At 40.3% G+C, this 72,089-nt stretch overlaps 4 protein-coding genes across 4 annotated transcripts in view; all 4 read left to right on the top strand.

Moving 5' to 3' along the window:
• The first annotated feature begins 52,246 nt into the window (after positions 1–52,246).
• Positions 52,247–53,964, top strand: LOC122044083 (subtilisin-like protease 4). Its single transcript, XM_042604626.1, has 2 exons — positions 52,247–52,696; positions 52,774–53,964. The coding sequence occupies exons 1-2, from the start codon at positions 52,247–52,249 to the stop codon at positions 53,962–53,964; spliced, it is 1,641 nt and encodes a 546-aa protein (XP_042460560.1).
• A 3,885-nt stretch (positions 53,965–57,849) lies between these two features.
• LOC122044082 (subtilisin-like protease 4) lies at positions 57,850–60,069 on the top strand. The gene has a single exon (XM_042604625.1). The coding sequence runs from the start codon at positions 57,850–57,852 to the stop codon at positions 60,067–60,069; it is 2,220 nt and encodes a 739-aa protein (XP_042460559.1).
• Positions 60,070–63,934: 3,865 nt separating this feature from the next.
• Positions 63,935–66,130, top strand: LOC122044081 (subtilisin-like protease 4). Its single transcript, XM_042604624.1, has one exon. It carries the CDS (start codon positions 63,935–63,937, stop codon positions 66,128–66,130), a length of 2,196 nt encoding a protein of 731 aa, XP_042460558.1.
• Positions 66,131–70,012: 3,882 nt separating this feature from the next.
• Positions 70,013–72,089, top strand: part of LOC122044080 (subtilisin-like protease 4) — a 2,220-nt gene continuing 143 nt past the window's right edge. Inside the window, exon 1 of the mRNA XM_042604623.1 lies at positions 70,013–72,089. This exon is cut by the window's right edge and continues 143 nt beyond it. Coding sequence (XP_042460557.1) covers positions 70,013–72,089 — 2,077 coding nt within the window.

Here is a 72,089-nt window from a genome sequence, read left to right as displayed (position 1 = left end):
AGCCAGAATTCACATTTCGTGAATTTGGCGTACAACTGGTTCTGCTGAAGGATCTGCAAAACTGTTTTCAGATGCTCTGCATGGTCCTCCTGAGTGCCTGAATAGATAAGAATGTCATCGATGAACACGATGACAAACTTGTCTAAGTATTCTCTGAATACCCTGTTCATGAGGTCCATGAAAGTAGCTGGAGCATTTGTCACGCCAAAAGGCATGACTACGAACTCATAGTGTCCGTATCTGGTCCTGAAAGCTGTTTTAGGTATATCACCTTCCTTGACTCTAACCTGGTGATATCCTGATCTGAGGTCAATTTTAGAGAACACTGTGGCTCCCTTTAGCTGGTCAAACAGGTCATCTATCCTGGGAAGAGGGTATCTGTTTTTAATTGTGACCTGGTTCAAGGTAGTCTATGCATAAGCGCATGCTTCCATCCTTCTTCTTCACAAACAACATGTGCTCCCATGGTGAGTGACTAGGGCGATGAAACCCTTGTCAAGAAGCTCTTGTAATTGCTCCAAGTTCCTGCTGGAGCCATGCGATATGGTGCCTTGGAAATTGGATTTGTGCCGGAATGAGCTCTATCTCGAATTCAATCTCCTGGTGCTAAGCCCGGTAGCTCTTCAGGGAAGCTGGTAGTCACAAACGACTCGAACCTCGATAGCTGTTGCTTGTCCTGGCTGGTGTTGACTACATTTGCTAAAAATCCCACGATCCTCGAATCCAATAGGCTGTGCTTTCAATCCGAGAGAAACTTCCGCTTTCCTCTTTGCTTCCCCGTACTCAAACTCTGCTTGTGTTGAATATGACCTTACGGCACTCTATAAAAGCGCCGTATCTGATCGTAAAATCCATTCCAAAGATGACATCGTAGTCATCATTTCTAGCACTATCGATCACCAAAAGCTCCCCGTGCGCTATAATGACCGCACCGCCTCGAGCCAAAGATGCCATAATGTCTCCGAGGGTAGCGTTGTCGACTATTGAGTACTTCGAGGTGTTGCTAGTTTCTCGCAAATGCCCGGATACATAAGAGTGGGTTGCCCAGATGTCGAATAAGACAGTTGCATTATCGAAAAATACCGATCGACTGTGACAACCGCCGAGGCATTTGCTACGCCTCTCCGGTCGGTGAGAAAATCACGCATTTGTGGTAGCCGGGGGCTTCTAATGCCTCGATCGATGGACCATCTAAGACAAAGATACATCCGTGTAGGGGCCGAGCTCCATACTTGTATCGGTGAGGCGGAGGAAGATCGTTTGTTCGGCACCGCTTAGCCATGTGCCCTTCCCACATTCAAAACAACCTCGCATACCCTTGCGCAAACTCGGATGATGTTTCCCACAAGTAGCACACTTGGGATGTCTGGAATGTTTTCCATGGTCCTCCTTTGGGTCACTACTTGCCTTACGTTTCCCCTTCCAGTTGGAGCTATGTCCCTGTTGTTTCTGCTGAGTACCGAGCTAGTTTGTCCCTTGGGCTCTGTGGAAACACCTTCTGCTGGGTGATATTGTGCTGATAGTGCTCGGTGATCGAGCACTACTCACTAGCTCCTCCGTGGTTTGTGGCCTATGAACGCCACCACCACATTCATTGCGATCTGTGCCGAGCATCTTCATCAAGCGACTCGTTCTTTCTCCGGTGACTAGTTCGGACACAGACGGTTAACTGCTGAATTTCTTCACGGCCTCGAATCGATAGGTTGCCGACGAAATTCTCAAACTCGCGTAGTGTTTTGCAGGATTTGCATATGAAAGAATTCCTCAAGAATTCTTTCTCGAAGTTGGCCCATGTCATCCGGTTTCTGGCCACTTCGATTTAATCCGCTCCCACCACATGCGTGCGTCTCCTGTTAAACGAAGGAGGCACACTTCACCTTTTCGTGCTCGGCCGTCTAGAAGTTCCATCGTGCTTTCCAGTGTTGTTTTAAACCATGCTGAGCATCCCATGGTTCACTGGTGCCCGAGAAGGGCTTAATTCTCGCCACCGGATAAGGTAAGCTTCTCTCTTAGCCCCGACTGGGACTGCAGGCTGAGCTGGTACTACCTCCGTGATTACCGGAGTCGTGAGGTTCGGTACTGGAGTGACTGGGGGAGTAGTCTGCTGGTTAGCCTTTAAGGAGGCTATCTCTGTCAGCTAATCTGTGAGCCACTAATCGTAAGGTGGGGAGGCACCGAACCGCCTCGGGCTCGCCGCTTTCTTAGCCGGACGCCTCGTACCATTTTCTAAATAGCAGAGAACACATATATATAACTAAGCTATCATGTTATAGTTAACTACTGGTAACATGTTAAATACTATCACTGTAAACATAAATTAATTAACTACCAACATGAGAGCAAACATGGAAGCACACATAACTGATATGAAAGCTGAAAACAAACTGAGTGAGAGATGTTCTTACTTGGAAGCTGTAGGCACAATGCTGATGTGTGTGTAGGAAGTAAGGAACCCTGCTCTGATACCACTCTGTAACGACCCGACTACTGGGTACTAGGCTGTGAGCCAGATCGCTACATTAACTACTGAAAATGCTGTGCGGAAAACTGAGCAAATTTGAAATTTGCTAAACTAATTACTGTAAAGTCTCAACTTGACATTCTAAGAGTACCTAAGTGTTGTACACATACTAGGAGAGACAATCTATGCCTCTTGAAGGTCCTGCTAGCTGTAATCAGACATTTCAACCGATCCGTAAGTCGATTGAGCCTTGAACGATTCACGATCGTTCCGATGATCGCACGGAGGCACCCTCGATCGGCCGGAGACCGATCGGTGAGCCTCCGTGCGCCGCGCTCGTTCATTAATCGGATCGGTCTCATCGATCGATCCAGCACTGATCGGTCGGTAGACCGATCGACTTTATGTTTCGTCGCCTGCGGGTCGGTCCGTCGATCGATCTGCCACCGATCGGCCGTCGACCGATCGCAGATTTCGTCCCGAACTCTCTGTTGGCCGGATCGATCGGACGATCGATCGATAGCATGATGGTATATCAGAGGCCTGCGATCGATCGGTGACCGATCTGGATCTGATATCAGAACGGATCGGTCGGCATCGATCCACTCTGATATGAAATCGAGTTTCGATTTCAGACTTTCCGACACTAAACGTGCCACAACTCATGATATGAATTTTAAATACATGAAAACATTCTAACATGAACCTACATGCATTCTAAACTTGACAAACTGAATAGTGCATAGTTTTATTGGATTAAAACATTTAACGAGCTCAAAAGTGAACATTAAGCAAACTGAAACCTAAATGCTGAAATTTAAGCTGTTTAGATCCCTAGGATCTTTATTCCAGACCCCTTGCACACACACATCATTGTAGCATCGCCCTCCAGCCTCCGCTAGTCCACTTTTCTTTTACCTGTATCTGCAGTATAAGAAAAGTAGTACCTGTAAGCTTATAGCTTAGTAAGAAACCATCTACCTCACTAAATCATGCATACGATGCAAATATGATTTTAAATCATGTTGTTTGAAAAACATACTGAACATGCAAGCATGGCATGGCATATCAAACAAAGCATAAACTGGAACTGCAACATGGCATAACATATAACTGAGCATGAAACTGAACTAGTCATGCATATGTCTAAATCTGTACATGAACTCAAATCATGTAAACTGAACCTAAACTGAACTGGAAGCTAAATTAGTGTTTTCATCACTGGTTTCAAATTTGAAAACTATACATATAATAGATGAAAATACTAAACATGCTGTTTGGGCCCGACAACTGTGCGCGCATCCCTACGAGACCCGGATTGCAAGTTCGAATCCAGCAGGGTTACTAGGTTATCTGAACCTAGGGACGACTGTGGGAGTCCAAACCATGGATATCTGATCCAAGCACGATGCCAACTGAATAAAAGTAAAATACTGAATCTTGTTTAATTTACTTTTGCTTTTCTAGGTTATCGAACCTAGAGCTAGGTTATCTGAACCTAGAGGCTACTGTGGGAGCCCACCCAATGGATATCTGATCCATATAGCTGTAATAACTAATAATAAACTGAATAAAATGTTTCTATTACATTTTATATGCCGTTAGGACGCCTATTGGTACATCCTTCTGAACTGGGCATTCTACCGAATGCTTGGCGTGCACTAAAAGCATGCCCTAAAACTGAAAACTATAAAATTACTGAACTAACGCCAAAACTAACAAGCGAGAGCAATTATACTGCAGGTGAGGGGTTTCTTACCTCAATCGTAAGGTTTTCTTACGATTCTATTCGCTAGGTGTTTCCGGAAAACTGTCCGCTCGACGAACCGCTTCGCGTTCCTCTCGCGGAGAAGAACCCCCTTCGTGTTGGAGTCGTCGCCGGAAGATGATCCTATGGACCCTTGCCTTGGTGTGCCGTGCGTGAGGAAGAGGAGAAGAAGGGAGAGGCGGCGGTGAGGTTTTGGAAGAGAAAGTGTCGTGAGGTGAAGAGGTGCCGAACCAAAATAAACCAAACCCCACTTAAGTTTATTATTTATATTAAGTGGTTTAATGAACCCAACTCTAATATAAATATATTTGGTTCTCCTTCCTTTCAGCACGGCCCTGCTGGGTTCAACTGGTTACTAACATTATCCCTTACACCATAGGTCTCGGGTTCGATTCCCGCCTAAGCTATTTTGCGACCTATTTGTTTTTGCTACTCCCGCTACTCGGAAAATTCCGGAAAAATATCTAATAATTCCAGAAAAATCATAGAATAATTCTAAAATAAATTTGGGAATTTTTCGGGCTTTACATCTTTGCTATTACAGAAGCATGAGTTTCTGTCTTTAAGAACTATAAGCAAGAAAGACTGAGGTCTAGACTTGATTTCAATTCCAGAAGATTGAATATCAAAAGCGCACACAAGGTGTTTGCTTAAATGCCAAGCAAGGGTAAGTATAAAGAAGTTATAGTTAAAAAAAGAAAGTATTTTACTTTTAAAGGGCATGTACCAGACACAAGGTCCAAGGGATGGGCTCCAAGATGCCCCTAGGCACAAGGCCTAGAAGTTCCTTAGTAGTTTCGGGATTAGCTACCTCGACTCTTATTAAGGATGCGCACAAAAAGTTGGTACAATGCCGGGCCCAAAAGAAGTTTATTATTATTTTGAAGTATTAAAGTATAAGTTTTGAAACAAATGAAACGAGCTTCAAATATGTTTAGAATTAGAAAGTTTAGTTTCTTGTTATTTGAAGCATGCAGTAGTAGTTTTATTTGTTTCTTGCTATTAGATTATTCAGCATGTTTAGTTTTATTTGCTTTCAGCATGCTGTTATAGTTTTATTCTTATGAGCATGTTTAGCTTTACATGTTTAGCTTTACATGTTTAGTAGTTTTACATGTTCAGTAGTTTTACATGTTTAGTAGTTTTACATGTTTAGTAGTTTTACATGTTCAGTAGTTTTACATGTTTAGTATCTTTACATGTTTAGTAGTTTTGCATGTTTAGTATGCTTCTTTTATTAGTTTATGAGCATGATAAACTATACATGTTTAGTATTTCAGTTAGCATGATTTCCTTTGCTATATATGAGCATGAGTAGTTTTATATGTTAGCATTCAGTTTTAGCATGTTTTTATTTATATACATGCATATCGGGTTTTTGTGAGTAGATAGCGCTCACTAAGCTTTATGCTTATAGACTGCATTTCCTCCTACTGCAGATAAAGGGAAAGAAAAGATACAGTGAAGGAAGACGCCAAGGAGATGCAAGAGGAGTGTGTGATGTGTGGACTATGGAGGTCCTTGGGACTTAGCTAAAGAACTCATTTAGTTTAAGAAATTGTTTAGTTTAATTTTTTATTAAGTTGATAAGAAAATTATGTAGTAAGAAGTATGTTTTCGATTTTTCATTATCTGCATGATTTGAATTATTAAACTGCGTGGTTGTGGTTAGTTTTCATTTCTTATTAAACTGCGTGGTTGATTGAGATATATTTCCAGCCGCCTGTGGCTGAGTATATTATGCTTGTATTATGGAAAATGGTCACCGGTACAGGGGAGACTCTGCCGAAATTTTTCGGTAGGGTTTTCCTAGAGATTTTTAATAAACCGGTTAAGTAGAGTTAGTAGATAAGTAACGGTCACCCTTAGAGAGTAGTAAGAAGGGTGGTCGTGACAGTTGGTATCAGAGCAGTTCCCATTCTCCAGTATCACACACACATCAGCATCATCCTTGTCGTCTTCAAGTAAGAAAGTATTTAAGTTTTTTTTCCTTTTATGCTTTTTTATTATTTGCAGTATGGAGAAATTGCTTATATGTGCTTTAGTAAGATAGAAGTTTGTTTCTCTTTTATTCATATACCTAAGTTTGGTTAGAAAGGATAAAGAATATATCAAGTCTTTCTTTCTTGCATAATTAGATGTCAAGAAGAGGACGTCCCCGTACCGCTCGTACTGAGGACCAGGCTCAGGAGAACGAAGGGCCAGGAGCAACTGAACCAAATCTCTCTGAAGTTGTTGCTCAACTCCAGAGACAAGTAGCAGAGCAACAACAACCAGTTCCTCCCACACCTCAAACAGTAACTGTAGAGACTCCAGTGGTAACTGAGATTCCACCAGCTGCCCAGGGAGTCGTCACAGCACCCCAGAGACAAGAAGCCTACCTCATACAGTGGCTGAAACTTAAACCAGAGAGCTTCTCGGGCACGACTGAGCCCTGGGATGCCCAGGCTTGGTTCAAAACACTGGAGAGCACCATGGAGCTTCTTGACTGGCCAGAAGTCGAGAAGGTCAAGTGTGCCTCCTTTTGCCTGACTGGAGACGCACGTATATGGTGGGAGAGAGTCAAAAGCAAGAGGGCAGTCAATCAGATGAGATGGATTGATTTTGAGACAGAGTTCTACGATGAGTTCTTCCGCCAAAGGATCACCAATAAGCACTACGAGGAGTTTATGGAGTTCAGACAGGGTGATCTGACAGTGGAGGAAGCAGTTAAAAGATTCAATAGGCTAGCTCGTATCTGCCCAGAGCTAGTAAGCACGGAGAAGGAACGAGTCAGACTGATGCTCAGGATGCTGAAGCTAGTGATAGCACTTAATGTGAGTAGTGGAGCTCATCAGCCTCAGACTGGCGAAGAGTTAGTCAGCAGAGCATTAGTCGCTGAGCACTATCTGGACAGCATCAGGGCACAACGAGCGCAGCATAAGCCAGTCAAGATCGAAGACAAGATAGCTGGCAATCAGAAACCTCAAGCAAATAAGCAGCACTGGAAGGGTAAAGGTAACAAGAGAAATCAGTGGAACTCAGGAGGAAACCAGAAGGGGGGACCAGCAAACAAGCAGACTAAGTTCCCTCCCTGTTCTAAATGTGGGAAAATACATCCAGGAGTCTGTCTTTTGGGTAAGACTGGATGTTATTCGTGTGGGCAGGAAGGATATATGGCTAGGGAGTGTCCTAACAAGCTCAAAGCACCTCAGCCACAGCCAATACAATATGGAGGCAAGCCTCAGTTACATTACATGCCTACAACTCTGGAAGGACCTCAGCTCAGTCAAGGAAGGTTGGAACGGCCCAATAATGCCAGAGTATTCTCCCTTACTAAAGAGGAAGCTGCTAGTGCCTCCACGGTCGTAACAGGTCAAGTAGTTATTTTTCAGCATATAGCTACTGCACTATTTGATATTGGGGCAACCCATTCTTTTGTATCCATACCTTTTTGCCAAAGAATTACAGGTACCTATAGAAAGCATGAATTCCAGGTTCCTGACAACCCTACCTTCTGGGGAGGTCATGGAATCCAGTCAGTGGTTTCGGTCTATACCAAACCGAGAGCTATGTGTTAATCTGGTAGTCCTCGCTATGCAGGATTTCGATATCATTTTGGGTATGGCTTTCCTCAGCAAGTACAGTGCTTCAGTGGACTGCCGCAGAAGAAAAGTGATCTTTAGTCCAGAAGGTGAACTATCCTTTGAATTTACAGGAGTGCCAAAGAGGAAGACTCAGAAATTTCTCTCTTCCCTCACAGCTCACCAGATGCTAGCTAAAGGGTGTGCTGGTTTTCTTGCATTCATTGTGAGTACAGAAGAAGAAGAAAGACCTAAGCAGGAGGAAGTTCGGGTAGTCTGTGAGTATCCAGAGGTATTTCCAGAAGAGCTACCTGGACTACCTCCCAACAGAGAAGTGGAGTTTGAGATTGAACTGGTTTCTGGTATCGGTCCAATTTCAAAAGCTCTATATCGCATGTCTCCAGCAGAGCTAAAAGAGTTACAAGAGCAACTTCAGGAGCTGCTTGACAAGGGCTTCATTCGCCCTAGTCACTCACCATGGGGAGCTCCTGTGTTGTTTGTCAAGAAGAAGGATGGATCTATGCGGATGTGCATAGATTATAGAGCTTTGAATCAAGTGACCATCAAGAACAAGTATCCACTGCCCAGGATCTATGATTTATTTGATCAATTGAAAGGTGCAACAGTGTTCTCCAAGATAGATCTGCGCTCTGGGTACCATCAGTTGAAAGTGAAGGAGAGTGATATACCCAGAACAGCTTTCAGGACCAGATACGGACACTACGAATTCGTAGTCATGCCTTTTGGTGTGACTAATGCACCTGCAGTCTTCATGGACTTGATGAATAGAGTGTTCAGAGAATACCTTGACAAGTTTGTCATTGTGTTCATCGACGACATTCTAGTCTATTCCAGAACTTCAGAGGAGCATGACACGCACTTGAGAATAGTCCCGCAAACAAAAGAGCTCTATGCTAAATTCTCAAAGTGCGAGTTCCGGTTGGAGCAGGTGCCGAGGTCACATCGTTTCTAAAGAAGGCATTCAAGTGGATCCACCCAAAGTAGAAGCGGTCATCAATTGGAAGAGACCCAAGAATGCTGAGGAGATCAAGCTTCCTTGGTTTAGCTGGTATTACAGGAAATTCGTGGAAGACTTTTCCAATAGCCTCTCCACTTACAGACCTCACCGGAAGAACAAGAAGTTTGAATGGTCGACAAATGTGAGCAGAGTTTTCAAGAACTCAAGAAGAGACTGACCAGCTCCCATTCTGACTGCTCCAGAGTGACAAGAGTTTTGACATCTACAGTGATGCTTCCAAGATGGGCTTAGGAGTCTTATGCAGGAAGGAAAAGTTATAGCTTATGCTTCCGGACAACTCAAAGACTACGAAGAACTATCCCACTCATGATCTTGAGTCGGCAATGTGGTCTTTGCACCAAACTCCGGCGACATTACATGGAGTCCAAGGTAATCTTCACAGACCACTGAGTCTTAAGTACTTCTTCACCCGAAGGACTTAAACAGCGCAAGTGGCTAGAGTTGGTCAAAGATTATGACCGTGAAATCCTCTACCACCTGTAAAGCTAATAAAGTGGCAGACTAAGTCGAAAATCCAATGCATCCCCGATGTCCCTGTCATCATTAGCCCCGCCACTACAAAAGGAGTTGTCGATTACGGACTTGAAATTATTTATGGGCAATTCTCGCATTGACCTTAGTGTCAACCCTACTCGAGGATATACAGAGAAAGCAAAGTGAAGATCCCGATATCCAAAAGATCAAGCAAGGGATACAGAAGAAGGAAATGAGTAGATATGTATTCTTATCGTGGAGTCGCCTTCCCAATGATGAAGAGTGAGAAAGAAAATTTTGGAAGAAGCTCATAGTACACCTTATTCCATGCATCCTGGTTCTACCAAGATGTACCAAGACGTGAAACAGAGGTTCTGGACTCAAAAGAGATGTAGCTAAATATGTCAGTACCTGCCTGACATGTCAGAGGGTCAAAGCAGAACACCAGAGACCAGGAGGAGTTCTACAACCTCTTCCAATACCAGAGTGGAAGTGGGAAGACATATCCATGGACTTTATAGTAGGTCTCCCAAGAACTACGAATGGATATGATGCAATATGGGTAATAGTGGATAGATTGACCAAGTCTGCCCATTTTCTAGCCATCAAGGTGTCCCACTCTATAGAGCAGTTGGCACAGTTATATGTTAAGGAAGTGATCAGACTTCATGGAGTTCCCAAATCTATTGTGTCTGATAGAGATGGGCGCTTCACCTCTCACTTCTGGGAATGTGTTCAGACTGAACTAGGCACCAAACTCAAGTTCAGCACAGCTTTCCATCCTCAGATTGATGGACAAACAGAGCGAGTAAATCAGATTCTAGAAGATATGCTCAGGGCTTGTGCACTAGATTTTAAAGGCAGTTGGTGCAAGTATCTGTGCTTAGCTGAGTTTGCCTACAACAACAGCTACCAAGCCACCATCAGGATGGCACTATATGAGGCGTTGTATGGCAGAAAATGCAGATCACCCATTTGCTGGCAAGAAGTAGGTGAAAGGAAAGAAATGGAAGTAGAGCTGGGCATTCAGACAGAGCTGATAGAAGAAACCACTCAGGCTATTCAGAAAATCAGACAGAGGATTGAGACTGCCCAGAGTAGACAGAAAAGCAATGCTGACACACGCCGTAGGCCACTGGAATTTCAAGTAGGAGATTCAGTTTTTCTCAAAGTTGCTCCTATGAAGGGAGTGATGAGATTTGGCAAGAAGGGCAAATTAAGTCCTCGCTATGTAGGACCTTACCTGATTACAGACAGGATTGGGAAGGTAGCTTACAAGCTGGAATTGCCACAAGACATGTCAGCAATACACAATGTGTTTCATGTCTCCATGTTAAAGAAGTGCCTCCATGACCCTAGCCAAGTGATTGAGCCTCAGTCAGTGCAGATCCAAGAGGATCTTAGTTATGAGAGTAGACCTACACAGATAGTGGACAGTGCAGTCAAGAGACTAAGAAACAAAGAAGTACCACTAGTGAAGGTCGTCTGGCAGAACCAGAAGCACGAGGAAGTCACTTGGGAGCGGGAGGACAGTATGAGACAGAAGTATCCAGAGCTATTCTAAGTTCGAGGACGAACTTTTTATAAGGTATGGGGAATTGTAACGACCCAATTTTCCCTATTTCAAGTTCTAAAAGTCCATAAAAATATTTGGAAATACTTTTAAAATATTCTAGAGATTTTTAGAAATTTTTAGAGTATTTTTACGTAATTTTTGGAGGTCGTTTAGTAGGGTTACAAAAAGAAAGAAGTTTTAAAAAAAAAAACGTTGAAGGTGAGATTCGAACCCACGACCTCGGGTCGGACTGACCCAAGCAAAACCGGCTCAACCAGCTGAGCTACGCGGGTTTTGTTAACCAAGTATGGAGAGAAATAGATTTAAGCTATAGTTGGAACGTTTAAAATAAATTGGGATAAAAGTGCGCGGTGGAGGAATCGAAGCCCAAACCTTTGATTTGGTTAAAAGCTGGCTGACCAACTGGGCTGTGCGTGATTTGTTAACCAAGTATGTAGCGAGATGTATTTAAGTTATTGTAAAGGGAAAAAATAAAATCTAGGTTATAAAGGGTTAAGTGTTTTTCCCGAACCTAAAAAACCTATTCCCTCTCCCTGTTCTCTTCTCGCGACGGCGCGCGGCGGTGCTCTCGGGCGAAAGAGGCGACGAAACTAGGGATCGTCTCCGGCGCCGGCCAGGGTTTCCGAGGGGTTTTCTTCACCTCCTTGAGGTCGGTTCGTCGAGGGGAGTACGCGGGCACAAAAGGATCGTCGGATTTGAAGCTTCACCCGAACCCTAGATTTCTTCCTTTTCGGTTGTAAGTCCAAGAACAGCGAGGTGAGTTGCTTCTCACCTGCAGTAGGAGTAGTTCCGCGAGCTTTGATTCTTCTTTGTTTGTTTTTTTTGGCACGCTGTACAGAATTGGAATTTCTAGAGGTTTGAGAATAGTTTCGAGTTTTGTTTTGGTGTTTCCTTCGAGTTTTGAAACATGCTGTATTGTGGATGTTAGGAGCTTAGTTTTTCTTTCTTTATCTCGGCACATGCTGAGATGGGGTTGCTAGGGTTTAGTTTTACCTTTCTTGCATTTGGTATATGCTGTTTTGGAGCTTGCTAGGGATTTAGTTCCTTCTTTGTTTTCGGAGCATGCTATACAGGATTGTTGTTGCTAGTGGGCTAAGTGGTAGTACCGAAATTTACTTGCTGCTTTGTATTGCTGTTGTAGCCTGCTTAAAGAATTCGGTCCTATGCATGTACAGATTTGTTTATCTCGGTTGCTGTTAAATAATTTAGTGAGAATGCATTAGGAAATAATGTTTTTGAGAATTGCTCATTTGTTGCTCGTTATGTATCAGAACGCATGAAGAAAGGTTGTTGAGTATTGCTCTTAATTGCTAACTATGTATCAGAATGCTTTTAGAAATAATTTTGAATTTTTCTAACATGAGAAATTTATTGCTCTTATTCCAGTAAGCATGAGAAATTTTCCATTTGCTAATAATTAAGCATGATCAGTTCCCTTTGCCATTAGATGTGCACAGAGATACTTTCTAGTCTCTTTTGCTATTAGAATATCTTGAGCATGCAATTATTAGTTTCTTTGCTATTACATAAGCATGAGTTTCTGTCTTTAAGAACTATAAGCAAGAAAGACTGAGGTCTAGACTTGATTTCAATTCCAGAAGATTGAATATCAAAAGCGCACACAAGGTGTTTGCTTAAATGCCAAGCAAGGGTAAGTATAAAGAAGTTATAGTTAAAAAAAGAAAGTATTTTACTTTTAAAGGGCATGTACCGGACACAAGGTCCAAGGGATGGGCTCCAAGATGCCCCTAGGCACAAGGCCTAGAAGTTCCTTAGTAGTTTCGGGATTAGCTACCTCGACTCTTATTAAGGATGCGCGCAAAAAGTTGGTACAATGCCGGGCCCAAAAGAAGTTTATTATTATTTTGAAGTATTAAAGTATAAGTTTTGAAACAAATGAAACGAGCTTCAAATATGTTTAGAATTAGAAAGTTTAGTTTCTTGTTATTTGAAGCATGCAGTAGTAGTTTTATTTGTTTCTTGCTATTAGATTATTCAGCATGTTTAGTTTTATTTGCTTTCAGCATGCTGTTATAGTTTTATTCTTATGAGCATGTTTAGCTTTACATGTTTAGCTTTACATGTTTAGTAGTTTTACATGTTCAGTAGTTTTACATGTTTAGTATTTTTACATGTTTAGTAGTTTTACATGTTTAGTAGTTTTACATGTTCAGTAGTTTTACATGTTTAGTATCTTTACATGTTTAGTAGTTTTGCATGTTTAGTATGCTTCTTTTATTAGTTTATGTGCATGATAAACTATACATGTTTAGTATTTCAGTTAGCATGATTTCCTTTGCTATATATGAGCATGAGTAGTTTTATATGTTAGCATTCAGTTTTAGCATGTTTTTATTTATATACATGCATATCGGGTTTTTGTGAGTAGATAGCGCTCACTAAGCTTTATGCTTATAGACTGCATTTCCTCCTACTGCAGATAAAGGGAAAGAAAAGATACAGTGAAGGAAGACGCCAAGGAGATGCAAGAGGAGTGTGTGATGTGTGGACTATGGAGGTCCTTGGGACTTAGCTAAAGAACTCATTTAGTTTAAGAAATTGTTTAGTTTAATTTTTTATTAAGTTGATAAGAAAATTATGTAGTAAGAAGTATGTTTTCGGTTTTTCATTATCTGCATGATTTGAATTATTAAACTACGTGGTTGTGGTTAGTTTTCATTTCTTATTAAACTGCGTGGTTGATTGAGATATATTTCCAGCCGCCTGTAGCTGAGTATATTATGCTTGTATTATGGAAAATGGTCACCGGTACAGGGGAGACTCTGCCGAAATTTTTCGGTAGGGTTTTCCTAGAGATTTTTAATAAACCGGTTAAGTAGAGTTAGTAGATAAGTAACGGTCACCCTTAGAGAGTAGTAAGAAGGGTGGTCGTTACAGTTTCAAAGGTTTCATCTTTAGTTTTTAAAAATTTTACCCAAGTATATCTTGAGTAGTCATTGATTATTACTAAGCAATATTAGTTTTTGCTTAGTGACTTGGCTCCATGCGAATCAAACAAGTCTAGGTGAAGGAGCTCAAGTATTGACGTTGTTCTATTTAAGTTGGTTAATTTATGGGTTGATTTGGTTTGTTTACCCTGTTGACAAGCATTGCAAATTGAATTTTCAACAAATTTTAATTTGGCCAGACCTCTAACTAGATCATTTTGACTTATTTTTGAAATAAGTCTGGTGTGAGTGTGACACAGTCTCCTGTGCCACAACTCTTGACTTATTTTTGAAATAAGTCTGGTGTGAGTGTGACACAGTCTCCTGTGCCACAACTCAGTTTCCTCTTGTTGTGTCAGGAGACACTTTGTTGAGAATGTTGGTAGGTTAATTGTGTATACATTATTTCTTCTAATGCCCTTAAGTATAATTTTAGGGTTATAAGCATTTTTAATTGTACACCCAGATTTGGTAAAGTTAACTAAGTACCCACTATCACATAATTAGCTAATGCTGAGTAAATTAAAGTTAAAGTTTTCAACTAATAAGACTTTTTGAATAATAAAGTCGGAGTTGAGTTCGATGTTACCTCTTCCGATTACCTTAAGTTTACCGTCGTTGCTGAATGCAACTGAGCCTAAATTCTTTAACTTGAGCTTTGTGAACATCAATCTGTCTCCAATCATGTGTCTGGAGCATCCACTATCCAACGTCCACTGATCCAATTCCTACACATAAAGTATCTGAATTGGAATCATTTTTATGAAAAGATAGTTCGATTGAAGTTAGCTCCATTAAAGTGAGATGATTGGTTTAATCTAATTGGATTTAAGTAGGTGTTGGTTAAGTTAATCAAATTGGTTAAAGTAAATAAGTTTTTAAAATAATTTTCTAAACAAGTTTTTATTAAATTTTTTTTAAAATAAGTTTTTAAAAGAATTTTTTTAAATAAGTTTTTAAAAGAATTTTTAAATAAGTTTTATTTAATTAATTAAATTAAATTAAATTTAATTTGATTTAATTTAATTTAATTTGATTTTAATTTAATTTAGTTTGATTTGATTTGATTTAATTTAATTTAATTTTAATTTAATTTAATTTTAATTTAATTTAATTTAATTTAATTTGATTTAATTTAGTTTGATTTTAATTTAATTTAATTTTAATTTAATTTAATTTGTTTTTAAATTTAATTTGATTTAATTTAATTTAATTTGATTTTTTTTAATTTAATTTAATTTAATTTAATTTAATTTAATTTAATTTAATTTAATTTAATTTAATTTAATTTAATTTAATTTAATTTGATTTGATTTTAATTTAATTAATTTAATTTAATTTGATTTTAATTTAATTTAATTTAATTTAATTTGATTTGATTTGATTTGATTTAATTTAATTCGATTTTTATTTAATTTAATTTGATTTTAATTTAATTTAATTTAATTTGATTTAATTTAATTTAATTTAATTTGATGTTAATTTAATTTAATTTAGTTTGATTTGATTTAATTTAATTTAATTTGATTTAATTTAATTTAATTTGATTTTAATTTAATTTAATTTTAATTTTAATTTTATTTTATTTTATTTTATTTTATTTTAATTTGATTTTAATTTAATTTAATTTAATTTAATTTGATTTGATTTGATTTAATTTAATTTAATTTAATTTAATTTAATTTGATTTAAGTTTTGTCTTTTGTCATCTCACCCGATCTAGATTTTTCAATCAGGGGATCTTACAATTTTGTGAGATGAATTAAGTTCAATTATAGGGTTTGATTTAACTTTGTGTTAGATTCAGGTTTAGCTTTGTGCTTAGCAAAGAGACATTCTTTGGATAAACCTCTGGGCTATGGTGAGTCACTCGGACATCATTAAAGTAACCATGCCTTCAAAGTTTTCCAAATAGTCTTATCCATTGAACTTAATACAAAACCTTGGTCTAACTGGTTAGGATCCATAAAGGATAACTTCGGTCAGTTCCACTTAGCCAAATGCACCAGGTCAAAGCCATATCTTCCTAGACATGCATAGACTAAGCTTCCCTAACGTACTATCATCCAATACTTCACCAGTACCGTGGGTCAAATTAAACTTAGCCCTTTTTATTCTAGTCCTAATTACCCTGCTGGGTAGGTTGTGTTAGGTTACCCTGTCGGGTAAGTTCCTTTTGGAGGTGCCAGCTATTCTGGAGTCTCCATTATTGATTTTCCTTTAATTATGTTCCTTTAAGATACTTTTTATAACTTTAATTTAACTAATTATTTAAAATAATTTAATTTGATTGTTTGTTTATTAAGATAATTTTAAAATAATTTAAGTAATTATTTATTTAATTTATTTGTTTGTTAAGATAATTTTTCTTTTTGCTCCCCCTGGATCATAGCCTCGATAAGGTCTATCAAGGTAATTGACTTGATCCTTGGGGACCAAATATTGACCAAGTCCAACTTAATTGACCAAGTTGGACTTAGGTACCCATGCTTGGACTACATTTTTATTTGATCTATTGACTAAGGTTAGATAAGATCGATATTTCTTTATGGTCTTAAAACCTAATCCAGATTTGTTGTAAATGGCTCTTTGTGTTCCAAGAATTAGGTCAAGATTCTTGGAGCTTAAAGAAAACCGTTCCAACATTTTCTTCAAATCCTTAACCTGAGTTTTCAGACTGGAGTTTTCTTCCTCAAGCTTTTGGACTTGAGTTGAGTTTCCAGTCTGAACTTGGTTAGGTAAGGATTCGAAGTTGGTCACTTCTTTGAGGGTTGTTACCTCCTTTAGAAGTGACTTGATCCTAATATTCGATTTTGCTAATTTTCGCATTAAGTAATTTACTAAATTGTGTAAACGCGGGATACTTACAGCGGGGTCAGGCCCTTCGGAAACGGATACGGATCCGTGCCTTCTCTCGAACTCAGCTTCCGATTCGTCCTCGCTTCCGGATTCTTGAATGTACTCTGTCATCGCGAGAAAACTCGTCTGTTTGAGTTCTTCGTCGTCGAACTCTTCCGAGGATGACTCGTCCCAGGTCGCCTTCAGAGCCTTCTTTTTCCGTTGCTGCTTCTTTGTGTCCTTTTGATTTGGGCAGTTGGTTTTGATGTGCCCCTTCTGATTGCAGTCGTAGCATGTCACTTCGAATTTTACTTTTGACTTTGGTTGAGCCTCCTTGGATTGAATTGCCTTCTTGAGATCCTTCTTGGTGAAGCCTTTCTTTTTCTTATAGAGTTTCCTTACTAGGTTGACGAGCTCAGTCGTAAGTTCATCTTCTTCATCGTCAGAGTCAGGTTCTTCTTCTGACTCTTGTTCGATTCTGCGCCTCGATCTCAGTTCACGCGTTCTGTTAGTACCTGCAATGAGAGTTATACCCTTCTCGACTGGGCGTGCATTAGTCTGCTCATGCAATTCAAATTCAGAAAAAAGTTCATCTAATTTAATGGAAGATAAATCTTTAGAAACCTTGTAGGCATCTACTATGGATGCCCACAAGGCATTTCTCGGGAAGGCGTTTAAAGCATACCTCAATATATCGCGGTTCTCCACTTTCTGTCTGATCGCGTGAAGCCCGTTGAGTAGATCTTGAATCCGGGCGTGGAGTTGACTAGCCGTCTCATTTTCCTGCATTTTAATGTTATATAATTTATTGAAAAGCAAAACTCGCTTACTCACCTTGGTTTCTGATATACCCTCATGTAGCTCGATTAGCTTTTCCCATAGCTCCTTTGCACTTGAGAATGGTCCTACTCTGTTGAGTTCCTCCTTTGTCAGACCACACTGGAGTATGCAGGTAGCCTTTTGCTGGTTGCTACTCGGAAAACCTAATGGTTCCACTGTACAAAAATTTTGTACAAAGATCTGAACCTTTTCCTAGCTACCATGTGTTCTTTTAAATTAAACTTGGATCACCTGCGGAACTTAACACGTTTGATCCAAAGTTTAATCTATTTGTTCTTTTAGGTTTAGACTTGGATCTCCTGCAGAACTTAACACGTTCGATCCAAATCACCTAGGTTATTAATTCCATTAAATATTAATTTCCTAAATTGGCTTCCAGGACTGCATGGCGAGGCACATGACCTTCTTGGATATGAGAACAACCACCACCGCCTAGACAAAGCCTTTTAAGGAAAGCTAATATTTAATTTCCTTAAATAACTTTAGGTCTACCGAAAAGAACAATCAAATCACAAGGAAAATAAAAACAAAAGAATACAACATCGAAAACAAATTCGAAATACTAGAATCGCATGCCTCTTGTATTTGGTATTTTTACATGAAGATAAAACTAGTATGATGCGGAAATAAAATACTAGTATACCTTTTCTTTTGCAAGCAAAAACTTCTAGGTCTTTTACCGTATTCCTCTTCTAACCTCGGACATTGTGTGGGTAACGATCTTCCGAGATGAGAAACCACCAAAGCACCTTCTTCTCCTCCTTGCAAGGTTCGGCCACAACAAGAGCTTCTCCAAGGATGAAGAGAAAACACCACCAATGCTCCAAGGGATACAAGCTTTCTCTCCTTCTTCTCCAAGCTAGAATCCGGCCACCACTTCATCTCCAAGAAGATGTGAGGTTCGGCCACAAGGATGAAGAGAAGAGAAAAGAGAAGGGCCGGCCACAAGAAGGAAGAAAAAGAGGGGGAAGATAATAGAGGTTGTTCACCTTGAAGGCTCCCAAAACCCCCTCTTTTATAATCTTTAGCTTTGGCAAATAAGGAAATTTAATTATAATAAAATTTCCTTAACTTTTCTTGACATGAATTAATTAAGAAAAATTAAACAAAATTTCCTAAACCTTCATGTCATGGTCGGCCACATCATTAAGAGCAAACAAGGCAATTTCAATCAACAATTAAAATTCCTTATTTGTCTTCGGAAATTTTAAAAAATAAAATTTCCTTTTAAAATCCCTTCATGGTTGATAAAAAGAAATTTCTATAATTTTAATTTTTCAACATGTGAAAAATTTACAAAGAAGAAAAATAAAATATCTTTCCAATCTACAAATAAGGAAAGAGATCTAATCTCTTTCTTTAATCTTTTGTAGATCCTTTTAAAAGAGATATTTTAATTTTTAATCTCTCCAATAAATTATATCTTTCACATAAGAAAAATTTTAAATTAAAATTTTTTTAAATTTAATGGGGGCCGGCCACCTAACCTTGGGTTTAAGTTAGGGCCGGCCACCCATGAACCAAGGCTTGGCCGGCCCTAGCTTGAACCACAAGCTAGCTTGGCCGACCCCTACATCATGGGTACGAAGGTGGGTATAGGCGGGTATAGTACTCTATAAATAAGAGGCTACGATAGGGACCGAGAGAAGGAATTGGTTTTGGTCTCCTGATAAAATTAAGCATCCCGTGTTCGCCCCGAACACACAACTTAATTTTATCAATAATAATTCATTCCACTAGAGAACTATTATTGAACTACCGCACCAATCCCAAATTACATTTTTGGGCTCCTTCTTATTATGAGTGTGTTAGTCTCCCTGTGTTTAAGATGTCGAATGCCCACTAATTAAGTGAGTTATTGACAACTCATTTAATTAATATCTTAATCCAAGAATAGTACCACTCAACCTTATCGTCATGTCGGACTGAGTCCACCTGCAGGGTTTAACATGACAATCCTTATGAGCTCTTCTTGGGGACATTATCAACCTAGATTACTAGGACACAATTTTTTTCTATAATCAACAACACACACGATAAGTGATATCATTTCCCAACTTATCGGGCTTATTGATTTATCGAACTAAATCTCACCCATTGATAAATTAAAGAAATAAATATCAAATATATGTGCTTGTTATTATATTAGGATTAAGAGTACACACTTCCATAATAACTGAGGTCTTTGTTCCTTTATAAAGTTACTATAAAAGAAACGACCTCTAATGGTCTTACTCAATACACTCTAAGTGTACTAGTGTAATTATATAGTTAAAGATAAACTAATACCCAATTACACTACGACCTTCCAATGGTTTGTTCCTTTCCATCTTGGTCGTGAGCTACTGTTTATAATTTATAAGGTATTGATAACATGATCCTCTGTGTGTGACACCACACACCATGTTATCTACAATATAAATTAATTGAACAACTATATTTATCATAAATGTAGACATTTAACCAATGTAATTCTTATTTCTAGATAAATGTTTATATCAAAAGCTAAGCTTTTAGTATACATCCTAACACCTTTGCGTTTGCTTCTACTTTCTTTATCAGTGTTGCGTCCCAGTCCTCATATGGTAGTTGTTTGCCGGTGCTGTCAATTGGTAGTTGGAGTCCGGTTTTGACAATCATCCAGACTTCAAAATGAGTCTGGAGATATGCCTCCATCCAGCCCTTCCAGTACCCGAAGTCATCTCCGGTGAAGAGCGGTGGTCGAGTGGTGCTATAACCTTCTTGAAGTGCCATTTTAAAACCTGCGCACAAAGACAAGGAGTTTGTTCCAAGACTGGGTCTTGGATTAGAAGTGCGGGATGTATAAAGAAAAGACGAACTTGAGTGGTGTTGCACCAACTTCGAGAAAAAAAAATCGATTCGAACTAGAAATAGATCAGAATATAGTAATTATACTAATTCTAGTCAACTCCGAAAAACTAAAAATACCACGAAAAATTGCTTGATTGGTGGTTGCACCAAATCAAAGCTACCCCGCTCTGATACCAATTGTTGGATCGAAAGCGCTAGAGGGGGGGGGAGGTGAATAGCGCTCGAGGCTATTTCACACGTTTCGGAATCGTAAGAAAAGCGTATAGAGTTTAAAGCAGCGGAAAGATAAATGGAATAAGCACAAACACACAGAAGATAGAGGACACCAAGAATTTACTTGGTTTGGAGCCTAGGGCGACTCCTACTCCAAGGCACGCAATCGTTGATCGCTTCCGGTGGGCAACAACTATAGTATCGAAAAGATGATTACAATCTGAATTACAGTTAAGTGCAAATAAAAGAAAAACTATACCAACGAAATGAGAACAAAGAAATTTGGAGCTTTAATTCGTTGGAGTAGTAGAGCGTCGTTGGAGCGTTTGTAGCAGCGCACGGACGAGCACAGGTTGTTCTGTTCGAGATGTTGTGTCCGGCTGCTTCTGAGGCTCCTTTTTATAGCTTCTGTGAAGCTGATCCAGATCCCCAAGCTTTGGGATCAGGCTTGACTCGAGGCGGATCGGTCGACCGATCCCTGCATTCGGTCGACCGATCTGACAGTCTTCTCCCATCCGATCCGCTCGCTTCGCTTCGATCTGGTCAAGTCTCATCCTCGGTTCAGTCGACCGATCCCATCGTTTGGTCTACCGATCAGCTCCTTTGACCCAATCAACCTGGCCTGATCCAGTCGACGCTGATTCTTAGTTCGGTCGACCGACCCCAAGGTTCGGTCGACCGATCATCCGGTCGAGCCTGGTCCAATCTCTGGAAGTTTGATTTGCTGGCTTCGGGGTTCGATCGACCGATCCTGGTTAAACCTAACCCTGCATAAAAATATTAGTTTCCTACAAAACAGAGTTAGAACACACAAACGATAATATATAGAAATAAATTTGATAGTCTCCATACTGTCCGGGTCTGACTTCGGATTTCTGATCGGAAACTCTAGGTCAACCCGACACCTATTGTTCCCTCTGCGGGCAACGCGTCCTCACCTACTCCTCTCAGGAGAGTTACCTGATGCCAGCTTGATCCTCCAGATCGACTGGACTTTTGCTCGACACTCGATGCTTCCGGATTTTCTGTTGGACTCCCGCTTCCCTGCTCGTCCAGTCTTCCACCTGGTTCGCGACACCAGGACTTTCAACCTAGGGTTATCTCCCCCTAGGACTTTTGCCTGAAGCTCTTGACCCGCCAAAACTTTCCGCATAGGGTTACCGCCCCCTATGACTTAGGGTTACCACCCCAAAGGGTTTTCCCCTTGCCTAACCGCAGCTAGGACTTTCCTGAAACACTCAAGCATACACATTAGATAACAATTAAACTTAACTTTGAATCCCTTTGCCATTATCAAAACTTGAGTTCGATCGTCGGATGCTTCCCGCACCAACACAAGGCGCTGCGGAAGAGTACACCGGCGGACGAGAAGGAAGCGTGCGGTGGTTCCGAAGGACGAGAAACCAGAGCGGAAGACTGCTCGAGGAGAAAGAGACGTAGTTAGCGAGAAGGACGGCACGAGGTGCGACTGAGGGACGAAGACTGCGGATGAGTACACTGGCGAATAAGAAGGAAGCATGCGACGATTCTGAGGGGTGAGAAGCCGGAGCGGAAGCCTGCTCGAGATGACCGGAAGTTGGGTTCGGGTGAGCCCTATTCTGGATGGCCGAGATCACCCAAGTGAGCGGAAGACCTGGATCGAGGCGAACGGAGTCGGAGCAGAAGACCCGGGTTGAAAAAGTCAACGAGGTTGGCTTTCCCCACCCGGGGCGCCCGGAACGGTCCGGGGCGCCCGGAACCATTTCGGGTGGCCGGAGTTGGATTTTGACTAGGATCACATCAAACGCGATCCGTTGCGAAGAGGATAAAGTTTTATCCCCCCCAGGGCGCCCGGAACCCTTCCAGGCGCCCCAACTAAGGCTATAAATACAGCCTTGGTCCAGAAGTTTTAAATCATCTCAAGCAATTCATTTCCAACATTTGTACGCCTCATTTCTAGATTAGCTTCTTTGTTTTTGCGCTTCATCGTTGTAAGAGGCTTCTTCGCCTGAAGGAGATACTAGTGCAACATCTTCCTTGGATTAACAACCTCCCCGGTTGTAACCAAGTAAAAAATCCTCTTGCCTCTTATTTCTATTCTGTTTAGTTAATTTATTTTTTATGCAAATGTTATTCTGTTGAAAGTTCGAGAAGGGTTGCTTTTATTTTTTCAGGCTATTCAACCCCCTTTCTAGCTGGCCCCAGCGGTCCAACAAGTGGTATCAAAGCCGAGTGCGCTTCAGGAGGACTAACCGCCGATCGAAGGGGAATTCGCTACCTGGAAAAAACGAATGCAGATATTCTTTAAAGCAGACTTTGATTTACTTCTTATAATGGAATTCGATTTTGTAGCACCGGAGGGCAAAGAGAAATATCAATGGATGAAAAAGGAGCAGGCCGACTATGTGGCAAACAACAAAGCAGAGTATCATCTGCTGTGCGTACTTTCGCCACAAGAAGTCAACCGAATCTGTAACTATGACTCCGCGAAGGAACTTTGGGAGAAGTTTCTTGAGCTACACGAAGGGACGTCCGAAGCCAAGCTTGCAAGACAGGATCTACTTCACAACCAGCTCACCAACCTGTGACTTGGAGAAGACGAGACAACTGCGCATCTGCACTCGAGAATTAAAGAGCTTATCACCGAACTTTCGAATCTCGGAGAAAAGGTAAGTAACCGAAATTCGCTAAGGTACGCATTAAATTCTTTTCCTAGAAATATGAAATGGGCATCACTAGTAGATGCCTTTTATATTTCGAAAGATTTAGAAAAAAATTATATTAGAAGAATTATTTTCCACATTTGAAGTGCATGAATCAAGATGTGAAGGTACGAAGGAGCCCAAACACAACATCGTCTTCAAAGCATCGAGAGACGAACCTGAGTCAAAGTCTTCTCTCGACGACGAGGAAATCGTAATGATGGTAAGGTACTTTAAGAAGTTATGTAATTCTAGAAAAACTAACCATCCGCAGGGTAGAAAGAAAAGGACGATCCGTTGTTACCATTGCAACGAAGAAGGGCACATCCAAGACAACTGCCCCAAGCTGAGGAACAAGGACAAGGATAAAGGTAAGAAGTCTATCAAAAAACGCAAAGTCTTAAAGGCGACGTGGGACGATATACCCTTCAAATCAGAAGTCGAGGCCTTCTCTGGACTTGCACTAATGGAAAGTCATCAAGACGACGACTGCGAGTCAAGCTCTTCCGAAATGAGCATCGAGAGCATCGATGAAGGGGGAGCCACGTCGGAAGATAGCAGCAGTTCAAGGGGAGAAACAGACAACAAGATCGATAAGGTAAGTCAGGTACGCTCTGTTCCTTCCGATAAACTATTTAAGTTTATTAAATTGTTAACTAAGGATTACTGTAAATAAGAAAAGGAAATTAAGAATCTAAAAATAATATTAACTAAATCTTGCCCAATAGAAGAATTTGACATAATTAAATTAGAAAATAAAAAATTAAAATTAGAAAATGATAATTTAAAAGTACAAGTAAATAATTTGAAAAACCATGTATGATCATCTAATTTTAGAAAATTTAATTTGAATTGGTATTTTAGATACCACAAGAGACAAATTATGAATATTTCAAAAAGGTATGCCCCTAAGAAATTTTTAGTTAATCTAGTAGGTTGGAACCTATATTGGGTTCCAAAGTCCTGTTTAACTTGAACTATAGAGCTTTAAGTGAGAAAATTAGACATTAAATTTCTTTATGAGACTTTGTCTAAGAAAGTGGTTGTTACTCCAAAACCAAGAAGGCATAGTACCTCATCACTGCCTGGAAGCCAAAATATTGAAATAAAATATTTAATTAACTTTCTGATAAAGCATTAAGATTGAAATCTAATAATGCTTTAAAAAAAAAAATTTAACATGTTTTGGAAATTTTTCAAAAAATATTTTTTTAGAAAATTTTTCTTGTGTAACATTTTACACAGAAAATTTTCAAAGTTTTTTTATATATAATAAAAAAAGGGGGACTTAGAAATTTTTAATAATAAAAAAATCAAATTATCTAACTTAGAAATTTCTTTTAAATAATTTTTGCAAAAAATTATCTAACTTAGAATTTTGTTTAAAAATAATTCGTGCATATTCTCGAACTTCAAATTTTTACTTAGAAACTTTGTTGAAGATTATTGTAAATTTTTACTTAGAAAAATTTTCAAAAATATTTTTGTAAAGTTCCTAAGTCAGATTTTTTTAAGCTTTACTTAGAAAATTTTCTTACTTAAGAGTTTTTACTTAGAAGATTTTCTTACTTGAAGTTTTACTTAGAAAATTCTCAAAGATTTAAGTTAGAAAATTCTTTTTCAAAAATATTTTTTTGCAAAACTTAGAATTTTTTAAGAAACCTACAAACATTGTTCAAAATGATTTTTTCAAAGTTTCAAAATTTTTACCCTTAGAGTTTTTTTATAACCCCAATTTTTTATGTGATCAAAGGGGGAGAAGAAAAGGTATAAGTCTAGGGGGAGATAGACCAATTTTTCATTCTTTTTGTACTTTATTGCAAATTAGTTAGTTCATTTTTTATGTCTATTTACCCAATCTTAACTTGGGTTGCTCACATCAAAAAGGTGAAGATTGTTGGAACCCCAAGGTTATTTTGGTGTGATCAACAAGTTAAGTTAGGTTCTGTGTGTTTTAACCTGTGTATATGTGTGCAGGAGCTTAGGAGCACAGGGAGTCGAGCAGAAGACGCAACTCACGAGAATGACGGCACGTGGTGCGTCTAAGGGATGAGGCGCTGCAGAAGAGTACACCGACGGATGAGAAAGAAGCGTGCGGTGGTTCCAAGGGATGAGAAGCCGAAGCAGAAGACTGCTAGAGGAGCAAGAGACATAGCTAGCGAGAAGGTTGGCACGAGGTGCGACCGAGGGATGAAGACTGCAGATGAGTACGCTGGCGGACGAGAAGGAAGCATGCAACGATTCCGAGGGACGAGAAGCAGGAGCGGAAGCCTGCTCAAGAATACCGGAAGTTGGGTTCGGGTGAGCCTTATTCCAGATGGTCGAGATCACCCAAGTGAGCGGAAGACCTGGGCCGAGGCAAATGGAGCCGGAGCAGAAGACCAGGGCTGAAAAAGTCAACGAGGTTGACTTTCCCCACCCGGAGCACCCGGAATGGTCCAGGGCACCCGAAACCATTCCGGGCGCCCGGAGTTGGATTTTGACCTGGATCACGTCAAACGCGATCCGTTGGGAAGGGGATAAAGTTTTATCCCCCCAGGACACCCGGAACCCTTCCGACACCCCGACCAAGGTTATAAATATAGCCTTGGTCCAGAAGTTTTAAATCATCTCAAGTAATTCATTTCCAACACTTGTACACCTCATTTCTAGATTAGCTTCTTTGTTTTTGCGCTTCATCATTGTAAGAGGCTTCTCCGCCTGAAGGAGATACTAGTGCGACATCTTCCTTGGATTAACAACCTCCCCGGTTGCAACCAAGTAAAAATCCTCTTGCCTCTTCTTTCTGTTCTGTTTAGTTAATTTATTTTTTATGCAAGTGTTATTTTGTTGAAAGTTTGAGAACAATTGCTTTTATTTTTTTCAGGCTATTCAACCCCCGCTTCTAGCTGGCCACAGCGGTCCAACAGTTATAGCTAATTATAATATTTCCTGTACTTTTGTTTACATAAGTAGCTCAGTTAATATCATTTTCAAACAACTGTTTGAGCAGTTGTAAATAGACTCGAATGAGATTCAACCCATGATGACTCCTTTGTATGAATTCATGGGTAATGAGATCCAGCCGCTCGGTCAAATAAAGTTGGTCATATCTTTAGTGGAGGGGCCCTTAGTGAGGATGCACCAATCAACATTCATAGTAGTAGACGTGCTCTCAACCTACAATGTCATTTTGGGTTGACCGACCCTGAATGAGTTCCGGACCATAGTTTTCACTTTCTACCAGAAAATAAAGTTCTTCGTGGATGATCAAGTTAGGGAAGTCATAGGAGATCGATTAATGACACGCAAGTGTTATGTTGATATAATAACAATCGAGGCCAACTTTGCACGGAAGATGCAACCCTCTTTTTCTTTTACAAGATGAGACTTAGGTTTAGGAGGAAGAGAATTAGCTTGGAAGCTTGAGGGAATTACTTGAAATATTCTAGCAAGAATCAGTAACCTCCTCCATCCCTCAAAGCTTCCTCAAATAGAGTGGAAAGAGTTGATCACAAGACAACTCATTTCCTGCACACCAGTCGACTTCCATCAGGCGACTGGTGCTACCGTTGGTAGCCAACGGCTACTTTCACAAAAATCAAGGATTCTGCCAACGATCACCAATGACCACTTACCAGTCGACTGGTGAAAGTACCAGCTGATTGGTCGCTGTTGGCTGAGCAAACAGAATACTTTTGTTCGCTCCCAATCGACTGAGCAGTCGACTAGACCAGTTAACTACAACTTCCATCAATCGATTGGTCTTGGTTACACACTTACACTCATTCTCTCCGGAGTCGCCCTTGAATCCCTCTTTCTCAACCTTCGTCCCTCAGATGCCCTCAAGCCCGCGGTTCCTCTCCATTCATCCTTCACATTGCCTTGAAGTCCGCATCCCTTAGCTCCACTCCTTTGTGTTGGGATGTATACTAAAAGCCTATCTTTTGGTATAAAACATTTATTTTGAAATGAGAATCACATTGGTCATGTCTACATTGAGTTAAATGCAGTTGTCCATTTAATTTATATTGTAGATAACATGGTGTTTGGTGTGACACAGAATATCATGTTATCAGTTCCTTATAAATTATAAATAGTAGCTCACAACCAAGATGGAATGGGACAAACCATTGGAGTGGTTGTAGTGTAATTTGGTATTAGTTTATCTTAACTATAAAATTACACTGGTACACTATGTGTGTATTGAGCAGGACCATTTGAGGTTGTTTCTTTTTATACTGACTACATAAAAGAACAAAACCTCTGTTATTATGGATGTGCGTAATCTTATTCCCAATATAATAACAAGCACGTATACTTAGTATTTATTTTTTTAATTTATCAATGGGTGAGATTTAGTTCATTAAATCAATAGGTCCGATAAGTTAGGAAATAATATTATTTATATGATGTGTTGTTGATTATAGAAGGAAACTGTGTCCTAATAATCTAGGTTGATTATGTCTTCTTGAGGAGACCATAAGAATTGTCATGTAAACCCTGCAGGTATACTTAGTCCGACATGACAATGAAGTTGAGTGGCACTACTCTTGGAGCTAGATATTAATTAAGTGAGTTGTCAGTAACTCATTTAATTAATGGACATTCGATATCCTAAACACAGGGAGATTAATGCACTCACGATAAGAAGGAGCCCATAATGTAATTTGGGATTGGTGCGGTAGTTCAATAATAACTCTTTAGTGGTATAAGTTATTATTGATGAATTTGAGTTGGGTGTTCGAGGCGAACACAGGAAGCTCAAGCTCATCGGGAGACCAAAACCAATTTCTCCTCTCGGTCCCTATTGTAGCCTCTATAAATCCTTGTATCCATAAAGTCCACTTCTTACCCAAGTAATGGGTCGGCCACATCCTTGCTTGGAGCAAAGGGGGCCGGCCAAGCATAATCTTGGAGCCCAAGAGGTGGCCGGCCAAACCATGCTTGGTGTCCAAGCATGGGGCCGATCACACCACTAGGATTAAAGGGAGATTTTCTTTTGTTAAAATCTTTCCTTTTATATCCATTCATGAAGGGATTTAAAAGAGAAATTTTAATGTTAAAATTTCCTTTTATAGCCATCCTCATGGCTTTAAAAGAGAGTTTTAAAATCTTTCCTTATTTGTAGTTAAAAAAGAGAGATTTTAATTTTTGATAAAACTTTCCTTTTTTGTAACCATGATTTAAAATAGAATTTTTAATTTTAATCTTTCCTTTTTTGTAGATGTCTACATGATTTAAAAGAGAGAGATTAATTTTAAAACTTTCCTTTTGTTGTCATGTACAATAGGAAATTTAAAAGAGAGAGATTTTAATTGTTGTTAAAATTTTCTTTTTAAAAGGGGAGGACACAAATAAGGAAGTTTTTAATTTTGTTTAAAATGCTTTCCTTTTTTGCATTCACCAAGGATTATAAAAGAGAGGTAGAGGGTGCCTCATGAGAGTACACACCTTAGCTCTTCCTCTCTTTTCCTTGGTGGCCGGCCCTTGCTTCTCTTCTTTCTCCTTGTTTTCTTTATCTCAAGGCCGGCGGCACATCAAAGAAGTTCCATCTCCTTGGTGGCCGACTACTTGGAGGAGAAGAAGAAGAGAATGTAGTTTCCTATTTTGGCATACCTTGGTGGCACGAGAGTCTTGGAGGAGAAGAAGTGGTTCAGGTGGATTCTATCTTGGTAGATCCTTGCCCACACAACGTCTAAGAGGAGGAGAGGAATACAATAGAAGATCAAGAGGTCTTTAGCTACAAAGAAAGGTATAACTAATTAATGGTTTCCGCTTTGAATTAATTAGTTAGTTTTCTTTGCATGGATTCTGAAACACCAACACAAGAGGCTAGCGATTTTATGTTTTGATTTCGTGCTATCGATTTTGTATTTCGATTTTGCGTTTCGATCTTGTGTTTCTATTGTGCTCTCTGTAGTTAAACCTAAGGTTACTGTAAGAAGTTAAATATCCAATTTCTTTGAAAGACTTTGTCTAGGAAGTGGTGGATGATCCTATAACCATGAAGGCCTAGTGCCTCGCCATGTTTAACCTGGAAGCCAGTCTTTGAAATAGATATTTAATTAACTTCTGTAATATGCTTTAACTTAGGAAGATCATATTGGTTAGAATTGGAGTAACAGTGTTAAGTATCGTTTCCAATTCAAGTTTAATTTCTGAAGAGTAACTTGGATTAATAATGTTAAGTATTGTTTGCAATCCAAGTTTAACTTCAGTAAAGCACATGGGTAGCTAGGTTAAGTTCTGTGGTTGTACAAATTTTTATACAGGGGAAACAGAACGGAATCCAGGTGTAGCAACCAACACTTTGCTCCTCATTCGTCGGTCCCTCGGATGCACCATCCTTCACTGATCTAAAGGACCCGAGTCATAGGATGAGCTTTTCAAGCTTGATCGCACCAAGCTCCTCATGTGTGTTTCACCAAGTCCTACATGACTCAAAATACATATATCAAACTAATATGAAAGTCTAATTTAAACTCTTTGATACACACATCAAAACCATGATCATACCTAATCAATCCTAGGTCAATTACACTTATAATCTCTCCTTTTTTGATGTGTAACAATATATTTAATTTAGGCATAAAGAATACTTGAAAAATTGAAAGCAAAGTGTAAACATTGAAGCATAAATCTGAGCTCGCACTTAACATATGCTTTAACACTTAATTTTCAAGTTTTGCATAAAATGGGAGAAATAAGTTTCTAACTTAAACTTTCCATTTCTCGCTCTTTGACACCATCAAAAATATTGTACCAAATAATTATACATACCATGGTATCAAATTTGGACTAAGTTAACTAATACCAATTTCTGAAAGTGTTAAAAAATAGCTACCAGTCGACTGCTAACTGTTGCAGTCGATTAGCATGAGTCATACCGAATTTCAACTTTCTGAAGTCAATTTTAGAAATACATAAAAAATTATAAAAAATTTGAAAAATCATGAAATTTTGAACGTATATTTCTTATAATGTCCTTTAACTAGGAAAAATATATTTTTATGAAAATTCATTATATTTTTGAGGTTTTGACAAAAGCTTAAAAACCTTGAAAACATTCAATTGTGTATCAATTTGAAATCTTATTCTAATTCATATGTTTCAAAATAACTATGCCACTATAAATAAAATATAGAATTATTTTCAAAACATTTAAAATGTCCAATTATGATCTATAGGCAAGATGTCTATTAATAAAACATTTACTTTCCCCATAGTTGGTCTATGACCACTATTTTGACACATTTCATGATTCAACAATATGCCATAAGCATAAGTGAATTATGAGTATCATCCTATCATCTCACATTTATATTTAGAAATGTAATGCAAGTCATTGTGAGATGAAATAAAGGTAACCTCTACTTAGCCCTTCTTATCATAAATTTTTATCAATACTAAGTGTTCCCCCTTAAGGTCTAAAGTCAACTATTTTTCAAAAAAATTTAAAATATGGCCTTAATGGTTGACTAACCCAAAAATTCTCTACCCTTAAGGATTGACTTTGTTATCCAATAGGAGTTCTTCCTAATCAGGTTAACCAAATACCCCTTAGGGATCTATTTCCTATCTATGGTCTTTGTTTTTGATTGCCCCTAGCAAGTAAGCAATGATAAGCTTTCTCATTTTTAGGTTCATTGTATTCTAATCCCTTTTTGTTGAAACTTGCCGTTTGGCTCCCAATGATCATGCTTAAGGTATTGGAACTAATTGTGAATTTTTCAAGGGCTTTACTAAGGTATTTTACCTTTTCCCTTAATTCTTTATTTTCTTCGTCTAAACATGGATCATTTAAACTAGAAGAAGCATGCATACTAGAGGAATTATTTAACTTAGAAGACATGGATTCTAATTTCTCCTCTAAAATACTAATCTTATTTTTCAAGGATTGGTTTTTATTTTTAGCCTTAAACAAATCTTCATTTATACTTGAAATAATTTTAACCAAAGTATGAGTGGGTAGATTATATACACGACTTACCAAAAAGTCTGAATCTAAAGTTTGACCTCCCCCTTCACTTGAGCTCCCTTCTTCTTCACTTGAGCTCTTTCCTTCTTCATTTTCAGATGAGGTGGAGGCAAAGCCATCAACTCCCATTAGAGAAAAATGGGATACATGGTTCTTTTCTTCCTACGATGATGATGGATCATCCCATATTGCCTTTAGATTTTTGACCTTCTTCCCTTTTTCTTTTGTCTTCTTCTTCTCTTCCTTCTTCTTCAAGAGAGGGCATTGATCCCTCATGTGTCCTTCTTCTTGGCAATTGTAGCAAATGACCCTCCTTGTTCTACTCTTGCCTCTTGAATTCTCCTAGCATGGGATTTATTGGTGGAAAAATTCTTAAATGTTCTTCTCATTTTTCTTACCATATACGCCTCTTGATCGCTATCCATTGAGGCTCTTGATTCTTCAGAGTCGGAGGATGGTGGGGATGAAAATTTCTTCTTCTTGCCCTTTCCCTTGTTTGCCACAAGGGCTACTCCTCTTGATCTATGAACTTCTCCATATAATTCTTCAACTCTAGTTTCATGGAACTCCATTGTTGAGAAGAATTAATTTAGAGAATATTTCTCTAGGTCTTTTGAAATGTAGAATGAATCTACAATTGAGCTCCAAGTTGTGATTCTTGGGAAAACATTGAAGGCTTTCATCATAATATCTCGGTTGGAGAACTTCTCACCTACCTTTGTTAATCCACTCAATATTTCTTTAATTTTAGCATAAAACCTAAATTAAGATGTGCATTTATAATTTGCTTACATATACTCAATGAAGATATGTATGTGATGTTAGACAAGATAGTAAGTATCATATACAACTAAGGACTGAAATTATTTCTAAACCTAGATAAACATGTAAGAAAGGGAGAACAAGTAGTTGAGATGAGATGATCTAGTTTAACAGAGAGAAAATTGGAATGGAGTATAAAATGTCTTAGGCGAAATCATTCTAAACTTGTTTAAGACCAAAGGAATTCTTAAATGTTTAGCTTTATAGAGAATCAATTTTCTAATGAGATCAACAAAGTAATCAATCTTCATGAACAATACCTTTCTTCATTGTGAGGTTGTAATGACATGAAGTCCAGCCAAATATACACGGGAGAGACAACAATCAATAGTTCAGGGCCATATTTCCTCTTCACAACAGGGACAAATGGCACGAAAAGTAATGCAAGAATAAAATAGATATTGAAGTTGTTAAATCAATTCCTAAAGTAAAATGAGAATCCTTTAGTTCCATATAAGTTACTCTGACCACCTCCAAAAATATTATATTTCAGCAGATTAAATACTAAGGATGCCCATCTTCCATAGCAATACAAATCATCAAACAATGAAACAACTTGGCAAAAATTTTTCCAAAAAAAATTCATGGTCAATGTTAGAGATTGTTGAACTACTGATAATTTGAAAGAGATGGGTCAATAGTCAGTGTCCTTATCCTTATGTCCTTACAAGAATAAGTAAAGAGGTCAATAGCCCTGATAAAAAATACTCTTCTGAAGCCTCCCTTTGTTAATGAAAAGAAAGTAACTAGAAGAAAAACTAAAATAGATAATGGCTAGCCTATGCTCACTCCAACAACAGCTAAAGAAACAACCATTGCATGCTTTTGAAGAAGAAAAAGAGTTGATGAAAGAGTAACCACATACATGAAGAAGCTACTAGGAAGAAAACCTAAAAGAAGTAATTAAAATAATGAGAAAAGCTAATTACATAGAGATAAGGAACAATGAAATTAAACAAATTTAGTTGTCACCAAGTAAGAATATAAAGAACAACAATTATGGTTAAGACAAGGTGAGCACTCAAGAATGAACAAAATATAGAAAAGAATCAAATAGTTACCAACAGACAACAAATAATAACAAAGGAGAAGAACCTTACTTGTACTGGCAAAGAAATAACCACTGGTTAGTCATAGCATGACAAGTGTATACCAAGCAACCCTTTTGGCATATTTTCTTGAAAGGGATGCGGATGGTGATTGTTGTGTACAAAAATTAAATAGATGCAAGGTTCAGGTTTTTTTTTTTTTTTTGGTGTGTGTTCCCGATGCATGAGTTTTAAGGAGGGGGAAAAAATACAACGTTAATAATTTCATAGATAAAGATTTTTACCGTTGTCTTATTATCACAACGACAATGGTTTATACACCGTTGTGCCAAGCGTTGTGAAAATATTTTCTTTTACAACGGTTCATTTAACTGTTGTCCTAACTATTGTTACAACGGTTCTTTTGGAGTAACCGTTGCATCAAGTTTTAGAAGTGTTTTATTTGTTATTTAGTATGATTCCTTGAAATTTAATTTTCTAATAGTTTTTGTTGCAATTTATATCCTCAAAAAGGAAAGATGCTAAGAACTTTAGATTTTGTATAATGTAGTCATTATTTGACATGCCATTGTATAAAAAGACAACATTATTTGTGTTATCTGCCCTTTGTTGGATCGAGATGCGCTAGAGGGGGGAGGGGTGAATAGCGCTCGTGGTTTTCACTTTTCGTATTTGAAAAATGTATGAGTAAAGAGCAGCAGAATAAGAAAACACAACATAGAGGAACCCAAGTATTTACTTGGTTCGGAGCCTAGGGCAACTCCTACTCCAAGGCCCGCGATCGTTGATCGCTTTCGGTGGGCAACAACTATACATCGCAAAAGAGTACACTTGAATATTACAATTAAATGCACTAGAAATTATACCAACAATTAGAAATTGTAAAACTAAAGCTCCGAGTTGTCGGTGGCTTGTTACAGCACTTTTGGAACGTCTCTTGAGCAACACGCGGAAGAAGGATCGCTTGGGAATTGTTGTATAGAGTTGTTGGTCGAGATCTGCATATAATGGCTGTTGAAGGCGCCTCAAAGCCCCTTGACGGTGCCTCCATTGTTGTCGAGTCAGCCGCGCGGATGAGCGTTGAAGAAGTCCTCGCTGATCCTCTTGAAGGCGCCTCCATACCCCTTGAAGGCACCTTCAAGCCTATCCGAGGCACCTCAAGCTTCCATGAGGGTGCCTCCAGCCTTGTAGCACACACATCTTCTCCTTTGCACCCGAGGTGCCTCCAAGCTCCATGAGGGTGCCTCGGGTACTGTTCATCCGAGGCATACTTTGCTTTTTTGTCCCTACAAAATATGTTAGTTCACACAATACTAGCATATCATGCAAAACAAAGTTAGCACATAATAAGCATAATAACATAAATATTTTAACAGTCTCCGGGCTGTCCGGTTCTGACTTCAGATTTCCAATCGGAAACTCTAGGTCGAACCGATGGCTACTGTTCGCGTCCTCACCTACTCCACTCAGGAGAGCTTACCTGATGCCAATCCAGTCCTCCAGACCAACTGGACTTTTCGCCTAGGGTTACAACCTCCTAGGACCTAGGGTTATGACCCCTTAGGGGTTTTCACCACCTAGGGTTACCTCCCCCTAGGACCTAAGGTTACCCCCCTTAGGATTTTCCATCACCTAGAATTACCACCCCCTAGGACCTATGGTTACTGCCCTTTAGGGTTTTCCTCCACCTAGGGTTACCACCCCTTAGGACCTAAGGTTACCGCCCCTTAGGGTTTTCCACCACCTAGGGTTACCACCCCCTAGGACCTTGGGTTACCACTCTCTAGGGGTTTCCACCTGCCTAACCGCAGTTAGGACTTTCTTGCAAACTCATTCAGCACATTAGACAACAAAACGACTTAACTTGAACTCTTTGTCATAATCAAAACATAGGTTCAATCATCGGATGTTTCCTGCACCAACAATCTCCCCATTTTTTATTATAGTAACACGGTTCAAAGTTAAGTAAAAATATAACAAAATTTAAATATTAAATTAAGAACTTTAAACATGAGCATGAATGTAAAAATTTGTAAAACTTATGCTCCTCCTTATGTTTAAATTCTTAATTCTTAATTAACTTTGACTTTTATATACTCTCTCCCTTTGTCATATATCAAAAAGAGTACAAGGAGAAGAAAAAATATTTATTCTTTTTAAGTTTACGCTCCCCCTGATGGGTAGGACTTAGTTGAATTTAGATTTGAGAAATAGTTTCTTTTGAGAGATGCTTAGCTAATTTATAAATATTTAACTTTTTTCAGCACAGGCTTAGATGAACTTAATTTTTGAAAATGATTTCTTTTGAAAAGGAGTTTAAAAAAAATAGTTAAGTAACAGAAACTCGATAAAAGTCTTAGTTAAGGACTTAATTAGCAAAATATAATAAAAGTTTAGTCTCAAAAAGTTGATCAAAAGTTTAAGTACTTAGCTTAAAAATAATTTTTATAAAATCACAGTTTAGTTTGAAAGATGCTTAGCCTTAAAAAATATTTATCCTTTGTAAATAAAACATAGACTTAGCTTGAATTTAGCTTTAAAAAACGATTTTGTTGAGAAAAATACTTTGCTAAATAACTAAGTTTAGAAACTACCTTAACTAAGGTTAGTTTTGAAAATTACTCAGCTAAAACTTAGTTAAAAACTTAGCTGAAAGGTAGTTTAATAAACGCTTAAGTTTGAAAAAGAAAATTCTTGTAAAATACTTATCTTTTTCAATAAAAAACTTAGTTAAATTTTTAGCTTTGAAAATACTTAGATTTTACCAAAGATTTTTGAAAATAATTGTTTCGTCAAGTAAAAAACTTAGCTTTAAAGAAAATTTCATAAAATCTTAACTTAAAAATATTTTATTGTAACAATACCTAAAAATACATTAGCCAATTTTTGGATTTTGTCTTTTCAAAGATAATTTATTTTCTTTTTAGAAATATTTTGAACCCTTTAAAAACTTAGCTCGACTCTCTTCACTCCCCCTTGATTAATACCTTAATAAATTCTTAGGATCCTAGAGTCCAAGCATATAAGGGAAACAAAAGCTTAACGATTATAGTTTATTTTCCTTATTTTTCATCTCACTCATTCTAGGTTATCAAGCATGTTCAGCTTATGAGTGCATATGAGATGGAGTTGTCGTTAATTTTATCAACATTAAAAAGAATAAGTTTGAATTCCAAATAAGTAAGCATTTAAAATTTTAAGGATTTTGGAAATATATTAAAAATTAATTCAGTTTGTAATCATAATTTGAAAATATGATTTAAGAATTAATTAAGATTTTAAAAATTAATTATCATTAAGATTCTGAATATAATTTGGAAAACTAATTATTATATGATCTGAAAATTAAGATTCTAAGAATTAATAATTTGAAAATTTAATTATAAAAATTAAGATTTTTGAACTTTACTAAAATTAATTAAAGATAATGAACTTTTTTTGAAATTAATTATGATAATTATAATGATGTGAAAGTAATGATCATTTTGAAAAATAATTTGAAAATCTTTATAGAATTAAGTAAGATTTTAAAATTAATTATGATCTTAAAATTAATTATAAAAATTAAGTAAGATTTTGAAATTGATTATAATTTGAAATTAATTATGATTTTAAAAATTAATTATAATTTGAAATTAATTATGATTTTAAAAATTAATTATTATGATTTTAAAATTAATTATAATATTTAAAAAAGATTTCAAAATTAATTAAGTTAAATTGAATTAAGATTGATTAATTAGACTAAGTTCAACCTAGATCCATCTCACCCGATTCTAAGTTGTTAATCAGGGAACCTTATGTATTTTTGTGAAATGGTTAACTTTAATTTAGATTATATCTAAGGATTAATTTACATTTGAGTTAGATTTAGATTTTTCAATTAGTCAATTAAATACACATTTCAAGAATTGGCTCCCAGGTTATGGCGAGGCACTAGACCTTCTTGGGTATGAGATCATCCACCACTTCTAGACAGAGCCTTTCAAAGAAATTATATATTTAATTTTCTTTTTGAAACTCCTAAGACTAACCATTCAAGTGTAAATTATACCTAAGTCCTTATCTAGCCTAATCTAAGCATTTATATAAAAACAATAAAAGCAATCATCAACCAATTTTTGAAACAGTCTCGATATGGTCTATTAAGGTAATAGACTTGATCCTTGGGGACTCAATAGTGTCCAAGTCGAACTTAATTAATCAAGTTCGACTTGGGGACCCATGCTTGAACTATGTTTCTATTTGATCTATTTATAATTGATAGATACGATTTGAATTTGTGTTTGGCCTTAAATCCAAGTCTGGATTTGTTGTAAACTGCTCGTTGTTTTCCAAGAATCAGATCCAGATTCTTGGAACCCACGGTAAACCGTTCCAACGTCTCCTTGAGTTCTTTAACTTGAGTTTTCAAATTGGAATTTTCTTCCTCAAGTTGTTGAACTTGGGTTGAATTTCCAATTTGAATTGGCTCAGTTAAGGGACTCGAGTTAGTCACTTCCTTAAGGGATGTTACTTCCTTTTGGAGTGACTTGGCCCGAATGTTGGATTTGGCCAATTTTTTTAACAAATAAGACACTAAGTTTTGTAAATCATCTACTTGAGTACAGGCAAATAGGGAACTTACAATGGGGTTAGGCCCTTCAGAAATAGATACGGATCCATGGCTTCGCTCGGACTCGGTTTCGGATTCGCTCTGGATATCTGACTCGGACTCGGACTCATTTTCTGCCACAGATGCTAGTACTGGTAGAGTGAGGAAGCTTGCTTGTTCTTCTTCATCGGACTCGTCTGATGATTCGGACCATGTTGCCTTCAACACTTTCTTCTTTTGTTATTTCTGATTTGGACATTCAATCTTGTAGTGTCCCTTCTGGTTGCAGTTGTAGCAAGTAACTCCGGTCTTGACTTTCATGTTCGTTTGAGTCGCCTTTTTATTTTTCTTGCATATCTTCTGGACCAGTTTCACGAGCTCGGCGGTAATTTCATCTTCTGAGTCTGATCCTTCTTCGGACTCCGGTTTGGTTCTACATCTTTCTTTTGGTTCACGGGCTCTGCTAGTACCTGCAATCAAACCTATACCCTTCTCGGCCGAACGTGAGTTAATCTATTTATGCAATTCGAATTCTGCGAATAATTCATCTAGTTTGATTAAGGATAGATCCTTAGAAACCTTGTAAGCATCTACCATGGATGCACATAAGGTATTCCTCGGAAAGGCGTTTAAGGCATACCTTAGGATGTCGCGGTTCTCCACTCTTTGTCCGATTACGTGGAGTCCGTTAAGTAGATCTTGTATCCGGGCATGGAGCTGGCTAGCCGTCTCACCTTCTTGCATTTTAATATTATACAATTTGTTAAGAATCAGATCTCTCTTACTTACCTTAGTGCCGGATGTTCCTTCATGTAATTCGATCAGCTTCTCCCATAGTTCTTTGGCGCTTGAGAATGGGCCAACGCGGTTCAGCTCCTCCTTCATTAGTCCACATTGGAGGGTGTAGGTCGCTTTGGCGTTGGCTTCTACTTTCTTGATCAGGGTCGCATCCTAGTTCTCGTATGGAATTGGCTTGCCAGCGCAGTCAATTGGTAGTTCGAGCCCGGTTTTGACGACCATCCAGACTTCAAATTGAGTCTGAAGATATGCCTCTATCTAGCCCTTCTAGTAACCGAAGTCATCTTTGGTGAAGAGCGGTGGGCGAGCGGTGCTATAGCCTTCTTGGAGAGCCATTGAAGATCTAGCACACAATAACACAAGAAAACAAAGAAACGAGTCCTAGGACTTGATCCTGATTAGTAGTGCGGTTCAAAAGAAAAGATATTTCACGACCTCGAGTGGTGTTTGCACCGACTTCGAGACAAATCCGATTACGAAAGAAAACTAGATCGGAAGACGACAATAATACCGATTCCAATCGACTTTGAAAAACTGAATCACCACGAAAGAATGTTTGATTGGTGGTTGCACTAAATCGAAGCGACCCTGCTCTGATACCAATTGTTGGATCGAGATGCGCTAGAGGGGGGGAGGGTTGAATAGCGCTCATGACTTTCACTTTTCGTATTCGAAAAACATACGAGTAAAGAGCAGCGGAATAAGAAAACACAACACAGAGTAACCCAAGTATTTACTTGGTTCGGAGCCTAGGACATCTCCTATTCCAAGGTCCGCGATCGTTGATTGCTTTTGGTGGGCAACAACTATAATGTCGCAAAAGAGTACACTTGAATATTACAATTAAATGCACTAGAAATTATATCGGCAATTAGAAATCGTAAAACTAAAGCTCCGGGTTGTCGGTGGCTTGTTATAACACTTTTGGAACGTCTCTTGAGCAGCACGCGGAAGAAGGATCGCTTGGGAATTGTTGTATAGAGATGTTGGTCGAGATCTGCATATAATGGCTGTTGAAGGCACCTCAAAGCCCCTTCAGAGCGCCTGCATTACTGCCGAGTCAGCCGTGCAGATGAGCGTTGAAGAAGTCCTCACTGATCCTCTTGAAGGCGCCTTCATACCCCTTGAAGGCGCCTTCAAGCCTGTCTGAGGTGCCTCAAGCTTCCATGAGGGCACCTCCAGGCTTGCCGCGCGCACATTTTCTCCTTTGCACCCGAGGCACCTCCAAGCTCCATGAGGGTGCCTCGGGTACTATTCCGAGGCATACTTTGCTTTTTTGTCCCTACAAAATATGTTAGTTCACACAATACCAACATATTCTGTAAAACAAAATTAGCACATAATAAGCACAATAACAAAAATATTTTGACAGTTTCCGGACTGTCTGGTTCTGACTTCGAATTTCTGACAAGAACCCTAGGTCGAATCATCACCTACTATTCACGTCCTCATCTACTCTACTCAAGAGAACATACCTGTTGTCAGTCCGGTCCTCCAAACCGACTGGACTTTTCGCCTTGGGTTACCACCCCTAGTGTTTTTCGCCACCTAGGGTTACCTCCCCCTAGGACCTAAGATTACCCCTCTTAGAATTTTCCACCACCTAGGATTACCACCCCTAGGATCTAAGGTTACCGTCCTTTAGGGTTTTCCTCCACCTAGGGTTACCACTCCCTAGTATCTAAGGTTACCACTCCTTAGGATTTTCCACCACCTAGGGTTACCACCCCTTAGGGTTTTCCACCCACCTAACTGCAGTTAAGACTTTCTTGCAAATTCATTCAACACATTAGACAACAAAACGACTTAATTTGAATCCTTTGCCATAATCAAAATATAAGTTCAATCGTCGGATGCTTTCTGTACCAACACCCTTAACTATGAATTTTGGTGCATGCTAACTCTATGCTATATCATAAATTTCAATATCTAGTGCTTGATTCAGAAATTTATTAACTAATTCATATGCTTCCTGTCTTTATTTGTAGATATGCCAATGGAGAAAAACCTATGGGGTGCGCTTAGATCAGAAGTTGATAGGTCATTATCTAAAAACAACATCATAATTGTCGACTCTATAAACAACATTCAGGTGAATGATTTATTATTGTGACGTTAATTCTTGTTATCAAACTTGGCTAAACTAAGGGGGTGTTTGGTTCTTTCCTAGGAATAGGAATCGGATTGGGAATCATTATATTGTGGAATGGGAATGGGTTTGAGCATGAATATCACTCTTAAAAGTAATGTTTGGTTAGTTGCACATCTTCTATCGGAATAAATCAAAATTTTCTTTTTTACCCTTAAAAAAAAATAAGAGAAAATAATTAGATGTGAGAGAAAGATAAATGTGAGAGAAAAATATGATTAAAGAGAATGATGAGAGAGAAAGTGTGATGAGAAAGAATGAAGAGAGAGAAAGTGTGATGAGAGAAAATGAGAAAAGAGAGTGTGATTGGAGAGAGCATGATGAGAGAAGATGAGAGAAAATATGATGTGAGAGAAAGTATGATGGAAAAGGATGAAGAGAGAGAAAATATAATGAGAAAAAATGAGGAGAGAGAAAGTATGGTGAGAGAAAAAGTATGATGAGAGAGAAAGTGTGATGAGAAAAAAAGAGAGCAGTGAGTATGATGGGAGAGATTGAGGAGAGAGAAAATATGTTGAGAGAGAAAGTGTGTTGAGGAAAAAAAAGGAGGGAGTGTGACAAGAGAGATTGAGGAGAGAGAAAATATGATGAGAGAGAAAGTGTGATGAGAAAAAAAAAGAGAAAAGAGAGTATGATGGGAGAGATTGAGGAGAGAGAAAGTGTGATAAGAGAGAAAGTATGATGAGAAAAAAAAAGAGAAAAGAGAGTATGATGGGAGAGATTGAGGAGAGAGAAAGTGTGATGAGAAAAAAAAGAAGGAAGAGAGTGCGATGGAAGAAATTGAGGAGAGAGAAAGTGTAATGAGAAAAAAAATGAAAGATAGTGTGATAGGAGAGATTAAGGAGAGAGAAAGTGTATGATAAAATGATGAGAGAGAAAATATGATGAGAGAGAACAAGGAGAGAGAAGTGATATGAAAGAAAAAATATATATATTTTGATATTCGATATTAATGGAGAAAATTTTAGTTTTAAGTCAAGGGTATTTTTGGAATAAGGGAATATTTTGATTGATGAAAATAGGATAATGACTCATTGAAGGGGAGATACATGGGAATGAGTTATTACCCAATTTCAAGGATTCATTCCCTTATTTGTATTCCTATTCCTATAATCCAAACATTAACAATGACAATCAATGATTCCCATTCTCATTCTCCACTCCTATTACCCTAAACCAAACGCCCCCTAAGTCATGTCTGGAATTAGTACCTATTTTATTTTTCTTGTCTTTTTAATTACTCTAGCTTAAGTTTGTTTTCTGAACATGAAAAGTTGACTAAATTGACATTTAATTAATTTTAATTCCACATCTCCCGTCTTGTGTATTTTTTGCTAAGGGGACAGACATGCACTCAATTTCTATTATCCTTAATCTTACTTGTAACTTTCAATAAATTTTCTTGCATATTGAAAAGGTTATTCATGATAAAAGTTTTCTTGTACCGTAACTGTAGTATCTCCTAGCCTAGTCTTATTCATTATTTCAATGCTTAATTCACAATTTCTAATATAAGTTCAGGATAAAAGTTAGGACACATGGCTAACACATGCCTAGTTTTTTTGGTGTGTGTGTTCATACTCAGGGTTATAGATATGAGCTATGACACCTTGCTCGAGTTGCTGGAATAAGATATTGTATGGTAATCATTTATTAATACTACTCTAGTGAGCTTAACTAAATTCACTATTTTACGTTGTATTCAGGTTCCATTATTGCTTTTCAGTTCTTTTAATTGTTATGCCTGGATATGATAAAACTAAATCTTTGTGCTTAGGATGATTTTTTTCTCTGTTCGAGTTCTTTTGGTTTCTAGAATTCATGTGATAGGAGAAAACTCTAATTCTAACATTCAGATTCAGCCTATTCTGGATTCTAATTTTGTATTTTAAGTTTTGAATTATGTGTTTTGATTCTTGAGTTTTTTTATTTTTTAGTCTCACAATTTTATTAATTATCGGGTTTGAATTTTGTATTATGGATTTTAGTCCTTTTCTTTTGGTTCTAATTTTTAATTCAGTTTTGGATTTGGTTTTATTTTGATTTATATGTTTTTAAAAAAGATTTGAATTGAAACTTGATAGTGTGAGTTGCAGATCGACCGGTTTGTGCGCGCCGTTCCGAGCTTGGTTTACCATCCGTTGACCACCCACACACCCCTGTTTTTGGGGCTGCGCCACCACACACAGTGTGTGGAACGCGACCAACATGAGGGAAGGCGTCATCATAGGCGTCCTCGACTCCGGCATCACCCCTGGCCACCCTTCGTATAGTGACCGCGTGTAACGACCCACCTTCTACTATTAGGTTGCAAGGCGGACCGCTACAGTTTCTTTGCTAACTGCAGCTAAATTACTAATGCGGAAAACTGGGCTGAATAAAAATTTTACTAAACTATTGTAGTTGCCTCTGTTAACTCTGTGAGAGTGAGATTTCATGTCCCACTACCTTCTAGATATTCATAGCTAGGCTGAGAAGGCAAAATTTGGAGCTTTAGATCGGTCCGTGGAACGATCCATTGACCCCCACTTTGGGCCGGATCGGTGCGGGGACCGATCCGATGGTCGGATCGGCGGACCGATCGTATGCTGGATTGGTCTGTGCCGATCCAGAACCCGAATCGGGTTCGCTCATCGTCCGTGATGGATCGGTCGACATCGATCCAGTATGTCTGGATCGGTCGGTGGCCGATCCAGCACTGAATACCGGATCGCTATCGATCGGTCGGTGGCCGATCCGGAGGATAACATCTTATCTCACCGGATCGGTCGGTGGCCGATCCAGCCGAGACCACGATCGGTCCGGAGACCGTCGAGTCCGATTTCAAGTTCTGATTTCAGCACTTTGGCGTGCCAAAACCTCACACAGCAGTTCTAAATCAATTGAAGCTACTTCTAACATGCATTAACAAACATTCCCATAATGACTACTAACAATCTAACTCATTCTTTCATAGTTTAGTACGTTCTAAAACTAAAGGTGCATAAAGATGAAAGTATTAAACCATAAACTGTAAAGTGCTAAGGTAAACATGCTAAAGAGTCTAATGTTCCTCCTGCTAAGTCCCCTAAGGACCTTTGATTCCAGTTCCCCCCACACACACACCATCTTCGCATTGTCCTCCAGCCTCCGTTGCTAGTCCGTTTTCCTTTTACCTGTATCTGCAGTATAAGGAAAATAGTATCTGTAAGCTAAAAAGCTTAGTAAGAAACCATCTACCTCACTAAATCATGCATACGATGCAAATATGCTTTTAAAACATGCTTTTGGAAAACATACTGAATATGCAAGCATGGCGTGGCATAGTATCATACAAGCATGGCATAACATAAGCTGAACATAGAGCTAACATGGAAAATTACACTGAAGCATAATGCTGAGCTAAGCTAAACTAAACTGAAGCTGCAATCAAACTCAACTGGTATAACTGATTTTTTTGAGTTTTGAAAACTAATACATAGTAAGTGAAAATACTAAACATGCTACTGTAGGGCCCTGGCAACTGTACTTGCTATGCGCGCATCCCTAACTAGACCCGGGTTTGCAAGTCCCGAATTTAGCAGGGTTAACTAGGTTATCTAAACCTAGCTAGGTTATCTAAACCTAGGGACCGACTATGGGAGCCCAGCCCAATATCTAATCCAGTACAGTGCCAACTGAAAGTAAAATACTGAAGTAGCTAATACTGTTTTGCTGAAACTAGGTTATCTGAACCTAGAACTAGGTTATCTGCACCTAGAGGCGACTATGGGAGCCCACCCATTGGATATCTAATCCATATAAGCTGTAATAAACTGAGTATACTGAATAGATACTTCTAATGTATCTAACTGAGCTGTTAAAGATGCCTAGGGTGCATTTTTACTAAACTAGCTATTTTATCGAACACCTAGCGTGCCCTAACTCTCCTTTCTATTAGGGAGACCACCTCTAGGCACCCGACAACATCTAACCTCCTATCTGAAGAGGGAAGACATGCCCGGCCCATCTAAAGGTGTTCAACTAAGACCCTAATCTGAAAAGAGAGTTAAATACACCTTAGATATCGATAAAAAATCTGCATACATCCTAACTAAAGCATAAAAACTCAAACGGAAGCTATTATACCGCAGGTGAGGGGTTTCTTACCTCCTAATCGTAATTTCTTACGATTCTATTCGCTAAAACTCCGGTGGAGATGGTCCTCTCGACGATCCGCTCACGTCTTTGCGTTCCTCTCGCGGAGAAGAACCCTTCTCGTGTTGGAGTCGTCGCCGGAAAGTGATCCGAGAGCCCTTGGGGGCTTGGGCGCCGAGAGAGGAGGAGGGAGAGGTGTGGGCGGCGGTGCAGGTTTTTGGGAGAGGGATAGGTCACGGTGAGGGTTTATGAGGAGATGGCTGCCGAACCAAATTAACCCAAACCCAACTTAAGTTTCCTATTTATACTTAGTGATAAGTTCCGCCCAAATCCCACTTAACTAGGATTGTTCCCCTTTCCTTTCAGCACAGTCCTGCTGGGTCCACTGGTTACTAGCCTTGTCCACTAAACCATAGGTCTCGGGTTCAATCCCCGCCTAGGCCGTTTTACGCTTATATTTATTTTTGCTACTTCCGCTACTCGGAAAATTCCGGAAAAATATCTAGAAATTCCAGAAAAATCGTAGAATAATTCTAATGCAAGTTTGAGAATTTTCGGGCGTTACAATCCCCCATACCTTATAAAAAGTTCGTCCTCGAACTTAGAACAATTCTGGGTACTTCTGTCTCATGCTAGCTTCTGTCTCCCAAGTTGCCTCTTCTGCTGTGTGATTGTGCCAAATAACTTTGACTAATGGTACTTCCTTGTTCCGCAATTTCTTAACTGCTCGGTCTATTATCTGAATAGGCCAACTATCATAGCTGAGGTCTGCGCGGATCTGTACCGACTGGGGCTCAATCACCTGGGTGGCATCTGGGGTATGCTTCTTCAGCATAGAGACATGAAATACATTGTGGACAGCTGACATCTCCTGAGGTAGCTCTAGCTCATATGCTACCTTGTCCACTCTTCGATTGATAAGGTATGGTCCCACATATCTGGGACTTAGCTTGCCCTTCTTCCCAAAACGCATTACTCCCCTCATGGGAGCTACTCTGAGGAACACTGAATCCCCAACTGAAAACTCTAAGGGTCTGCGCCGTATAGATAGCTCTGCGCTGTCTCTATCCTCTGCCGGATCTGCTGTATAGCTGTGGTATCTGCTACTAGATCAGTCTGATGTTCTAGTTTCTTCTCACTACTCTCATACCAGCAGATTGAGATCTACACCTCCGCCCATAGAGAGCCTCGTAAGGTGCCATGCCGATAGTGGCCGATGTTGTTGTATGCAAACTCGCTAAGCTCGGATATTTGCACCAACTTCCTTAAAGTCTAGGGCACAAGCTCGGAGCATATCTTGATGCACGATTTACTCGCCTCCGTCCATCATGAGGGATGGAATCTTTGTCTTGTACTTTAGCTTTGTACCAATCTTGTTGTACACACTCCCGGAAGTGTGATGTGAATCTCTCCGTCTGAAATGATGGTTCGTGGGACTCCATGTAGTCGGACGATCTCCTGGAGATACAACTGAGCTAGCTTCTCCATGGAGTAGGATATCTTGATAGCTAAAAAGTGGGCTGATTTGGTCAACCTGTCGACTATTACCCAGATGGCATCGAAACCATTCGTGGTTCTGGGCAGTCCCACTATAAAATCCATAGAGATATCCTCCCACTTCCATTCTGGAATCTGTATAGGCTGCAAGACTCCTCCTGGTCGCTGATGTTCCGCCTTGACCCTCTGACAGGTGAGGCAGACGCTAACATATCTGGCGATGTCTCGCTTCATCCCAGGCCACCAAAAATGTTTCTTCAGGTCTTGATACATTTTGGTGGAGCCTGGATGCATCGCATAGGGAGTCTTGTGAGTCTCATCTAAAATCTGTCTCCGTAGCTCCTCCTGATTTGGAACACAGAGTCTGTCTCCAAAATACAGCACCCCGCTATCGGACACCCTGAATTCTCTACTTTCTGATTCTGTTAGCCCTTGCTTGATTTTCTGAATTTCAGGGTCCTGGTCCTCAGCTGACTGAATATCACCAAGCAAGGTAGACTCTAAGGTCATAGTAGAGAGCTGTCCGACGATGAGTTCGAGACCAAAATCCGCGATCTCCTTCTGTAGGGGTGGTGACATGGCTACTAGAGATAACAAGGTAGCGCTGGATTTTCTGCTGAGTGCGTCTGCTACCTTGTTGGCTTTCCCTGGGTGGTAGAGGATGTCTATGTCGTAATCTTTGACCAGCTCTAGCCACCTGCGCTGTCGCATATTCAGATCCTTCTGAGTGAAGAAGTACTTCAGACTCGATGATCAGTATACTCTACACCGAGCTCCATATAAGTAATGTCTCCAAATCTTGAGAGCGACACTTCTGCAAGCTCAAGGTCATGAGTAGGGTAGTTCTTCTCATAATCCTTGAGTTGTGCGGAGGCATAGGCGATCACCTTGCCGTTTGCATCAATCGCTCCTAGTCCCAACTTAGAGGCATCACAGATATCTGCTGGTGTCGTCTGGTAGAGCCAAAACGGGAGCACTGGTCAACCTCCTTTTAGCTCACCATTCTCTCAGCCTCCGTCCTTGAAATTTCCTTCCTTCTTGGACTGTCAGTGGGGAGGCTATCTGGAGAAGTCCTCTACAAACTTCCTGTAATATCCTGCTAATCCCGAAAGCTCCTGATTTCTTTGGCGTTCTTAGGTCTCTTCCAGTTACTACTTCTATCTTGTTGGGATCTACCATAACACCATCCTTGGAGATGATGTGACCGAGAAAGGCTACCTGGTCTAGCCAAAATTCACATTTCGTGAATTGGTTCTACTGAAGGATCTGCAAAACTGTCTTCGGATGCTCGCATGGTCCTCCCGAGTACTTGAATAGATAAGGATGTCATCTATGAACACGATGACAAACTTGTCCAAGTATTCCCGAATACTCTTCATGAGGTCCATGAATGTAGGAGCATTAGTCACGCCAAAGGGCATGACTACGAACTCGTAGTGTCCATATCTCTGAATCTTGTCTTAGGTACATCCCTTCCTTGACTTTCACCGATGATAACCCGATCTGAGATCTATCTTGAGAACACTGCTCCCCTTCACTTGGTCGAGCAGTCATCGATTCCGGAAGAGGATACCTCTTCTTGATCGTGACTTGATTCGAGGATCTGTAGTCTATACAATCGCATGCTTCCATCCTTCTTCTTCACGAATAATACAGGCGCTCCCCATGGTGAGTGACTCGGGCGTATGAAACCCTTGTCGAGCATCCTGTAATTGCTCCCGAAGTTCCTTCATTCTGCTGGAGCCATGCGATAAGGCGCTTTGAAATGGGATTAGTACCGGGAAGAGCTCTATCTCAAATTCAATCTCCCAGGTGTCCACGTTTTTGTTCTGCCCCTTTGTTGACTATAAATGCTAGGCTTCTATGTCTAGAGGTAGTCCTTGATCCCCCTAGATGTACTAATTGTTGGATATGCATCTTGCATCCATCAATTTCCCTATTGGTATATTTTAATTCTTAGGCTTTAATTGTTAGGTCTTGGTTTACGACTTTCTGTTTACGGCACTCTATGGAAGCACCGTATCTGATCAGAAAGTCCATTCCCAGGATGACGTCGTAGTCAGTCATTTCTAGCAGGATCAGATCACAGAAGAGTTCCCTGTCTGCTATAATGACTAGCACTGCTCTGAGCCAGTGCGTGGATGCCATAACTTCTCCCGAAGGTAGTGTCGTCAAAAACTGACCACTGAGTACTTCTGATGGTATTTCTAATCTTTCGGAGAACACCCTGGCTATATAGGAATGGGTTGCCCCAGTATCAAATAGAACAGTAGCACTATACTGAAAGATGCTAATCTGACCTGTGACGACTGTCGAGGCATTTGCTACGTCCTCTCTGGTGAGTGAGTAGATCCTCGCGTTCGCCATAGCTGGAGGGGCTTCTAATCTGCCCTGGCTGATAAGGGGACCTTCTAGGGCAGACTGCATTTGATATAACTGCGTTGGCTGGCCTGCATGCTGAATCTGCTGTGGCTGAGGAAGACCAGTCTTGTTCGGGCACTGCTTAGCCATGTGCCCTTCTTGTCCACATTCAAAGCATCCTCGCGTGCCCTTGCGGCAAACCCCAGGGTGGAATTTCTCACAAGTAGCACACTTTGGATAACTGGGTCGCTTGCTAGATGGTCCTCCTTTTGAGTCACTCCCTGATTTGCGCTTGCTGTTGGAGTTCCCCTTCCAGTTAGAGCTGTGGCCTTGCTGTTTTTGAGTGTGAGAGCTTCCTTGGCCTTTGGACTCTGAGGAGACCTGCTTCTGCTGCTTTATGCTGTTCTGATAATGTTCTGTGGTCAAGGCGCTGCTCACTAACTCCTCTGTAGTTTGTGGCTTATGTACGCCACCAGCCACGTTCACTGCTATCTCTGGCCTCAGCATCTTGAGCATCAACCGGATTCGCTCCTTCTCTGTGCTGACTAGCTCTGGGCATAAACGAGCCAACCTGTTGAATTTCTTCACGGCTTCCTCCACTGAGAGGTTGCCCTGGCGAAATTCAATGAACTCGTCGTAGCGGCGGTCTGTGACCCGCATGTGAAAGAATTCCTCGAAGAACTCTTTCTCGAAGTCAGCCCATGACATCTGATTCACTGGGCGCTTCGCTCTGACTCTCTCCCACCATATGCTGGCGTCCCCTGTCAGGCAGAAGGAAGCACATTTAACCTTCTCCTGTTCCGGCCAGTCTAGAAGCTCCATTATCCTCTCCAGTGTTTTGAACCATGCTTGAGCATCCCATGGTTCGCTAGTGCCTGAGAAATTCTCGGGCTTAACTCTCTGCCACTGGATTAGGTAAGCTTCTTTCCTTAGCTCAGCTGCTGGGACCACTGGTGCTGGTATTGGTGCTGTTGGCTGAACTGGTGGAACCTCTATAAATGCTGGGGTTGCTAAGTTCGGTTCCGGGGTGACGGTAGGAGTATGCTGCTGGTTAGCCTTTAAGGTGGCTATTTCCTGTTGCTGTTCAGCTAGCTGCTGCTGTAACTGAGCCACCAACGCTGTAAGATCTGGAGGGGGCACTGAACTGCCTGCCTCCTACTGGGGCTCAGTAGCTGGTGCCCGCTTAGCTGGGCGTCCTCGTGCCATCTCTAATGACATAGAGAACATACATAACTAAAGCATTCATAGTTTCACAACTACTGATATCATGTCTAAAACTATCATATACTAGCATGCTTCAGATATCTATAAACATGAACTGAAATAAGAAAGCAAGGAACATATAGAGAGTAGAGGTATTCTTACTTGGAAGCTGCAGGTACAATGCTGATGTGTGTGTAGGAAGTATGGAACACGGCTCTGATACCACTCTGTAACGACCCACCTTCTACTGCTAGGCTGCAAGGCAGACCGCTACAGTTTCTTTGCTAACTGCAGCTAAATTACTAATGCGGAAAACTGGGCTGAATAAAAATTTTACTAAACTATTGTAGTTGCCTCTGTTAACTCTGTGAGAGTGAGATTTCATGTCCCACTACCTTCTAGATATTCATAGCTAGGCTGAGGAGGCAAAATTTGGAGCTTTAGATCGGTCCGTGGAACGATCCATTGACCCCCACGCGAACGGGCCGGATCGGTCCGGGGACCGATCCGATGAAGCTGATCGGTCGGCGAGCCGATCGGTATCTGGATCGATCTGGCGACCGATCCAGAACCCGCGAATCTCGGGTTCGCTCTTGTCGTGATGGATCGGTCGGCCGATCCGTATGTCTGGATTGGTCGGTGACCGATCCGAGCACTGAATACCGGATCGCTCTCGTATCGCTGGATCGGTCGGTGGCCGATCCGGAGGATCTGATAACATCATATCTCAGGATCGGTCGGTGGCCGATCGATTGCAACTCGAGACCACGATCGGTGCGAGACCGTCAGTCATTCACCGAAGTTCGATTTGACGCTTTGGCGTGCCAAAACCTCACACAGCAGTTCTAAATCAATTGAAGCTACTTCTAACATGCATTAACAAGCATTCCCATAGTGACTACTACCAATCTAATTCATTCTTTCATAGTTTAGTACGTTCCAAAACTAAAGGTGCATAAAGATAAAAGTATTAAACTATAAACTGTAAAGTGCTAAGGTAAACATGCTAAAGAGTCTAATGTTCATCCTGCTAAGTCCCCTAAGGACCTTTGATTCCAGTTCCACACACACACACCATCTTCGCATTGTCCTCCAGCCTCCGCTGCTAGTCCATTTTCCTTTTACCTGTATCTGCAGTATAAGGAAAATAGTATCTGTAAGCTAAAAAACTTAGTAAGAAACCATCTACCTCACTAAATCACGCATTAGTAATTTAGCTGCAGTTTTTATGCTTTAGTTAGGATTGTAACGCCCGAAAATTCTCAAACTTGCATTAGAATTATTCTACGATTTTTCTGGAATTTCTAGATATTTTTCCGGAATTTTCCGAGTAGCGGAAGTAGCAAAAATAAATATAAGCGTAAAACGGCCTAGGCGGGGATTGAACCCGAGACCTATGGTTTAGTGGACAAGGCTAGTAAGCAGTGGACCCAGCAGGGCTATGCTGAAAGGAAAGGGGAACAATCCTAGTTAAGTGGGATTTGGGCGGAACTTATCACTAAGTATAAATAGGAAACTTAAGTTGGGTTTGGGTTAATTTGGTTCGGCAGCCATCTCCTCATAAACCCTCACCGTGACCTATCCCTCTCCCAAAAACCTGCACCGCCGCCCACACCTCTCCCTCCTCCTCCTCTCTCGGCGCCCAAGCCCCAAGGGCTCTCGGATCACTTTCCGGCGACGACTCCAACACGAAAAGGGTTCTTCTCCGCGAGAGGAACGCGAAGACGTGAGCGGATCGTCGAGAGGACCATCTCCACCGGAGTTTTAGTGAATAGAATCGTAAGAAATTACGATTAGGAGGTAAGAAACCCCTCACCTGCGGTATAATAGCTTCCGTTTGAGTTTTTATGCTTTAGTTAGGATGTATGCAGTTTTTATCGATATCTAAGGTGTATTTAACTCTCTTTTCAGATTAGGGTCTTAGTTGAACACCTTTAGATGGGTCGGGCATGTCTTCCCTCTTCAGCCGACCGATCTAGCGCGATACAGTAGCGATCCCAGGTATTCCAGGTGCCTGGATCGGTCAGCCGACCGATCCAGACATACCTGGATCGGTCTGCCGACCGATCCATCACGGGACAGTAGCGAACCCAGGATTCTGCAGGTTCCTGGATCGGTCAGCAGACCGATCCAGGCATACCTGGATCGGTCTGCCGACCGATCCAGCCTCTACTGGATCGGTCCCCAGACCGATCCAGCCAGTGTTCGCGTGGGGGTCAATGGATCGTTCCACGGACCGATCTAAAGCTCCAAATTTTGCCTCCTCAGCCTAGCTATGAATATCTAGAAGGTAGTGGGACATGAAATCTCACTCTCACAGAGTTAACAGAGGCAACTACAATAGTTTAGTAAAATTTTTATTCAGCCCAGTTTTCCGCATGAGTAATTTAGCTGCAGTTAGCAAAGAAACTGTAGCGGTCCACCTTGCAGCCTAGCAGTAGAAGGTGCGTCGTTACACCGCGGCATGCCGCCTCCTCCACCCAAGTGGAAGGGACGTTGCGACTTAGGGAACGAGTCGTCATCGACCGAGCAGTTCTGTAACAATAAGCTCATCGGCGCCCGATCCTTCGTCAACTATAATCGGTCCCGGAACGGATCGACGGATTCGCCTATTGATAACGATGGCCACGGTACTCACACGTCTAGCACCGCCGGTGGCGCATTCGTGAAGCGCGCTATTGTGTACGGGCTAGCCAGGGGAGTGGCCGCTGGAGTGGCCCCCCTTGCGCATCTCGCCATTTATAAGGTTTGCGCGAATGATGAGTGTCAGGCGCACGACATACTCGCTGGGATGGACGCCGCAGTGGAGGACGGTGTGGATGTGCTTTCAATCTCGCTCGGTAGTGACCCTAGTCCATTCTACCGCGACCCAATTGCGATTGGCGGTTTTAACGCCATGCGCAAGGGAGTCTTCGTCAGCTGCTCGGCCGGCAACTCGGGGCCGTTTAATTCCACCGTACTATGGACCGTGAGTTCTTGGCCACCGTAAAGCTTGGCGACGGCAGCGAATTCCACGGCGAGAGCATCTACCAGCCGCAGGGATTCTCATCGAAGAAGTATCCTCTTATGCTCCCTGGCGGCGCTTCCACCTTATGTCTCAACGGTTCCCTTAACGGTATCGATGTGAAGGGAAAGATTGTGCTCTGTGACCGCGGCATCAACGGGCGGATCGAGAAGGGGGAAGTCGTCAAGCAAGCCGGTGGCGCCGGCATGGTGCTTGTCAATGCACCGAAAGACGGCTACAGCACTATCGCCGATCTCCACGTACTGCCGGCGTCGCACATTCCCTATGCCTTTGGACATAACATCAAGGCTTACATCAACTCATCCTCCCTCCCGACGGCCACCATTGTCTTCAAAGGCACCATTACCCATGTGCCCCACTCTTCGGCGATAACTTTCTCCTCCTCTCGTGGGCCTAGCCAAAATACACCGGGGATCCTCAAGCCCGACATCACCGGCCCTGGTGTCAGCGTCCTTGCTGCTTGGAACACACAAAAATTCAATGTCATCCCCGGCACCACCATGTCCTGCCCCCATCTCTCCGGCATCGCCGCCCTTATCATGAAAGCCCATCTCGACTGGTCGCCCGCAGCTATCAAATCTGCCATAATGACGACGACCTACGTAAAAGATAACACCAACAACCCCATCTTTGACGAGAGGAACCTTCCAGCCGACCTCTTCGCAGTGGGAGCCGGCCACGTCATGCCTCTAAAAGTCCTTGACCCGGGACTCATCTACGACATCTCTCCGACGGACAATTATCCATATCTTTGCGGCCTTGGCTACAGTGTCTCCGACGTGAGAATCATCGTCCACCGCAAAATCAACTGCTCGTCGATCAAGAGCATCCCAGAAGGAGAGCTCAACTATCCTTCCATCACCGTCCGACTGCCGAGGAATGAGGCAAGGACGGTGACCTTCACAAGGACCGTGACCAACGTCGGCAAGGCAGCAGCGACTTACTATGCAAAGTTAGACGTGCCCGACGTGGTTTCGGCACGTCTAGTTCCGAGAAGCTTAACCTTCGAGAAGGTTAATGAAAAGAAGAGCTTCAAGATTAGTTTCAAGCGAAGGAGTGACTATGGGGCGTCGTCACCGACTGTTGAAGGGCAATTGATGTGGGTTTCCCAGGCGAGGAGTGTGGTCAGAATTCCAATCTCCATCATCTTGGAGTGATGATGATTTATATAAAGCAATAAAGGAAGCTATTAATTCCCCATATGTATATTAATTATCATATTCTTATTCATGTATATACATCTAAATTTATGAATATTTCATGGACAAGCATTTATCCTTTTTTTTTCATTTTGTAAAAATTTTAAATTATAATTCATGTCTGTCTTATTTGTAATTATTTCTTATATACTATTAAAATAATTTTACAATATCTCTTGGCCCGCATGAATAATAGATCATGCTACCTTATTTTACTTTAACATTCTCACTCTTAATTTAGAAATTATTGCCTAATCTATTTGATCTACTTTTGTGGGCATAATCAATCTCATCTTTCACCATGCTTTGTCACTTTGAATGATTGAATCACGTAACATATTTGGCTCGCAAATCAATATATTTAGCTCATTTAATCGACTCAAGTGGGGATTTAGATCAATACATTTTCATATATTTTTATCATATCTTATTCGCATAACTATATACTTTTTCTACATTACTAGAAAACCTACAATTAACAATCCAAATTTTAGTGACCGAATATTATTTAGCCCACAACTTAGTGACGTAATTAATATTCTGTCATCAAATTTCCATTGCTAATTGTTTATGTCGCTTATTTAGCGATGAAAGTTTAATTCTGTCGCAAAATTATTGACGAAAAATAAAATTCATCATAAAATTTGCCACAGAAATGGAATTACGTCTCCAATTAGCGACATAATTAAATTTCAGTCATTAGTTTTGCAAATTTTGGGTTTTTCCAGCCCGACTTTTCCCCTATCTCACTGATCTCTCTCCCTGATCGCTGACGTCATCCTCTCCGGCACGTAGTCTTCTCTATAGTCCTCAAGTAACAATAAGACCGGTGGCGTCGATAGAGGAGGTGAATATTAACTCGTCGCTTTTCTTTGACTCATTTTTTCATGTCCGTTTTATCAAAGTAAGTTGCAATGGTATATAATAAAAATAATAATGAACGAAAACAGATGTGCGGATTTACTTGGTTCCTAACCCCCAGGGTCAATACGTCAAAGGCTTAAGTACGAGAGCCGCCCGCCCACTAGTTTTTCTCCTATCTGAAACTTTTCTGGAGGTGGAGAAACCACTTATTGATTTAAATCACAAGCACAAAAATAGTAAGATAAAGTACGATTTGTAAATACAAACAAACTTCGGTGGCGTTTGGTTTAGAGGTTTGGGAATGAAGGAATGGATTCATTTCTAAACTTGTGTTTGGTTAATGGGAATGGAATCAAGATTTTGGAATGAAATAAAAAAACTTGGGTTTTGAGGGAATGGGAATGAGAATTAAGTTTTGGACGAAAATACCCTTAATATATATGCTCAAATTTTCTTTCATTTCACTCTCTCCTTATTTTCTCTCATCATACTTTCTCTCTCCTCATTCTTTCATTATATTTTCTCTCTCAATATACTTTCTCTCTCCTTATTCTCTCTCATCACACATTTTCTATCATTTTCTCTCTATATTCTCTCTAATCACACACACTCTCTCTCATCATTTTCTCTCTCTTAATTCTCTCATTTTTTTCATCATACTTTCTATCTCATCATATTTTCTTTCTCCTCATTTATCATCACATTTTCTCTCTCAATATACTTTCTCTCTCCTCATTCTCTCTCATCACACATTCTCTACCATTTTCTCTCTGTATTCTCTCTAATCACACACTCTCTCTCATCATTTTCTTTCTCTTCATTCTCTCCTCATTTTTTCATGAGACTTTCTCTCGAATTATACTTTCTCTCTCCTCATTCTATCATCACATTTTCTCTACTCATTCTCTCTCATCACACATTCTCTACCATTTTCTCTCTGTATTCTCTCTCATCATACACTCTCTCTCATCATTTTCACTCTCTTCATTCCCTCCTCATTTTTTCATCATACTTTCTCTCTCATCATACTTGCTCTCTCCTCAATCTCTCTTACCATACTCTCTCTACATTTTCTCTCATCACACCTTCTCTCTCTTCATTCTCTTCCATCACACTCTCTTCTCATTTTCTCTCATCACACTTTCTCTCTTTTTATTTTTTCCCATCACACTTTCTCTCTCATCATACTTTTTCTCCTCAATCTCTCATTTTCTCTCAGCCTACTTTCTCTCTCTTCATTTCTTTCCCATCACTCTTTCTCTCTCATCATACTTTTTCTATTTTCAATCTCTCCTATCACGTTCTCTCTCCTCATTTTCTCTCATCACACTTTCCCTCTCTTCATTTTTTCTCATCACACTTTCTCTCTCATCATATGTTTCTCTCACATTCAACTTTCTCTCCATCTAATTTTTTCTCTTATTTTCCTCTAAGGGTAAAAAAGGAAATTTAGGTTCATTCCGATTGAAAATATTCAACTAACCAAACATTATTTTTAAGAATGATACCCAAGCTCATACCCATTCCCATTCCACAATACTATGACACCCATTTCCATTCCGATTCCTAGGAGAGAACCAAACGCCACCTTAGTTAACGACTGATCTAGAAGTCCCGAGCACAGCGCAACGCACCCCTCCTAGATCGATTGATTTGAGGTTGATTCTAGTCCGATTTGCTAGATGGATGGCAAGCAAATGTGTGATTATGATTTTCCCTTCTTATTGTCAATTCTTCTCCTTTATCTAAAATTCATACTGAGATTCATACTTGCCCCAACTTTGTGGGTTACAAAATACAAAGTAGAGTGTTAATCCAAAAATACTGTATATTATATATATTGATATCCTCTAAAGTGGGTTATTGTTTCTTATAATAATTCATCTTTGTTCATATAGCTTTTATTAATCTGAAGGAAAAATATAGTCTTTACTCAATTTCCCTTTTATTGATTCTTATAATAACTTATCCTTTATGCTAAAAAAAAAATTACATATTTATGTTTGTACAATCTGGTGCACATACCCTCAAGGATGTTATTTATAATTTTTTATACGGTGACAAATATTGTCCGAGCAAGACGACTATCCCTGGTATAGAGAAGAAAATCTTCGGGTCATGACAATCGCTTACTTCCAAGTCGAGCAATGCTAGAACATCTAGATTATCCAAAAAAAATATTAGTAATAGTCTATCTTCAAAATTAGTTATAGAAAACTCTGATACATAAATTATCAAGAAAATAAAATTAAAAAAATCAATTAAAATATATAGTGTAGTAATAAATTTAGAGGAGCATAAAGAGATTTAAAATTTAAATATTAAATGAGACAAATAATTAAGTAGTGATTAACTTCTAAATGTAGATAAGTCTTGCTTTCGATTTACCTAATAGGTGAACTAAGAAAAAAAAAACTATCTATCTTCAAAATTAATCTAGCGAAATATACCCACCCGAATCATTAAAAAAATAGAAGCACATTTAAAAAAGAAAACTAAACCACGAGGAAGTTTGAAAAGTACTGTACTTCCTTCTATTTTTATTTTGATCTTCAAACACACATTTCGATATGCTTTAGTTTCGACAATTAATGAATAATAGGGTTTCCTAATTTCTTGTCAAATTAAACAAAAATAATAAATCACATTGCTAATTGGATTATCCTTAGTTGTCGCCAAATCGAAGGAAACTACAAGATCAAACACCGAATCATTAACGAATGTGAGTTGGTTGCTATAATTATAAATAATCACCTCCTCTTCCGTATATCATCCACAAGGACAAGAGAGATATTCAAAACCACGGATCATAATGCTTAAGTTTTGACAATTATAGTAAGTTTTTCTAATTTGTTGTCAAATTAAACCAAAAATAACAAATCACATACCGAGTAGTTGCTAATTGGAGACTATAAATAAGCACCTCTTCTCTTCTGTAAATCATCCACAAGGAAAAGATAACGTTCAATTACTGCACCAATGACCTCCATCTTTTTCTTCTTTCTCTTTGTTTCTTTTCTCTTGTTCGCCAAAGGGGCTACCTGCGACGAAGAGCTTAAAGCATACATTGTTCACGTCGAAGATCAACCCGATGTTTCCGCATATGATGGAGACTACTACACCTTCCTTTTGGCCGGAACATTAGAGATCCAAGAAGATGATGCGGCGTCGCGGGTTATACACTCCTATCGGAATGTCATGACCGGCTTCTCGGCGATGCTGACGGAGAGGGATGTGGCGGCCATTTCGAAGGTCGACTGGTTTGTGCGCGCTGTTCCGAGCTTGGTTTACCGTCCGTTGACCACCCACACGCCCCTGTTTTTGGGGCTGCGCCACCGCACTCACAGTGTGTGGAACGCGACCAACATGGGGGAAGGCGTCATCATAGGCGTCCTCGACTCCGGCATCACCCCTGGCCACCCTTCGTATAGTGACCGCGGCATGCCGCCTCCTCCACCCAAGTGGAAGGGACGTTGCGACTTAGGGAACGTGTCGTCATCGACCGAGCAGTTCTGTAACAATAAGCTCATCGGCGCCCGATCCTTCGTCAACTATAATCGGTCCCGGAACGGATCGACGGATTCGCCTATTGATAACGATGGCCACGGTACTCACACGTCTAGCACCGCCGCCGGAGCATTCGTGAAGCGCGCTAATGTGTACGGGCTAGCCAGGGGAGTGGCAGCTGGAGTGGCCCCCCTTGCGCATCTCGCCATTTATAAGGTTTGCGCGAATGACGAGTGTCAGGCGCACGACATACTCGCTGGGATGGACGCCGCAGTGGAGGACGGTGTGGATGTGCTTTCAATCTCGCTCGGTAGTGACCCTAGTCCATTCTACCTCGACCCAATTGCGATCGGCGGTTTTAACGCCATGCGCAAGGGAGTCTTCGTCAGCTGCTCGGCCGGCAACTCTGGGCCGTTTAATTCCACCGTATCCAACGACGCGCCATGGTTACTCACTGTGGCGGCCAGCACTATGGACCGTGAGTTCTTGGCCACCGTAAAGCTTGGCGACGGCAGCGAGTTCCACGGAGAGAGCATCTACCAGCCGCAAGGATTCTCATCGAAGAAGTATCCTCTCGTGTTCCCTGGCGGCGCTTCCACCTTATGTCTCAACGGTTCCCTTAACGGTATCGACGTGAAGGGAAAGATTGTGCTCTGTGACCGCGGCATCAACGGGCGGATCGAGAAGGGGGAAGTCGTCAAGCAAGCCGGTGGCGCCGGCATGGTGCTTGTCAATGCACCGAAAGACGGCTACAGCACTATCGCCGATCTCCACGTACTGCCGGCGTCGCACATTCCCTATGCCTTTGGACATAAGATCAAGGCTTACATCAACTCATCCTCCCTCCCGACGGCCACCATTGTCTTCAAAGGCACCATTACCCATGTGCCCCACTCTCCGGCGATAACTTCCTTCTCCTCCCGTGGGCCTAGCCAAAATACACCGGGGATCCTCAAGCCCGACATCACCGGCCCTGGTGTCAGCGTCCTTGCTGCTTGGAACACACAAAAATTCAATGTCATCTCCGGCACCTCCATGTCCTGCCCCCATCTCTCCGGCATCGCCGCCCTTATCAAGAAAGCCCATCCCGACTGGTCGCCCGCAGCTATCAAATCTGCCATAATGACGACAGCCTACGTAAAAGATAACACCAACAACCCCATCTTTGACGAGAGGAACCTTCCAGCCGACCTCTTCGCGGTGGGAGCCGGCCACGTCATGCCTCTAAAGGTCCTTGACCCGGGACTCATCTACGACATCTCTCCGACGGACTATTATCCATACCTTTGCGGCCTTGGCTACAGTGTCTCCGACGTGAGAATCATCGTCCACCGCAAAATCAACTGCTCGTCGATCAAGAGCATCCCAGAAGGAGAGCTCAACTATCCTTCCATCACCGTCCGACTGCCGACGAATGAGGCAAGGTCAGTGACCTTCACAAGGACCGTGACCAACGTCGGCAAGGCAGCAGCGACTTACTACGCAAAGTTAGACGTGCCCGACGTGGTTTCGGCACGTGTAGTTCCGAGAAGCTTAACCTTCGAGAAGGTTAATGAAAAGAAGAGCTTCAAGATTAGTTTCAAGCGAAGGAGTGACTATGGGGCGTCGTCACTGACTGTTCAAGGGCAATTGATGTGGGTTTCCCAGGCGAGGAGTGTGGTCAGAAGTCCAATCTCCATCATCCTGGAGTGATGATGATTTATATAAAGCAAAGGAGGCTATTAATTCCCCATATGTATATTAATTATCATATTCTTATTCATGTATATACATCTAAATTTATGAATATTGCATGGACAAGCATTTATCCTTTTTTTTTCATTTTGTAAAAATTTTAAATTATAATTCATGTCTGTTTTATTTGTAATTATTTCTTATACTATTAAAATAATTTTACAATATCTCTTGGCCCGCTTGAACAATAGATCATGCTACCTTATTTTACTTTAACATTCTCACTCTTTAGAAATTATTGCCTAATCTATTTGATCTACTTTTGTGGGCATAATCAATCTCATCTTTCATCATGCTTTGTCACTTTGAATGATTGAATCACGTAACATATTTGGCTCGCATCTCAATATATTTAGCTCATTTAATCGACTCAAGTGGGGATTTAGAGTCAATACATTTTCATATATTTTTGTCATATCTTATTCGCATAACTACATACTTTTTTTACATTACAAGAAAACCTACAATTAACAATCCAAATTTTAGTGACCGAATATTATTTAGCCCACAACTTTGTGACGTAATTAATATTCTGTCATCAAACTTCCATTGCTAATTGTTTATGTCGCTTATTTAGCGATGAAAGTTTAATTCCGTCGCAAAATTATTGACGAAAAATAAAATTCATCATAATATTTGCCACAGAAATGGAATTTCGTCTCTAATTAGTAACATAATAAAATTTCAGTCATTAGTTTTGCAAATTTTGGGTTTTTCCAGCCCGACTTTTCCCCTATCTCACTGATCTCTCTCCCCGATCGCCGACGTCATCCTCTCCGGCACGCAGTCTTCTCTATAGTCCTCAAGTAACAATAAGACTTGTGGCGTCGATAGAGGGGGTGAATATTAACTCGTCGCTTTTCTTTGACTCATTTTTTCATGTCCGTTTTATCAAAGTAAGTTGCAATGGTATATAATAAAAACAATAATGAACGAAAACATATGTGCGGATTTACTTGGTTCCTAACCCCCAGGGTCAATACGTCAAAGGCTTAAGTACGAGAGCCGCCCGCCCACTAGTTTTTCTCCTATCTGAAACTTTTCTGGAGGTGGAGAAACCACTTATTGATTTAAATCACAAGCACAAAAATAGTAAGATAAAGTATGATTTGTAAATACAAACAAACTTCGGTGGCGTTTGGTTTAGAGGTTTGGGAATGAGGGAATGGATTCATTTCTAAACTTGTGTTTGGTTAATGGGAATGGAATCAAGATTTTGGAATGAAATAAAAAAACTTGGGTTTTGAGGGAATGGGAATGAGAATTAAGTTTTGGACGAAAATACCCTTAGTATATATGTTCAATTTTTCTTTCATTTCACTCTCTCCTTATTTTCTCTCATCATACTTTCTCTCTCCTCATTCTTTCATTACATTTTCTCTCTCAATATACTTTCTCTCTCCTTATTCTCTCTCATCACACATTTTCTATCATTTTCTCTCTATATTCTCTCTAATCACACACACTCTCTCTCATCATTTTCTCTCTCTTAATTCTCTCATTTTTTTCATCATATTTTTTTATCTCATCATATTTTCTTTCTCCTCATTTATCATCACATTTTCTCTCTCAATATACTTTCTCTCTCCTCATTCTCTCTCATCACACATTCTCTACCATTTTCTCTCTGTATTCTCTCTGATCACACACTCTCTCTCATCATTTTCTTTCTCTTCATTCTCTCCTCATTTTTTCATGAGACTTTCTCTCGAATTATACTTTCTCTCTCCTCATTCTATCATCACATTTTCTCTACTCATTCTCTCTCATCACACATTCTCTACCATTTTCTCTCTGTATTCTCTCTCATCATACACTCTCTCTCATCATTTTCACTCTCTTCATTCCCTCCTCATTTTTTCATCATACTTTCTCTCTCATCATACTTGCTCTCTCCTCAATCTCTCTTACCATACTCTCTCTACATTTTCTCTCATCACACCTTCTCTCTCTACATTCTCTTCCATCACACTCTCTTCTCATTTTCTCTCATCACACTTTCTCTCTTTTTATTTTTTCCCATCACACTTTCTCTCTCATCATACTTTTTCTCCTCAATCTCTCATTTTCTCTTAGCCTACTTTCTCTCTCTTCATTTCTTTCCCATCACTCTTTCTCTCTCATCATACTTTTTCTATTTTCAATCTCTCCTATCACGTTCTCTCTCCTCATTTTCTCTCATCACACTTTCCCTCTCTTCATTTTTTCTCATCACACTTTCTCTCTCATCATATGTTTCTCTCACATTCAACTTTCTCTTCCATCTAATTTTTTTCTCTTATGTTCCTCTAAGGGTAAAAAAGGAAATTTAGGTTCATTCCGATTGAAAATATTCAACTAACCAAACATTATTTTTAAGAATGATACCCAAGCTCATACCCATTCCCATCCACAATACTATGACACCCATTTCCATTCTGATTCCTATTAGTTAACGACTGATCTAGAAGTCCCGAGCACAGCGCAACGCACCCCTCCTAGATCGATTGATTTGAGGTTGATTCTAGTCCGATTTGCTAGATGGATGGCAAGCAAATGTGTGATTATGATTTTCCCTTCTTATTGTCAATTCTTCTCCTTTATCTAAAATTCATACTAAGATTCATACTTGCCCCAACTTTGTGGGTTACAAAATACAAAGTAGAGTGTTAATCCAAAAAATACTGTATATTATATATATTGATATCCTCTAAAGTGGGTTATTGTTTCTTATAATAATTCATCTTTGTTCATATAGCTTTTATTAATCTGGAGGAAAAATATAGTCTTTACTCAATTTCCCTTTTATTGATTCTTATAATAACTTATCCTTTATGCTAAAAAAAAAAAAAATACATATTTATGTTTGTACAATCTGGTGCACATACCCTCGAGGATGTTATTTATAATTTTTTATACGGTGACAAATATTGTCCGAGCAAGACGACTATCCCTGCTATAGAGAAGAAAAGCTTCGAGTCATGACAATCGCTTACTTCCAAGTCGAGCAATGCTAGAACATCTAGATTATCCCAAAAAAATATTAGTAATAGTCTATCTTCAAAATTAGTTATAGAAAACTCTGATACATAAATTATCAAGAAAATAAAATTAAAAAAAATCAATTAAAAATATATAGTGTAGTAATAAATTTAGAGGAGCATAAAGAGATTTAAAATTTAAATATTAAATGAGACAAATAACTAAGTAGTGATTAACTTCTAAATGTAGATAAGTCTTGCTTTCGATTTACCTAATAGGTGAACTAAGAAAAAAAAAACTATCTATCTTCAAAATTAATCTAGCGAAATATACCCACCCGAATCATTAAAAAAATAAAAGCACATTTAAAAAACAAAACTAAACCACGAGGAAGTTTGAAAAGTACTGTACTTCCGTCTATTTTTATTTTGATCTTCAAACACACATTTCGATATGCTTTAGTTTCGACAATTAATGAATAATAGGGTTTCCTAATTTCTTGTCAAATTAAACAAAAATAATAAATCACATTGCTAATTGGATTATCCTTAGTTGTCGCCAAATCGAAGGAAACTACAAGATCAAACACCGAATCATTAACGAATGTGAGTTGGTTGCTATAATTATAAATAATCACCTCCTCTTCCGTATATCATCCACAAGGACAAGAGAGATATTCAAAACCACGGATCATAATGCTTAAGTTTTGACAATTATAGTAAGTTTTTCTAATTTGTTGTCAAATTAAACCAAAAATAACAAATCACATACCGAGTAGTTGCTAATTGGAGACTATAAATAAGCACCTCTTCTCTTCTGTAAATCATCCACAAGGAAAAGATAACGTTCAATTACTGCACCAATGACCTCCATCTTTTTCTTCTTTCTCTTTGTTTCTTTTCTCTTGTTCGCCAAAGGGGCTACCTGCGACGAAGAGCTTAAAGCATACATTGTTCACGTCGAAGATCAACCCGATGTTTCCGCATATGATGGAGACTACTACACCTTCCTTTTGGCCGGAACATTAGAGATCCAAGAAGATGATGCGGCGTCGCGGGTTATACACTCCTATCGGAATGTCATGACCGGCTTCTCGGCGATGCTGACGGAGAGGGATGTGGCGGCCATTTCGAAGGTCGACTGGTTTGTGCGCGCCGTTCCGAGCTTGGTTTACCGTCCGTTGACCACCCACACGCCCCTGTTTTTGGGGCTGCGCCACCGCACTCACAGTGTGTGGAACGCGACCAACATGGGGGAAGGCGTCATCATAGGCGTCCTCGACTCCGGCATCAACCCTGGCCACCCTTCGTATAGTGACCGCGGCATGCCGCCTCCTCCGCCCAAGTGGAAGGGACGTTGCGACTTAGGGAACGTGTCGTCATCGACCGAGCAGTTCTGTAACAATAAGCTCATCGGCGCCCGATCCTTCGTCAACTATAATCGGTCCCGGAACGGATCGACGGATTCGCCTATTGATAACGATGGCCACGGTACTCACACGTCTAGCACCGCCGATGTGTACGGGCTAGCCAGGGGAGTGGCCGCTGGAGTGGCCCCCCTTGCGCATCTCGCCATTTATAAGGTTTGCGCGAATTATGAGTGTCAGGCGCACGACATACTCGCTGGGATGGACGCCGCAGTGGAGGACGGTGTGGATGTGCTTTCAATCTCGCTCGGTAGTGACCCTAGTCCATTCTACCGCGACCCAATTGCGATTGGCGGTTTTAACGCCATGCGCAAGGGAGTCTTCGTCAGCTGCTCGGCCGGCAACTCTGGGCCGTTTAATTCCACCGTATCCAACGACGCGCCATGGTTACTCACTGTGGCGGCCAGCACTATGGACCGTGAGTTCTTGGCCACCGTAAAGCTTGGCGACGGCAGCGAGTTCCACGGAGAGAGCATCTACCAGCCGCAGGGATTCTCATCGAAGAAGTATCCTCTCGTGTTCCCTGGCGGCGCTTCCAACTTATGTCTCAACGGTTCCCTTAACGGTATCGACGTGAAGGGAAAGATTGTGCTCTGTGACCGCGGCATCAACGGGCGGATCGAGAAGGGGGAAGTCGTCAAGCAAGCCGGTGGCGCCGGCATGGTGCTTGTCAATGCACCGAAAGACGGCTACAGCACTATCGCCGATCTCCACGTACTGCCGGCGTCGCACATTCCCTATGCCTTTGGACATAAGATCAAGGCTTACATCAACTCATCCTCCCTCCCGACGGCCACCATTGTCTTCAAAGGTACCATTACCCATGTGCCCCACTCTCCGGCGATAACTTCCTTCTCCTCCCGTGGGCCTAGCCAAAATACACCGGGGATCCTCAAGCCCGACATCACCGGCCCTGGTGTCAGCGTCCTTGCTGCTTGGAACACACAAAAATTCAATGTCATCTCCGGCACCTCCATGTCCTGCCCCCATCTCTCCGGCATCGCCACCCTTATCAAGAAAGCCCATCCCGACTGGTCGCCCGCAGCTATCAAATCTGCCATAATGACGACGGCCTACGTAAAAGATAACACCAACAACCCCATCTTTGACGAGAGGAACCTTCCAGCCGACCTCTTCGCGGTGGGAGCCGGCCACGTCATGCCTCTAAAGGTCCTTGACCCGGGACTCATCTACGACATCTCTCCGACGGACTATTATCCATACCTTTGCGGCCTTGGCTACAGTGTCTCCGACGTGAGAATCATCGTCCACCGCAAAATCAACTGCTCGTCGATCAAGAGCATCCCAGAAGGAGAGCTCAACTATCCTTCCATCACCGTCCGACTGCCGACGAATGAGGCAAGGACGGTGACCTTCACAAGGACCGTGACCAACGTCGGCAAGGCAGCAGCGACTTACTACGCAAAGTTAGACGTGCCCGACGTGGTTTCGGCACGTGTAGTTCCGAGAAGCTTAACCTTCGAGAAGGTTAATGAAAAGAAGAGCTTCAAGATTAGTTTCAAGCGAAGGAGTGACTATGGGGCGTCGTCACCGACTGCTCAAGGGCAATTGATGTGGGTTTCCCAGGCGAGGAGTGTGGTCAGAAGTCCAATCTCCATCATCCTGGAGTGATGATGATTTATATAAAGCAAAGGAGGCTATTAATTCCCCATATGTATATTAATTATCATATTCTTATTCATGTATATACATCTAAATTTATGAATATTGCATGGACAAGCATTTATCCTTTTTTTTTCATTTTGTAAAAATTTTAAATTATAATTCATGTCTGTTTTATTTGTAATTATTTCTTATACTATTAAAATAATTTTACAATATCTCTTGGCCCGCTTGAACAATAGATCATGCTACCTTATTTTACTTTAACATTCTCACTCTTTAGAAATTATTGCCTAATCTATTTGATCTACTTTTGTGGGCATAATCAATCTCATCTTTCATCATGCTTTGTCACTTTGAATGATTGAATCACGTAACATATTTGGCTCGCATCTCAATATATTTAGCTCATTTAATCGACTCAAGTGGGGATTTAGAGTCAATACATTTTCATATATTTTTGTCATATCTTATTCGCATAACTACATACTTTTTTTACATTACAAGAAAACCTACAATTAACAATCCAAATTTTAGTGACCGAATATTATTTAGCCCACAACTTTGTGACGTAATTAATATTCTGTCATCAAACTTCCATTGCTAATTGTTTATGTCGCTTATTTAGCGATGAAAGTTTAATTCCGTCGCAAAATTATTGACGAAAAATAAAATTCATCATAATATTTGCCACAGAAATGGAATTTCGTCTCTAATTAGTAACATAATAAAATTTCAGTCATTAGTTTTGCAAATTTTGGGTTTTTCCAGCCCGACTTTTCCCCTATCTCACTGATCTCTCTCCCCGATCGCCGACGTCATCCTCTCCGGCACGCAATCTTCTCTATAGTCCTCAAGTAACAATAAGACCGGTGGCGTCGATAGAGGGGGTGAATATTAACTCGTCGCTTTTCTTTGACTCATTTTTTCATGTCCGTTTTATCAAAGTAAGTTGCAATGGTATATAATAAAAACAATAATGAACGAAAACATATGTGCGGATTTACTTGGTTCCTAACCCCCAGGGTCAATACATCAAAGGCTTAAGTACGAGAGCCGCCCGCCCACTAGTTTTTCTCCTATCTGAAACTTTTCTGGAGGTGGAGAAACCACTTATTGATTTAAATCACAAGCACAAAAATAGTAAGATAAAGTATGATTTGTAAATACAAACAAACTTCGGTGGCGTTTGGTTTAGAGGTTTGGGAATGAGGGAATGGATTCATTTCTAAACTTGTGTTTGGTTAATGGGAATGGAATCAAGATTTTGGAATGAAATAAAAAAACTTGGGTTTTGAGGGAATGGGAATGAGAATTAAGTTTTGGACGAAAATACCCTTAGTATATATGTTCAATTTTTCTTTCATTTCACTCTCTCCTTATTTTCTCTCATCATACTTTTTCTCTCCTCATTCTTTCATTACATTTTCTCTCTCAATATACTTTCTCTCTCCTTATTCTCTCTCATCACACATTTTCTATCATTTTCTCTCTATATTCTCTCTAATCACACACTCTCTCTCTCCTTTTTCTCTCTCTTAATTCTCTCATTTTTTTCATCATATTTTCTATCTCATCATATTTTCTTTCTCCTCATTTATCATCACATTTTCTCTCTCAATATACTTTCTCTCTCCTCATTCTCTCTCATCACACATTCTCTACCATTTTCTCTCTGTATTCTCTCTGATCACACACTCTCTCTCATCATTTTCTTTCTCTTCATTCTCTCCTCATTTTTTCATGAGACTTTCTCTCGAATTATACTTTCTCTCTCCTCATTCTATCATCACATTTTCTCTACTCATTCTCTCTCATCACACATTCTCTACCATTTTCTCTCTGTATTCTCTCTCATCATACACTCTCTCTCATCATTTTCACTCTCTTCATTCCCTCCTCATTTTTTCATCATACTTTCTCTCTCATCATACTTGCTCTCTCCTCAATCTCTCTTACCATACTCTCTCTACATTTTCTCTCATCACACCTTCTCTCTCTTCATTCTCTTCCATCACACTCTCTTCTCATTTTCTCTCATCACACTTTCTCTCTTTTTATTTTTTCCCATCACACTTTCTCTCTCATCATACTTTTTCTCCTCAATCTCTCATTTTCTCTTAGCCTACTTTCTCTCTCTTCATTTCTTTCCCATCACTCTTTCTCTCTCATCATACTTTTTCTATTTTCAATCTCTCCTATCACGTTCTCTCTCCTCATTTTCTCTCATCACACTTTCCCTCTCTTCATTTTTTCTCATCACACTTTCTCTCTCATCATATGTTTCTCTCACATTCAACTTTCTCTTCCATCTAATTTTTTTCTCTTATGTTTCTATAAGGGTAAAAAAGGAAATTTAGGTTCATTCCGATTGAAAATATTCAACTAACCAAACATTATTTTTAAGAATGATACTCAAGCTCATACCCATTCCCATCCACAATACTATGACACCCATTTCCATTCTGATTCCTAGGAGAGAACCAAACGTCACCTTAGTTAACGACTGATCTAGAAGACCCGAGCACAGCGCAACGCACCCCTCCTAGATCGATTGATTTGAGGTTGATTCTAGTCCGATTTGCTAGATGGATGGCAAGCAAATGTGTGATTATGATTTTCCCTTCTTATTGTCAATTCTTCTCCTTTATCTAAAATTCATACTAAGATTCATACTTGCCCCAACTTTGTGGGTTACAAAATACAAAGTAGAGTGTTAATCCAAAAAATACTGTATATTATATATATTGATATCCTCTAAAGTGGGTTATTGTTTCTTATAATAATTCATCTTTGTTCATATAGCTTTTATTAATCTGGAGGAAAAATATAGTCTTTACTCAATTTCCCTTTTATTGATTCTTATAATAACTTATCCTTTATGCTAAAAAAAAAAAAAATACATATTTATGTTTGTACAATCTGGTGCACATACCCTCGAGGATGTTATTTATAATTTTTTATACGGTGACAAATATTGTCCGAGCAAGACGACTATCCCTGCTATAGAGAAGAAAAGCTTCGAGTCATGACAATCGCTTACTTCCAAGTCGAGCAATGCTAGAACATCTAGATTATCCCAAAAAATATTAGTAATAGTCTATCTTTAAAATTAGTTATAGAAAACTCTGATACATAAATTATCAAGAAAATAAAATTTTAAAAAATCAATTAAAAAATATATAGTGTAGTAATAAATTTAGAGGAGCATAAAGAGATTTAAAATTTAAATATTAAATGAGACAAATAACTAAGTAGTGATTAACTTCTAAATGTAGATAAGTCTTGCTTTCGATTTACCTAATAGGTGAACTAAGAAAAAAAAAACTATCTATCTTCAAAATTAATCTAGCGAAATATACCCACCCGAATCATTAAAAAAATAAAAGCACATTTAAAAAACAAAACTAAACCACGAGGAAGTTTGAAAAGTACTGTACTTCATTCTATTTTTATTTTGATCTTCAAACACACATTTCGATATGCTTTAGTTTCGACAATTAATGAATAATAGGGTTTCCTAATTTCTTGTCAAATTAAACAAAAATAATAAATCACATTGCTAATTGGATTATCCTTAGTTGTCGCCAAATCGAAGGAAACTACAAGATCAAACACCGAATCATTAACGAATGTGAGTTGGTTGCTATAATTATAAATAATCACCTCCTCTTCCGTATATCATCCACAAGGACAAGAGAGATATTCAAAACCACGGATCATAATGCTTAAGTTTTGACAATTATAGTAAGTTTTTCTAATTTGTTGTCAAATTAAACCAAAAATAACAAATCACATACCGAGTAGTTGCTAATTGGAGACTATAAATAAGCACCTCTTCTCTTCTGTAAATCATCCACAAGGAAAAGATAACGTTCAATTACTGCACCAATGACCTCCATCTTTTTCTTCTTTCTCTTTGTTTCTTTTCTCTTGTTCGCCAAAGGGGCTACCTGCGACGAAGAGCTTAAAGCATACATTGTTCACGTCGAAGAACAACCCGATGTTTCCGCATATGATGGAGACTACTACACCTTCCTTTTGGCCGGAACATTAGAGATCCAAGAAGATGATGCGGCGTCGCGGGTTATACACTCCTATCGGAATGTCATGACCGGCTTCTCGGCGATGCTGACGGAGAGGGATATGGCGGCCATTTCGAAGGTCGATTGGTTTGTGCGCGTCGTTCCGAGCTTGGTTTACCGTCCGTTGACCACCCACACGCCCCTGTTTTTGGGGCTGCGCCACCGCACTCACAGTGTGTGGAACGCGACCAACATGGGGGAAGGCGTCATCATAGGCGTCCTCGACTCCGGCATCAACCCTGGCCACCCTTCGTATAGTGACCGCGGCATGCCGCCTCCTCCGCCCAAGTGGAAGGGACGTTGCGACTTAGGGAACGTGTCGTCATCGACCGAGCAGTTCTGTAACAATAAGCTCATCGGCGCCCGATCCTTCGTCAACTATAATCGGTCCCGGAACGGATCGACGGATTCGCCTATTGATAACGATGGCCACGGTACTCACACGCCTAGCACCGCCGCCGGCGCATTCGTGAAGCGCGCTAATGTGTACGGGCTAGCCAGGGGAGTGGCACCTGGAGTGGCCCCCCATGCGCATCTCGCCATTTATAAGGTTTGCGCGAATGACGAGTGTCAGGCGCACGACATACTCGCTGGGATGGACGCCGCAGTGGAGGACGGTGTGGATGTGCTTACAATCTCGCTCGGTAGTGACCCTAGTCCATTCTACCTCGACCCAATTGCGATCGGCGGTTTTAACGCCATGCGCAAGGGAGTCTTCGTCAGCTGCTCGGCCGGCAACTCTGGGCCGTTTAATTCCACCGTATCCAACGACGCGCCATGGTTACTCACTGTGGCGGCCAGCACTATGGACCGTGAGTTCTTGGCCACCGTAAAGCTTGGCGACGGCAGCGAGTTCCACGGAGAGAGCATCTACCAGCCGCAGGGATTCTCATCGAAGAAGTATCCTCTCGTGTTCCCTGGCGGCGCTTCCACCTTATGTCTCAACGGTTCCCTTAACGGTATCGACGTGAAGGGAAAGATTGTGCTCTGTGACCGCGGCATCAACGGGCGGATCGAGAAGGGGGAAGTCGTCAAGCAAGCCGGTGGCGCCGGCATGGTGCTTGTCAATGCACCGAAAGACGGCTACAGCACTATCGCCGATCTCCACGTACTGCCGGCGTCGCACATTCCCTATGCCTTTGGACATAAGATCAAGGCTTACATCAACTCATCCTCCCTCCCGACGGCCACCATTGTCTTCAAAGGCACCATTACCCATGTGCCCCACTCTCCGGCGATAACTTCCTTCTCCTCCCGTGGGCCTAGCCAAAATACACCGGGGATCCTCAAGCCCGACATCACCGGCCCTGGTGTCAGCGTCCTTGCTGCTTGGAACACACAAAAATTCAATGTCATCTCCGGCACCTCCATGTCCTGCCCCCATCTCTCCGGCATCGCCGCCCTTATCAAGAAAGCCCATCCCGACTGGTCGCCCGCAGCTATCAAATCTGCCATAATGACGACGGCCTACGTAAAAGATAACACCAACAACCCCATCTTTGACGAGAGGAACCTTCCAGCCGACCTCTTCGCGGTGGGAGCCGGCCACGTCATGCCTCTAAAGGTCCTTGACCCGGGACTCATCTATGACATCTCTCCGACGGACTATTATCCATACCTTTGCGGCCTTGGCTACAGTGTCTCCGACGTGAGAATCATCGTCCACCGCCAAATCAACTGCTCGTCGATCAAGAGCATCCCAGAAGGAGAGCTCAACTATCCTTCCATCACCGTCCAACTGCCGACGAATGAGGCAAGGACGGTGACCTTCACAAGGACCGTGACCAACGTCGGCAAGGCAGCAGCGACTTACTACGCAAAGTTAGACGTGCCCGACGTGGTTTCGGCACGTGTAGTTCCGAGAAGCTTAACCTTCGAGAAGG

The sequence above is a fragment of the Zingiber officinale genome, chromosome 2A, assembly GCF_018446385.1.
Source record: "Zingiber officinale cultivar Zhangliang chromosome 2A, Zo_v1.1, whole genome shotgun sequence".
Taxonomy (NCBI): domain Eukaryota; kingdom Viridiplantae; phylum Streptophyta; class Magnoliopsida; order Zingiberales; family Zingiberaceae; genus Zingiber; species Zingiber officinale.
The sequence above is the reverse complement of the archived record's forward strand: the minus strand, read 5'-3'. Positions and strand labels throughout refer to the sequence as shown.

What these genes read in the sequence shown, in the direction of transcription:
- LOC122044082 (XM_042604625.1), top strand. Translation starts at nt 57,850, where the DNA reads ATGACCTCCATCTTTTTCTTCTTTCTCTTTGTTTCTTTTCTCTTGTTC.
- LOC122044081 (XM_042604624.1), top strand. Translation starts at nt 63,935, where the DNA reads ATGACCTCCATCTTTTTCTTCTTTCTCTTTGTTTCTTTTCTCTTGTTC.
- LOC122044083 (XM_042604626.1), top strand. Translation starts at nt 52,247, where the DNA reads ATGCCGCCTCCTCCACCCAAGTGGAAGGGACGTTGCGACTTAGGGAAC. An exon ending in CCATGCGCAAGGGAGTCTTC is followed by an intron (nt 52,697 to 52,773) that starts GTCAGCTGCTCG and finishes GCCACCGTAAAG; the next exon opens with CTTGGCGACGGCAGCGAATT.